This window comes from Netta rufina (genome assembly GCF_964035555.1).
Source record: "Netta rufina genome assembly, chromosome: 1".
NCBI classification, from domain to species: Eukaryota; Metazoa; Chordata; class Aves; order Anseriformes; family Anatidae; genus Netta; species Netta rufina.
The window spans coordinates 145,954,718-146,026,806 of record NC_140123.1 but is presented as its reverse complement, the minus strand read 5'-3'; the positions used below and the strand labels follow the sequence as shown (position 1 = coordinate 146,026,806).

Here is a 72,089-nt window from a genome sequence, read left to right as displayed (position 1 = left end):
TGCTCTGGGGATCAGGAATTAGGCAGAAATTGCCTGGACTTTGGAACAAGTCCACTTCGTTTTAAATTAAGCTGTGGCTTGGGGAACATTCTTTTTCAATGGATGTAATGAACCCAAAAGCTGGAAAAGCCTAAATAAGAGCCTTGACACAACTCCAGCAAAGCACCACAACCAGAAGCGTTGAAACAACCCGACAAAAGTTGTCGACGGGGGGGGTGGACCGCCCTGCAAAGCCCGGCACCGGCTCAGCCGGGGGCCCCGCGCCCCTCCAGCCCCCCCGGCGGCGGGGGGCGCCCCGGGAGCCCCCCGGAGCCCCATCCTCGGGTGGAGCGGCCCCGTCCCGCCCCTGGCCCCCTCCCTCCATCCCTCCCTCCATCCCTCCCCCGGCGGCGGGGGCGAGGCTGCCCCGCGGGTGACCCTCCCGGCGGCGCCCCCGCCGCATCACACGAGGGGGCAGCGCGGCCGCTCGCTCTGCCCCGGCGCCCGCCTCGCCTCCCTCCTCTCGCCGGCTCGCCGCAGCCCGGGCTCTGTCGAGTCAAAGCGCGGAGGATCAGGTTCCCTGCCTCCGGTATAAAAATCTCGGGAAGAAATCCCCCGGCCGGAGAGAGCGGCGGGGCGTGAGGAGGAGGAGGAAGAGAAGAAGGCGAGCCCGTCCGTGGGGAAGCGAAGGGACGCGCTGCGACACCAGCAGCACCACCACCACCACCGCACCGCACCGGGGACACCCGCGGCTCGCCCCTCTCAGCTGCGGGAGAAGAGCCTCTCTCCGCCCCAAGTAAGTAAGCAGGGGCTGGGAGGCGCGACCCCCTCCCGGCTCTGGGGTCTTGCCTCCCAGCACCGCATCGGGTCCCCCCCGGTCCTCGGAGGTGCTGAGGAGAGCGGCCGGTGGTGGTGGTGCTGGTGGTGGGGAACACCTGTGGCCCCACAGGCACCTGCCCCAGGTCTGGGGCTGCCCACCAGCAGCCCCGCTCGGGGTGCGGGTGGCCCGGGGTGGCAGGGAGCGGCAAGAGCCGTGGCGGGGGGAGAAGGAGAGGGGTGCTGGTGGTGGTGCTGGTGGGGGACGTGGCACGGCGGGGAAGGGAAAGCAGAGTCTTCGGGCTGATCCGCTTTGTGAGGACGAGAGGGCAGCAGGGACCCCAGGGTGGCGAAACTCCTGCAGGTCTCAGGTGCCCTGTGCCAGGAGTGTCCCGGCTGAGACTCCTGATAAGTGAGGTTAAATTGTACCTTCAGACTGAGCACTTTAACTGATATTTACATATTATACATACATTTATATATTATATGTATATACTTTTTTCTTTTCTTTTTTTTTTTTTTTTTCCCTGGGACTTAGCTTTCTTGTCTGTACTTTGATGTTGGCGAAACAACTGACTCTAGCAAGTGCTGATTTACTTAAAACTGCTCTTGTCAGTTTATGTCTTGCATTTCCTCTGGAAGGGTGGGTTGGGAGAAAATCTGGGTTAACAATGGTGAAAATACAGTTCTCTCCTATTGAGCATACAGGTTATTCTGCAAATGTGTTGTGGTCTCCAACACTGATGCTTCTAACTCCTTGCCCTCCTTCATCCTCTCCCTTTTAAAAGTAGAGCTTTGCATAGGGAAAAGGTGAACTTTGAAAAGGGAAAAATCAGTTCTTTGGGAGCTCCTCTGCTCCTTTTACATGTTCTAGCTGGCCGTCATACATCTCTCTTCCACACGGCAAGCGATCCGCTTTGGTAGTGAATGTCTGCTGTGCATTAGCTTAGTGAAACTCTGAAGCTGGATTATAAGATGTCAGTCCTAGACTAGCTGGTTCTTAGAAGCATTGTGGAAATGTTTGCAACGTGTTAAGTCCTTCTCTGTGAGATAACCCTGCTGCTATGGATAGCAGTGGGTGCTTTAATTAAATCCTACTTGCTCTAAACGGCTTGTAGTACAGTGGAAGAACTCTTTACCTGTGGCTCATCGACTCTTGAACTCTCTTCTTTCTTTGGTCCCCCTTTGGCCATGATTGTTCTATCCTTCTAGCAAAGTTGAATGTTTTTGTCAAGGAAACGACTAAGTGTGTAACTGTGGTCATATTAGGGAGGTGGAGAGAAGGAACAGAGAGAGAAGGGAAGGGTATGAGAAAAGTCACTAGGAAGAAATACTTGTCCTTAACATTTTCCAGACAGTGGACTTGAGCTGACCTACAAAGCAAAGTTTTTTTTTTTTTTTTTTGTCTATGTATTTCTATCTCTTCCCGGCAAAGAAAAAAGAGCTTTTAAAAATAATGAGGTCTGAAGGGATAAAGGAACCTGCATATCTGTGACAAGAAATATTAATTTGTTATGGTAATAAAAATTCGAAAGTGAATGGATAGGGTATTTCATTGGAGAGGACAAAATGGGGTGAGGGGGGAAGAGAAAAAAAAAAAATAGAACAGGAAAAAAAAAAGCAAACAAACCCTGCTGTGCAATTTAGTAACTTTCTCTAAAGAGAAAGGAAATGGCAAGGTTTAATATACCAGTGTCTCCAGTCTAAGCTAAACACTTTGATGACTTATTATTTACAAGCCTTTGGATGAAATTGAAGGACAGAAACTTACTGACTTTAGCATGCTGCAAAGCAAGCTCTTAGATGGGGAAAAAAAAAAAAAAAGAAGCCAGCAACAAATCTTTCTTTTACAAATGGGTAAGTCTTTGTTTATAGCATAGAAGTTGCATACCAAAAGCAGACTTTTACAATTATCCAGATGTCTATCACCATTATTTGAGATACAGTCTGTAGCTGATACATCCTTGCCAGCAGAAGGTTGGTTTTACTAAAGTAATACAAACCATGACCATGGTGTGATCCCACTGCCATATTCCTGTATACCCATACTGGCACTAAGGAGGATCCTGTACTGATGGATGTTTTGTGTAGATTCATCCTTCTCTTGCTGGTGTGAACGTTGTTCCGTAGCTGCCTTTCAGCGGTCATGGCTCCAGCAAGGTACCTCCCCATCATGTCCTCTGTTTCTTCTTTCTCATACTAGGAACAGATAGTCCTGAATCCTGAGAAAATAATTAAAAATAGGTGTTTTTTTTTTCTTTTATTTTTTTTTTTCCTTTTTTCCCAGGAGTTCTGAAAATGCACTCTTTCAACACATACTCTATTGCATTTTGCAGCAGGGAAGATAGGATTATCAAGTGTACCAGTGGGGCACTGAGGCATTAGGGTTGTAATGGGTGTTGCTCATGAAACTTAGCGCTCTGTTCAGACCTCCTCATAACCTATACTCCAACAGCGCTGTTTTCTGTGGGAACTGGTCTTTAACAATGTAAGCTTTGCTTTGATATTTACAACCTCTTGCTGATCAGTGTATCAAAAGCATTTTCATTTAGAGGATTCATTTCAGGACTTTAATTGAGGAAGTCTCTTTGTTTCGAGCTTCTTTATAATAAACTATTTAAAATGCTGTCTTTGAATGAACTAGGTCACTGTAACACACACACACAGTGATTCTTGTCTGCTTAGGGTAGCCTGCATTTGGTCGACCCATATCCCTGGTGAGCTTGTCCCTGATTTATCCTTCTTGGACTGGTTTGTTCACAGGGAGCTTATGCTGAAAATTCACTGCTGGAGGTCATTCTCCATTCTTGGCATCTCTGGCAGCCTTAAGCTTAAATTGCAGCCTCATTTTCTGTCCAATCAATACCACTCTTATGTCACCAAGTTTCCATGGTGCCCCCAATCTTCTGTCTACATATTGATGTCTGACAGCAGGAATAGCATTCTGTGTCGCTATATATACTTAGTAAACCTGTCAAAACTATTTAGGGTCTGTCTCACTAATTTATATCCATATCCTGATATTATTTGTATCTGTTGAGCTTTGACTGATGGAACTCGCTGCACTAAGGAATCAGCCCCAACAATGCACTCCAGGGATGGCTCAAGGGATGGATGTTTTGAGAAAGGCAAAAAAAGACTTCTTCTAGAGTAGCTGGGGTAGTCTAGAATCCTTTGTGCACAATAGATGCATTTTGAAAACATCCAAGTCTCAATGGCTCCAAGTTAATGCTTTGGAAATCATTATCCATTGTGCTGCTCTGAATGCATAGAGGGTTCTCTCTGATGGAGCCGTGTGGAGGAAAATAGAGAAGTGGGCATTGTCAAATATTCAATGTGCATTTGAGGAGATTTGAGGGAAATCTGAGTCTGTCGTTTCACATCAGCTTTCTTCATCAGAAGCACTGTGGAAAAATGAAATTAAAGGAGTGATCAATGACTTCTGTAATGTGGAAGTTTGCATTTTACTACAAAAACCCACAGAGCATTATAATTGTGTAAGGAATGTGTCTGTGGATTGATACAGCAGCAACCAAGCAAGTTGAGAAAAGGTGTATCTTCCACATGTCATTAACTTCCCAGGGATGGACACCTCAGATAATGTTATTTGTGCTAGCAGTATTACACACTAAATGGAGACAAATAGGGTGATAGGGTGTTGTTTTTTTTAAGTATACTTTGCAAACCTTTGATCTTGTATCAAACCGAGATGGTCATGAGCTGGAGAAACTCTTTAATCCCAATGTCTTTAACATGAACTTGATCCAGCCCATGAAATAAGAGTTGGCAGCTAGAATGGAGTTTGCTGCTTAAAATTTCATTTGCTCCAAGAGCTGAATCTGTGATTGCAAGTTCATTAATACTTTTCAGACTGTCTTCAGGCTCCAACAGCCTTTTCACTAGTAAAAGAGTACGGACCTCCAAGGCATGAAATGCCCTGTTGAAGGTGATATTTGACATAGTAGTATAAAAGTAATTCACTTTAAGTTCTCAGCAGTGGCCTAGTTTATCAAGGTATAAGGGATTTGTAGGATTTTATCAAACTAGATCAGTATGTCTCACCTTATGTTATTACAAAGAATGGAATCACTGAACTATTTAACATATTTGGCACTACCTCCTGTGGCAGCACCATGATGACTGCTGTTTAGAACTGAATATGAACAGTTGAATGTTGGGAGGGAAGGGGGCATTTTTCTAAGACACTTTTCTAATTTCCTTTCTTGCTTACATGTGTGGGAGTGACTTCTTAAAAAGTGTAGTCCTCTTGCAGTCTGGTTTTTAATGTCTTTCAGACCGCAGGTTGAGAGAACACAGCTGTAGGCAGTTTCATGGGAGATGAGAAGAGGGAATGTGAAAAAAGAGCTATATGTATTACTGATGCAATCAGGTGATTCTACCCTTCCACCCCCTCCTCTTCCCAGAAAGTGTCTTGCTTTCCCTGAATAGCACATTCTGGTTTCAGTGTGTATAACCTTATGCTAAGGTTTCCTTATGTTAAGAAAAAAATTATTAAAATGTTAATTTGGTCCCAAGGAGCACCGTGCTTGGTGAGTGCTATTCAATGGCAGGTGCAAGAGAGGGGCACAGGCAGAGCAGAAGAACATTACAGGAGCTGGGAATTTTCTGATAAAAATAGCTTCTGAAAATAAATAGTACTTGAGGCTCCAGTTCATGACTGTTTAGTAAACTCAAGTTCAATTTTAAACTGGTCCTTGCTCCTGTGAGGCCTGCCAGTGCTATTTCAGAGCTCACTGAATATTTCACAGGAGTGGTATAAAAATTGCCCTTCCTCATTTAGTTTCTGTTGAGCTCCCATGTAGCTTGGATCTTGTAGAGCATCCCTTGTTTAGTTGCAGATGATACCATCATTAGATGTCTATGGGGAGGGAAGAGAAAGAAGAGAAATCTCTAATACCACAGTCCAAATTCCTGTTTTGGCACTGGTCTGTAGCTAGCTAATGTTGCACATGAAACTGAATTTTTGTTGTCTCCAAATATTTTTGGAGCAGCTCACTATCTGAACAAGTTCTCCTCCAAGCAGCAGGAGTAAAAACAGATGGAACAACTGTAAGGGAAAAGAGGCTGTGTGTGCTCTTCTTTCCTTCAGCAAGTCTCCCACTACATGCTTGGGATGATGCTCTCAGGTACTGGTGGAGCCAGTCCAGCTGGTGACGGACACAGGTACAGCACAGGCATGCAGGCTATAAGGTTAAGGAAGCATATTTCTCAGGTTTGAGAGCAAACTAAGCCTACGTTTTTCCAAGCCCATTAAGAAAGATAGACCCCTTTACTGTTGTCTTTACCATCTGACTTGCTACCTGCATTAGACTGTTGCCTTAGGTTTTCCCTTGGAATTATAAAGTAATTATAAAGTAAAAAACAGATAATTGTTCTCAGTGGGTATGTTCTAAGATGTGAGGAAATCCCTGTGTGTTGACACAAGCATTTAGGGATATCTGTGGAACTCAGAATGCTCCTGCCTGGTTGCAAACAATGGCCATGAATGAACTGGCTTCTCAAATTCAGTTCCATGGAATATCATGGAACATGCTTTGTTCTTGGGTTTTGTTTCTCAGAATCCTGGGAACAATGGGATGAGTTTCATGGCCAACTAAAGATGTTCAAACTATTACATTTAAGGATCCTTGTTTCAGCTGGATCACTAGTGAAACAGATTTATTAATTTCTTATTTATTTTTATTTTTTTAAACATTTTAATTTATTTATCTATACCTTTCACACATCATGTATCTCAAAGTGCTAGAGAGCCCTAATAGTGTAATGAAAATATACATGCCCTTCTGTAGTCAGCAGCAGAAGGCCCACAGTCTGGAGCATCTTTGCCTCCATGACAGAATTATCTGAAATATGCTTGACACAGCATGTCAGTAGTTCCATATCAAAATCTGTTTTAATTAAAAAAAAAAAAAAAAAAGTAGGATTTTACTTTTTTTTTTTTTTTTTCTTTCTTGCTTGCATCCTGCAAACAACAATGGGAAGAGTACTACTTGCTCAAAATACCTAAACTAATATACTAATATATTACTAATACTAATATAGTAATATAATAATTACTAATATATTATACTAATATAATATATACTAATATACTATGATACTCTTGTACTACACTTCATTAGATAGTAAAGGAAAGGTAGCATTGTCTATTGACTTTGAAAATGATACAGGAAGGAGCTTAGATGTAGCATGCGAGAAAGATGGCAACTCTAATACAGTGCTGTCCCTGCAGTGCTATGGCACTACACCTCATAGTCTTCTTTGGGACAACTGAACTTCATCTGCTTCCATACTGAGATGTTTTCCAGCTCACTAAATCATGTTCTTCCTGCTAAATGGAGATGAATACTAATATGGGGACACATTCTCCAGCCATTATTCAGGGAAAGTTGATGCTTCAGCAAGAGCTTTGTCAGAAGATGGATTATAGAATTCAGCCTAAGATTTAGAAAGAGTGGCCATCCCTTTGTTTGGGTAATAAAATCTTAAAAATAAGACCCAAATGCATTATAATGCTGGCAAATGGTTGTGACTGTTCTCACATTCCTTGTGGCAGAATCTTATTGCTTTCATTGAGAGTGTCTTTGGAGTGGTGTATGTATTAGTAAATTAAAGACCAATAAAGTGATTTTTCTGATACTTTATCTTAATTCTGGTAGGACAGTACTTTGTTTCTGTAGTTTGAAAAATAAAAATTACTTGAAAGTAGCCTTTTCTGTATTCCAGGGGTGATTTGCCCTTAGTTTTCTAAAACCCAGTCCTCTATTGTGGAGGCTTGTCTTTCCTTCTGGTGCTGATGAAAGGCCCCTGAGATGCTCTGATTGCTTCCCAGTAGCTCCTGCCACCTGACTGACTGCCTGGTTGGTTGTTTGGATTGCTGCATTCCCTGAGGTCACGAAGATGTTTTTATCTGCATGAGAGTCACTTTCTTTTATTAGAAGCCTGCCTAGGTGCAACTGATATGCAGTAGGGACCAAGTGGTGAAAAGAAACCAATATACTAGCTCTCTCTCAAAGGCCAACAGATTGGATTTTCAGAAATCTTCCAAACACCCTGTGAGTTTTGACTCAGGAACTTCATCACATTTCACTTATTAAATCCTCACTTTTGCTAAGATGTCCCTTCAGCCCATGTTTCTTGCCTGATTTGCATGTTGTCAGATGCTGTTGCTAATCTCTGTAGTTGATGTTTGCTTAAGTGATTATTTGGCAGAAGTGTGTGAGCAGGCGTGTGTGTTTGATTGCCGTTGGCATGGCAGTTAGTTTGATATGGCATTAGCATACTTGCTGCAGGCTGCCTCCTCTTCTAGGCTTTCTCAAGCAACAGAAGATTAGGGGGTGGGGAATGAAACCAAACAACCCCAACCCGCCCTAAGAGATCCAGTTATGGTATGGGCAGTTTGACTAAAGACCTGCAGAACTCACAGGAGCCTAAAGGTTGTTTCCACTTTTCCTGTGGTTAATAATCATCACATGTCCTCCACCAGCAGAGGATTTATAAAGAGCTGCAGGGATTATGGACTGCATAAATAGGAGTAGCTATTTTGAATCTGGTGTTTTAGGAATTGCCCTGCCCTGGCAAAATAGTGTAGGAACTGAGTTTATGGGGTGATAAAGAAGGCAAACTCAAAAGCCCTTTGTGGCTTCTAGCTTTAAATAGGATGCTGAGGTCAGTTTGTGTTTCAGACTCATTGTTTGTCTGCTTGGATTATAGAGGTATGTTTGTCTTTTAAAACCAGTCATCCCAGTCACTTGTAATTTAACTATAATCTTTGTAAATCTTATGCATTAGAACAGCTTTATGTGCCATGAGTTATTTCACTGGGAATAGTGGGATTACTTAGACAATGGAAAAAAAGCATATGAAACCTTTGCTGGATCAATGCCTTAATATAGAAGATTAACACAGCTGAAGTGAGTGTTTTATGATACTGTATGTGTTCAGGCTCATACCTTTTATGTGTAGGTGGGGATGACATCTCTTGTGATAAGTTTCAGAGCAATGTGTTTACTGTGGTGTCTTTGGTATCCTCTCTTTAACTGTGAGCTCCTCAAGTATTTTATATTGAAAGTCAAACTATTGGAGAGCTGATGTGAACTTCTGTCCATCAATATTAATAACTGTACTTTTCCAAGGCTTTCTGATGTAAGCTTCTGTCCATCAACATGAATAACAGTATTTTTTGAAGGCACAGTGTCTGCCAGGCATAACCCATTGCCCAAACCTTTTATCTTACAACCTTCTAGCACTGAAAAGTTTGGACATCATCCTGAGGGCAGGTGGATGCTTCTGTCTGTCCACTAAGAGCAGCCTCTGTTTTCACCTGTGAAAGGAGAAAACTTTTGGACATAACATTTGAGATGGCTTTGTAAAGCTGTCAGAAATCAGTAATGTGGCAAAGTGGGGACCATTTTTCTACCTGTCCCCAGCAATCTGCAGAATTGGTAATGTTTTTGTGATGAAAGAATCCCAACTTTAAAAAGGATAGGAATGAGAGCAAGGAGTTTCACCTTCTTTTCCTCCTACTCATGAGTCTGACCTAGGAAATTATTTTCAGGCTACTTTCAAAAATGGATCCTTATAATCTTCTGCAACTGAGATAATATTTACAAACACATCTTTTTGTGTAGTAGCATAACATGAAAAGTGGTCCTGGCTTTCCTTTGGTTGCTTCTCTGAGCCCAAATGCAGCAAATCTGTGCTGGCTTTCACAAAGGGTGTGTGCTCTTGTGAATGGCTGGAATTTGAATACAGCTATACGAGGAAAAGACTGAAAACCAAGTGTACCATATTACAGCAAGCACTTTGTTCATTTAATTGCTATGTGCTATAGTTTGAATTATTTATGACTATACCTACAAGGAAGTATATAACTGAGAACCTCTTTCTTGTGCTAATCACAGCAGTAGGTTGAGTGGATATGTAGACTGAACACTTTTATACAAGAAAAAAATAATTAGATGTGTAGATGCTTTGCCCCACATCAGAAGTGCCTCTCTGTTTGGAGAAACTTTCCAAACTGTAGGGATGCATCTTTAAAATGTGTTATTTAACTTTAGACTTTCCAATTGCACAATACATACTATAAATGACAAGTTCACTTCTTTCGGTATTGACACTTTCAGCATGTGCAATAAGGCTCTACTTCAAGATGGGACTTTGCCAACTGAGATTTCTCAAGTAGGTGGGAATTTCTCATCTTATTTAAATAGGGAATTCTGAAACAAACAAACAAACAAAAAAACAGAGCAGGAGAAGTTTGTGAAGTGTAAATTACATGTCTAAGTCAAGAAAAGTTGAAGCTTAAATATTTCACATCAGGACTATCAAAATAGGAATTCTTGATTACTGAATTCAGTAACTGTTCCAAGTCAGTGAAAATATAGTTCATATATGAACATTTGCAGTATTTAATGGGTATCGAGGGAATGAAAACCAGAAATCAAAGCATATATGGGACAGATATGCTATCTACAGCAAGCTTTTCATGATGCCCCATGATGTGCAGCTGATGCTGTTCATTTTGGCATTTTCATGATCACGATTTTTAACAAAAAGAATAGTATAATGTACATCGATAGGCAATGAACTAAAAGCTGAGCATTTTCTGAAACTTATCCTTTCCTAATCAGCTTAAATTTCTTTCAAAGTAGATATTTTAAAATTAGAATATAACTTACATGTAATTTTTAATAGTTTGTAATTATGATTTATAGTTATTTTCATTATAATTACACAATTTAATACAAATGAAATTTTGATTCACTTTTTCCCCAAAGACTTGCACATTTTCTTTTTCAATTGCTCCACAAGACAAAGTGTTTTGGGATTTCTGTGTTTTTTTTTTTGTTTTTTTTTTCTTCCCATACGATCATAGTTTCTTTTGCAAAACGCATTTTAGCTTTGGTTCAATGTTAGGTTGAAACCCTTAGTGTAGAATATGTATAGTTTTCACTTCCTGATGGTTGTGTGTGATTTTTCTGAAATGAAGGATACTTGTGCTTTTCCTGTTTTGTTTGTTTTCCTTTAAATCTAATTTATATGTCTTCTACTCAGATCTTCTTGCAGTAGCAGAAGTTCCAAGCTTCAGCAGCTGATCCCAGGTAAGCTGCCTGCATTGCAGAGCCCCATCTACTTCTCTAGTTTCCATACTCTGGTTCCCATCCAATCCCAGTTTGCTGTTTTCTTTCTGTTGCAGCAATAAAAACTGTGGAATAGATCTGGATTTTTTTCCTAAGGCATGGGTTATGTCCTGTGAGGAGTAGTAGGCCAATTGCACAAGATATGAAAATGGATGTAAGAGTGTGGGTCACATTGTAGAAAGGGCTTATGTGGACTGTTTAAAACTATTTGCAAGTAGTTTTCATCTTCCATAACTTTAAATGAGCATAGACTTGAAATCTTTCCCCCTAACATAAACCATCCCCATGGACAAAAAACAACTGTTTTGGTTTTGAAGATGTATTTCCATAACTCTCAGTAGCTAAGGTTTTCTTAATCTTAATTACGATTTCCTATGTATCTGGTATCCTTACTTCCATAACACCATCTATGATTTGCTTTAACCTCTCTTCTACTTGAACTGTCTAGTAGGTCATTTTTCATAAATGTTACACATTCTCCTATGTTTCTCATTTTCAGTGGCCTTTTATGGCCCCGTGTTAAGTTATAAATCAGTAGACTACTTGATTGTTTATTTCTAAGAGTGCTCATAATTCATATCCTTATCTAGTGGGCACATGTATCTGAAATGTATCCTGACATTCCAGAACTGCATTATAATTGCTGTAGTCAAACTCTTTTCCATATTACAGCTTAAAAATTTAAAAGCTCTTATAAATATTTGTCTACTCTGAAATAATTCTTGAGCTAAGCACAGGGGTATGTCATCTTTTGTCTCAGGGACTTTTTTGATGTTTATAATGTAAGTTAATTCAGCAATCATTGGTATATAGTGGCATGTAAATGTGTATGTATATATATATATTTTTTTTCTTTTCTTTCCACTTAGTTTTGATGCCCATGGTGATTTTTTTTTTAATTTTATTTTTCTGGTATTTGTTCAGTTGCATGGGTTTTTGAGAGGACAAAGGCTTCCATACTATAGACTAATCATTGTTTTCTATGAGTAGTGCAACTTGTTACCTTGGTTTGCATTCCTTCTATCAGATGCTTCAGAAATGCACTTAACAACACTGATTCTAGGCTGATCTTTTGGTCACTACCAGCCAGCCCCCTTCTGTATGAAGAAGTTATTGTTCTTAATATGGGATTCTCAGTTGCTTGACTAATATTTCAAGAGTAACAGGACCTTATCTCTTATCCCATGATTACAAAGGTATCGTAATAGTTTTTTCTTTGAAAATCTGAACAATTTATATCTAATAAAGAATCCTCTAAGAATCCTGACTATACTTCCAGGTTAGAGATGGATGATTTATCCTTGTGAAAAATAGTTTGTAGGGTTTTTATTTCAGGCTAGCAGGTGTACATCTGCCTTTAACGGATTTTTCACAGCTCTAGCTCCTAGTGCTGGAATGCAGTTTAGCACAAGCAAATTTCTCTAGGAGTTTGTTTTATTTTATTTCCCCTAACTCTGTCTGGCAAGTTCTTTGCTTGTATAACCTTAGGTCTTGCATCTCTCTTCCCTGCTTTCAATTGAAATTTGAAGCAGAGGAACCATTTAAATTCTCTGCAATCTCATTTTCTGCCCCCATTGACTTTTTTGCATCTCAGCAGTCTGCAGGACCCACCAGCTCTTCCAGAGTTCTGCTTTCCCATGTGCTTAAAGAATGCCTTATTACTTGTCACTATGTATTTGCTTCCTTGTTCCTCAACCTTGCTCTTGGACCTCTTACTCTCCATTTTACATCTCACCTGTCAAAGTTGTTCTATTAGTTTCCCTTGTGTTGGATTTCCATTTTCTTTCTCTTAAGGATATTTGAGTGAATAAATTCATTCAAAAAGTGCTCCCCTCCTCCCTCTGAGTGACCAGGAGTATCATCAGTGACTGCACTTTGGCATCTTTTCAGAATATCTGTGCTCAGTCCTTGCATACTTTATTAGAGGAAGGCTTGCAGGGAACAGAAGGAAGTGACTCTCAAATGCTGTGCTTGAAGTCTGGTTCTCTTAGGACTGGCAACAACCTCCCAAGCATAATATCCACCATAATAATGTGCTAAGTTAAGATTTCAAAGAATTGTGAGAGGATCCTATATTTGCATACCATGGAAATGTATTGTAACTGTGGCTATTCTCTCTTCCTTTGGAAATCAGTGTGAAAATGTAGCCCAGTTCCTGAGTCAATTATTTTCCATTTTTTGTGACTAACTTTTCTTCTGTAAGCTTCAAGTGAGCTGCCACCATAAGAATTGGTTATACTGACAAGAAATCGTTTATTGAAATCATCTTGTTTTCACATTCCCATAAAATGATAATGTCATCGTCATTAGATCACTGTGTATTTTACATCGATTATCTCTGGTCTGAGTTGGAGGCTTGTATTCTACCATGGTAGATCAGAACATGGTAGTTGGAAACACTCTCCTAATGTACCTCCCAGCAACAAAATGCTCATTGTAGAGAGCGTGAGAAGGTAGGTTTATACTTCTGACTCAGACAGTCTTTTTGTTATGTGCTGGGGAGGTGTGTAGAGTGTATAGCTCAAGACTGCACATTTTTTTTTTTTTTTTTTTTTTACTTTTAGAATGACCCTCCCTTAAGCATTTCAGCTAAAGGCTTGATCTAAAGTCTATCAAAGTAACTGTATTAAATATATAGTTACTATATGCATATTTATTTATTTGTAATGTTATATATCAAATAGGCTTATTGTGATTTAGATTGGCTGTATAGCTTGTCATTAATACTTTTTGTTACTGCCTTTTTTGATTAACACTAAAGCAAACTGTGCTCCAGGAAGCTGTGATACCAGAAATGCAAGCTGATTGTGCTCATGTATATCTAATTTTATGCCCTGATGCTTTCCAGCTGTGGTAAATGGACAACTATTTGAAAACAAGTATGTTGTCAGAGGGGGAATATCCTGTGAAAACCACCCATTTTCCCTGAAGTCTGGCTGTGTTCAATTAATCTGATGCTGACTTAGTCTCCCTGCATCTCCTGGAGAATGCTTTAAATTAAATTCTGTTAGTAACACTCATACTTCTTAAATGTCTTTCATTTAATTCCTAGAATTATCCGTATTCTGGGAAAAATTGATGTATCCACCCTCCTAACCCCTTATTTCTATTATGAAAAAATTGAGGTTTTAAGGTTACAGGTACTTTAAGTATATTACCCTTTCAATAATGAATCCCAAAGCAAATCTTTGGCTTTCAAAATGGCAGGCATCTTTAGTTGTATCCTTCATATTGGAGCTACCCCATATGCTCTGTGGTTGTGGTGGTGGGGGCAGAGTTTAGGCACCTCCTGAAGTGCCTTAGAAGACTGTCAGGACAAGCCTCTTCCCCAGCTTGCATCTCTGTCCACAGATGGATTCAGCAATAGTATGTTATCACCAACTAATGTCACAACAAGCAATCTCAGAGCCTCAGTGCATCTTCTTTCTAATTTGGTGCACGCTGGCATCTCTAGCAGAAGTCAATCAACTTACACAAGTACATGCCAAGAGCAGGAAGGGAAGGCTAACTGATTAGGATGGCAGAAATGTGCTGCTGTATTTATCAGGAGTTTTTGGTTTTGCTGCTGCTGGAAGAAGACTTAAAGTAATGATTGTTAATCTCAAAGGTCATTTGGGCTTTTTCTTAAATTTGTGTCTTTAGAGAAAAGGATCTCAGAAGGAGATATATAGAGAGAAAAGGGTTATGAACTGGAATGTATGCTGGATGGTGCATACCTACTGTCTTTCTTAATTTTCAGTAAAGCAGTGTGTGCAAGTTAGGTGCATTGCCACTTGTAAGCCCTGTCTCTCAGCATTTCCATATAAGCCTGTTAACTGGATTGGGCTGGGCTTAAGAAAGAGCTCGTTCTTATTCTTGATGAGCTCAAGTGGCTTTTATGCAGGATGCTACGAACGGACACAAGGGCTTAGTGCTGCTTGTCACCATGTGACTCTAAATGCATTACCGCTTTTGCTGGGGCGCACAAAGTATCAGCAGGAGCAGAAGCTAAGTGAGGTTAGAGTTAACCTGCTGCTTCTCCTGATGATGCTTTTAAATCATTTGCCTGTGCTGCTGCTGAACATGGCAAATGAAAAAGCCCACAAGGTGACGACAAGTAGCTTCTGTTTTAAAGTAAATTGTTGTTTAGGTTGAATGAGGAGGAAAACGAGTCTACATTTAATGGTACTCCACTGTGCATAGGCTTTGGGAGTTAAATAACTTGACCTTTCTTAATAGCACACCTGTGTTTGACATTCTGCTGCTGTTGCTGCCGGACCAGGCTGCACAATTAGGGGATTTAGTGGGGGAGGGAAGAGAATAATTTAGTGTCCTGGCCAGAGCTCGGTGGAAACACTTTTGACAGAAAAAACAAAAGACTGCTGGCCTGGTGCAGGAGTGAGCCTTAAGCTTTGTACAGTGTGTCCATGGGACCTGACGACTCTGTTAGCATGGCGGTGTCATATCAGCACACTGGTAATGCTCGTGTACCCTGCTGGCCCAGCGCTACCCCTGGCTCGAGGAGAATTCATTACTCTGTCTTAAGGGCTGCTTTTCAATACGTGTGTTTTACAGGCAGTGTGCAGCTCCGTGAGGTCCCAGAATAGTGGCCATTGATCTAATTCTCCTTTTTCCCTGTTTGCCTGAGGGAACAGAAGGTACACTTGTAGAACTTGCAAATCACAGCAACAGAGGTCACAAGCGCAGTAAAAGTCAAAATGATCTTGACAAATTGGACAGATCCACTGAAATTGAAAGAGTTCTTCTCAGAGAAATGAAACATGCCATCCTTTGGGGTAAATAAAATGCACTCGTATAAAATTTGGAAACAAAGTTGTTGCATAGCAGGAGAAGGTCTGACAGCAGTTACTGCAGGCTGTAGAGGATGCTGAGCATTCACCACTAACCCATTTATCCCTGGAAAGCTGAGCTCTGGTACTGGTTTTTATTGGTCCCTGATAACTTTGTTGCACATGGACTAACTTAGCAACTGGGTGCTTTCAGACATGACAAGTTTTGGCCTGAAAACTTGCATCTTCAAGTGAGAATTAAGTCTGTAGTGGCTGGAATGTGTGTGACGTTTGGTACTACATCAGCATCTGTCCCTTTTGAAGTTTTTTTTTTTTTTTTTTTTTTTTTAAAAAAAAAACCAGAGATATCTCCTAGTATTTGGGTTTGGCATTTGTGATTCCTGTGACATCTACCCTAACTATCACAACAGATGGTACCAAAGAAAGGACTGTGCAAGCAGAGAGATAAAAGGCACTCTAAGCTCGAGGACAGAAAACTTCCACGATGTGCCCTGACAAAACCAAGGCAGGACATCCTGAGGAGCTCCCCAGCCTAATGTTCATTGTAAAACCACTGGACAACTGTGCTTGGGCTGGGATGGAGGGCTCTTGCACTGCAGGGGCAGAGGATGCTGCAGGAAGCCATTAAGAAATCTTGGTCATGCATTGGTAGGGAGTACAGCTGTGACATAGATAACTGGGGTGGCAATGCATCGTTTCTTCTCTTCCTTTTTTTCCTCCATGCAGCTAGGACAGGACTGTGAATGCAGAGGTGCTGTAGGGTAAGACACACAGTTTTGTGGAAGTCCAGAGCAAGACAAGTGAGATGGTGCAGATATAATGTGATATGAGTTTATGGGGTTGTGTGTGGGAAGGCTACATTTCACTTATCTGCATGCATCTTGATGTAACTAATAGCATTTAATACTTTTTTGTTTGTTTCATTTTTCTTCTTTTATATACGTGTATATTTTATATACATATACATTTCTTCTTTCCCATTTTTAAGGGAAAAGAAATCATACTCATATGTGAAGAGTCTTACTGGGAACCAGGAATAGCACAGGGCAGTTTGCATTGTCATAAACAGTTTATTTCTGACTGAATAATCTGTTGCTGAGATAGAGTGGGCCTGTTTGTAAGCAGGTGTGTGTGATCAGGGTTCCATGGAAATCTATCTTTGTGTCATACTATCCATTTCAGAGATTTCAGGAGCTTTTTAAAAGCTTCATGTGATCTGGGCTGATAACAAATAGGGCTAAAAAGGCAAGAAGTGGAAATATATCTTATGCTCCCTGGAATGTAAGGACAAGTGGGTGCTGGAGTATCAGACAGCAAGGGAAATCAGAAGCAGAGCTCCTTCAGTAATGATGCTCCAGAAAGATGGGGAGCTGGCAGGTCTGATGGCAGATGGTTTGCAGACTATTTGAGAAGGCTGATATTATGGTGCTCCTCAGAAGTCTGGGTGTTAAATAGCATCTCTTTCCAATTTTCCCAGTCACACAACTACATAAGATAAAAGCTTCATCGAGCTGCTAGGCCTTGGACTGTTTTTGCAGGATCCAGCCAAGCCGTTGTGAGAGGGGTTAATTCACACCATCAGCGCAGAAGACAAAATGGATCTTTGAAACAAATGTGTTGGGGGGGGTGGTGGGGGTAAACCCATCAGTCATGTGAATACTGCTTTACAGTAATTCACAACTGCAGCTTTTTTTTCTTAAGCAAAGGGCTGGCCGAGTCTGATCAATCCCCTGGCTCTCAAATGGTTCTCAGCAGGCAGTAGCTCACTCCTTGTGGGTTTGTATGTACATGAAAGCCCACTTTATATTAACTCTGTGGAATAGTATTTTTTTTTCTTCTCTAAACCCCTTAGCGCTAATTCAGAGTAATTATACTCATTGAATACAGTACTGACAGCCCCACTCCTCCCCCTTTCCTGTCAGGATATTGGCCTAAAAATCACTAGATGAAGAAAATCCAAAACAATGATGGGATCCTTTGTTCTGGTCTTCTACATAGGTTTTTATTATTTAAATGCAACCCGTTGGTCACACTTCCAAGTATTTTTCTTTAAAAATGAAGACTGAAATAAAAATATTATTTTATTCTTTTAAACATTAATGAAGAATTAGACTTTATGCTGTAAGGAAAATGCTAAATGTTGCAAAACTCATTACTAACTGAGCACTGGCATTGTTATTAACAGCCTGAGGCTGCTGAAGTCCTCAATCTACCTTTTTGGAAATGGGGAGAGTTGCCAGGGAAGGGCAGGGAGCCTTTTTCCACCTGTTCCTTCCCATGCCTATGTCTGTGTCTCAGGGATAGGTGACATTTTCCCTGTTGTGTTTTCAGGGCTGAAAATAAAGATGCAGGTGTCCTAGCCCTGTGTGATCTGGTCCTTTCTAGGTCTGAATGAATGAATGAAAGTCACATAGTGGAAAATGTCTGGAAAGCAGTGACTAAAAATGATTTCTAGGGGTCATAGGAGGTAGGCATGGCCATGTGAGTTCTGAATGTAGTGCTCTGGAGAAATGTCTAAAAATGATTCTTAGGCATATACATGAGATGGCCAGAGTAAGGAGACATTGCTGTTGAAAGACACCAGAATAATGCATTTTGAAGAGCTTAATCCATCTGACGGACTCGAGAAGGACAGATAACCACATTATAAATATGTTTTAAGGAAGAAAAATAACAAGTTATAAGGCCTCTAACTTACAGGAGAAAGCCATGATAGGAAAAATTAAATTAAAAACTAATTTTCAGTTTTACAGGGTAGATGATGGGGATGCAGGATAATAATTTCACGAAAGCTTTCATGGAAGGCGGTGGATCCCTCATTTTATGAAAAGTAGGCAGCAAATGCGGGTCATGGATTCCAGAAGATTGGCATAAGGAACTAATTTGGGGCTTTTGCCCAAGAATACCTATTTTGACTTGACAGGAGAGTTTTTCTGCATGTGCTCAGAGATGAGATGTGGGAAGGTCAACAGAACAGAAGTCTGTTTTAAAAGATGGCAAATGTGACACGCTTCATCAAATAATGGAGTTTTAATTTTAACTGTAATACATGAATATTGCAATTTAGGTGCCAATTTACTTCATATACAGGCTGTAACATGTTTTAAGTAACAACTAATGTGTTGCCTTTTATCATATCAAATTGTAACTCAATTGCTGTAGATGTAGAATACAGTCAAACATAATGTCAAAACCAAAGCGAATGGGGAAACGTACATTTTAAAACCAGAAGGGCCATGATTAGAGGGCATTTACCATCAAAAGATGGAGTTGTGTTCTCCTTTTATTTTTATTATTATTTCTTTTTATCCCCTTTCTTACCCTGCCTTATTTATAGCCCTTATTTCTGAAGGTTTGGTCCTTCAGCACAAATGTTTTTTATCCAAGCATTGTCTTGCTATTCTTTGGACTTTCTGTAAATTAAGCCTGTTCTGTAAATAAAGCAATGAAGGCATGCATCTAAGGTGAAATAGATCTGTCTACATAAAGGTCTACCTCTTTAGAATGAAACAAACAAAATCAAATGAATTCAGAGAAGAGTATCTTTGCCAGTGGCTGTGCTATTAGTTACCTACTCTTTACTTGGGGAATGAGCAAGGTGTGCAGGGGTAAATAGATCCTCTGGGCTTTGCAAGACTCAGGAAAGCGAGAAGGAAGGTTTCAGCTTTATTGGCTTCCTTTGCTGATGGGAGTGTGGAACTTTTATTTATATAATTGTACTCATGTGGATAAGCAAGTTTTGTTTCCAGAGTTGGAAGAAATGGTGGCTTTCCTCTCACTGAGAAGAATAAAAGAGTTTAGTAGCTTTGAAGTCTAGTTCAATTCAAAAACCAACGACAGTTATAATAAATTGTTGGCTTTATTTAGGAAGCTTTTGAAAGATCAAATCCCAAAAAAGGTTTTCCCAAATGGGGAAAAACCTGCTCATTTCTTTCCCATAGAATACTGCATTGTTCTACAAAGTACACTTCTTTGAATTGGATTTTCATGTGTAATACAACTTGGGTGGGGAGGACACATGGCAAAAAGCAGGTAAACCTGTGATGTGGAGAGCGGTTATAGCTTGCATCAGTTCCCCAATCTCTGAGCAGCCTCTGTTCTCATTTCTTCTACTTTGCTTTGTGTACAGGTCATGCTTCCCCAGTAACCACTAGGACCCCATTACCTTTTCTTTTTTTCTATGTGATTAACATTTCCTAATTTAACAATGGTATCTATGTGGTGTAACCATCTGGAGATACTCAATCTGAAAAGGGCTGAAACTCAAGGCTGAAAACTTCGGCAAAGTGCAGGCACATCTATCCCATGTTGCTCCTGTGGAGCAGAGGGAGAATCATTCTGGATTTCCATTGCAGTTTAGATATTTATTCTCTGGCTTTGTGCAGGTAGCTCTCTGCTACAGTCTTTTCAACAACTTCCATAGGTTAGGCAAGAACGTTGATTTTGAACTTTCTTTTGTATATAGTTGCCTTGATAGCAAACCTCCAAGCACAAGCGAGAACTTTGATTAAATGACACAGACGATAAGTATTACCAGAGCCAGATAATTTCAGGTAGGCAGACATCTTGATGAGATTAGAATGGCAGCAGTAGATACAACAAACAGAGGCATATACCTTATGAGCTATCCTGATTAGCTCCTAATCCTTAAACAGACTTGATTGAACTCTAGCTGGCTGAATTGTTCTCTCTTGGGACACTGTTTCTGAATTTGTATAGCTGACACAGAAGATTCATCTGTACTACCTTTTGGGTAATTGTAAGCTGCCAAGGCTGACAGTTCAAACCCTAGAGCAGGCAAAACTGGGAACAGCAGCCAGAGCCGGTGCTCCCACGGAACAGATGGTGACCCAGAAAGCTGTATGCTCAGCATTAAGTACTTAATGACATGCAGGTGTCCTTCATGGTTTGGAGCACTGAAGTTTTTAAATTTACTGTAGGAAGTTGGTTACTTTGAAGACCAAATGAGGCTTCCCACCTCTGTGGAGCCATTTGTGGTGCAATTTACTGCTGCCAAAATCTGTCTGTTTAACAAACAGATGTGCGGCACAGAACTGACCTGAACTTCCCTACAGTGGGATTTAAGGATGGATCAGAGATATTTTCACTGAAGACAATTCAAAGCCTTAGCCTGAGGCCACCAGAATGAAGAATCATTTAGGCAGTAATTTAACACTAAGATGTTACTGTTATCTGTTCTTATGCTAAAACACGTTATTTTAGACCAGAACCTAGTGGTTGCTCTGCATTCATGAAATGGCATTATCCTACTAACTTTTGCTATGCCTTGAATGAGTAGTAATTTAGGAAGACTAGAAACACCTTTGCATAGAGACCTTTCTTGCTGCTTGTCTCTTCAGAAAATTGGTTTTCAAAGAGACAGGTCCATGGCATTGGGGAGAGAAGAATAGGTAATGCTTCAGGCCAGAGGAGTGGGGAGAAGAGGCAAAAAAGTCAGGACATCTATATATTTCCTTATTTCTAAAGAGACTAGGAGTATACTGAGTTGTTGTTTCTATTTCTTTAGTAGTGGTGATTTTTACATTGAGCCAAGTGGCTCCAGCAGATTTTGTCTGTGCTGTCAGTGGAGGCACAGCTAAAGTGAGCTTTTCTCCTTATGTGCTTGAACTACCTTGCCTGGTGGCTCTAGCTACAGCTAGGGTATGAGCCACCATAGAGAGTAATACTGATTATCAAGAAGCTGAAGCTTAAATATTAACTCTATGTCTGAGCTCACTGGTCAGTAAAGGTGCTAATGCCACTTCAAGGAAGCTTGGAATCTTGTTCGCTGGATTAACAGTGAATAAAGTTTAGTGATCCCCATCTCTTGGGAGATACCTTTTTATTTTAATAGTGTCTTTTTTTTTTTTTTTTTCTCTTTAAAGGAGTTGAGGGAATGAAAGGAATCATGCCCGACTAGCTTTAGGAAGGAGGAAAAAGATCTCATGGTTCAGAATGGTAATCGCTCTGCAAGGGGCAACTATTTCCAGGAGTTATTTCTTAATCTCCAGGTAGACTCTCTTCTGAGTAGGACTTAACTGGTTAACTGGTGATCTTTGGGCTGGCAGAACTACACTATCATTTCTCTATCAGGAAGACATTCTTAGGTAATAATTTGCATCTTACTGAGGGCTGCCTGTTATAGCTTTTCTTCCCATAAGCATCCTGAATTGTCCTGTTGGCTTCTACACAATTTTTGGTATGCTTGAGATGAATTTTGACAGGTTATTCTGGGAAGTCATTAATGGTATGAAGATCCCAGTATAATCTAGGATTCTCTTATCTAATACCTCTTGTAAAAGATTCTAGTTTTAGAGAATTGTTTGCTGCTGCTTCTTGCCTTTCTTCTGTTATGCTTCTCCCCCACCTGCCAGGATGGTGCAGATAAATAGGCTTTTTGGAGCTGTTACATCTCAGGCTTTCCTTTCTCTCCCTTTTCCTTTCTTTCTGTTGCTGGCATCAACAAGCTCCCTCCTTGACCTCTGTAGGCCAGCATTCAGTAGGACATCTTTCCTTTGTCTGATGTTGGGATACATGGTGTTATTAAACTTTTTTTTTTTTTTTTTAATATGCATCTGTTCAAGACCCCTGAAAGAAGGAGCTATTCGCCAATGTTGTTGTAGTGAGGATGTGAAAAATGTAGAAGCTAGAGGAATATGCCAGAAAATCTCTGCTATATCTAAGTGAATAAGCTATTGCATCTTATGTACATCTGATCTCTAGTGCTAAAAATTGCCTTGATATTTGCATAGGGGGTAAAATACATACAACATAGGAGATGTAATTAAGGAAACTTCGACACTACAAACACAGCTTTGTAATTTCATTTTTATTTTTTCCTTTAAATGAGCTACCTATCCAACAGGCATCCACTGAAATTTCTTTTCAGGCACTTCTCTCTTCTCCCTTTGAAATTCCATCCTTTCCTGGTAAACTGTTGAGAAATTCTTTTTGGGAAGAGGCTGAGGAAATAAACCCCCATCCCCAAATAACAACATCTTTCTTTGTGGAATCTGCAGTTTTTGAAAATGGACTATGTTCCCTCACACCTCCTGTGCTTTTCTTTTTCAAATCACATAACTTCCTGCATGAGGTAACCTTTTCTATCTCTGTCCGCCTCTCTCTCTTGCCTGCTCTCCCTCTGGCTCGCTTTTCAGCCAGCGTTGCTCTCTGGGTCTCTTGCTCGCTGATGAATGAGTTTCATTCATCTTTCTTTTGGGGGCTCTGTGAAAAGCTTTAGACTTTGCCTGCTCCCATTTTTTCGCTCCACTATTCATTTCCATGGCGATGGAGAAAGAAGGGGGGTGGCAGAGTGGGTGGTAGTGGGGTCAGAGGTCAAGAGTGGCCACTTTCTGAATTAAAGCTTTGAATCCCATTAAAAGTGACACGTAACCTGGAGTAACTCTCCAAGAACTTGGCTGTCAAAGTCATCAAAGCAAAGGGAGGGGGAGGCAGGAGAAAGAGAGAGAGAGAGATCAGAGGAGGAAGGACCCAAGAGCTTGGAGTTTCTGTCAGGATTACATCTGGTGACTTAATATAGGGGTAGTTCATTTGTGTTACCATACACTGCTGCTTCAGTGAGGCTGGGCTCTGAAATCTGCATGCTGATGGGGTGCGTGAGGTAGAGAGGATTCCCCTCTGCCTTTGATCAACAAATGTAATCTTCTGGTTAAGTAAACAGCCCTTCCCCTCCAAGAAATGGGAGGAGGGAATTGAATATAGATAAATGTCCTGGGCACTTTAGATTTCATTAGGATACTTGCTTTCATTTCTTTCACAGAGGTGCCAGGAGGACTAAACCAACCAAGATGAGGGACGTTTTCTTGGCATTGTACAAATAGTCACTGAGAGAAAGTCTGTCCCAGAAGACAGTATGTAAAGTAGAGGAAAGTGTATCAAGCTGTTTCCAAACATTCAAAATTTAGGTCTTTTTAAACCATTACATTTTGAAACTTGCCAATACCTATACTTAAAAAACAAAACCAACCGCATACACACACACAAAACAAAACAAAAACACAAAACTTGCTGGATTTTCTTTTTCACCGAATGTTGATAACAGAGAGGAGGAAATTAAAGCAAGTAACAGGACCTCCTTCCCTGGGTGCATGATGTATTCTGAATTTCCATCCACTCTTTGAATGGTGTCCTCATGGTTGTAATCAGGATCCTGTATGAAAATTCCCCTTTCTCACTAGTAATGCCTGATGAGCCAGCAGTTCAAAGTGGAATTTGCTGTTAGCTCCTGAGTGCAGGATATTGCTCTTGGCACTGCTGAGATTCAGATTTTTTTTTTTACTCCTCCACCCTCAAGATTATCTAGTTCTACTTTTATGAAGGTCTAATCTTAATATGCACTATCAGAAAAGTCTACTAATTTTCTACTATATAAAGCTTTTATCCTTGCTCTCCTGTGTTTTCTGTATTAAATGAAAATGTGAAAAATTGGGTGCTACACTCTTGATTTCTTTCAAACCTCCCTCACTATATTTCTCAGCTTGTGAAAAATCTGTCTAGATCCCAAACTGGGCAATACTGTCCCTGCCAGTCCTGAGTATGCATTCAGCAACTGAGACTTGTTAAAATCTGTTTGTATTCTGAATTGTATTTGATGTGAAGCCTTCAGCATCCAGGTCAAGTTGGGATGTTTGGAAAGACTTGGTTACCCCTCTCTCAGGATACAGTAGCTAGGTCTGTAGCATCATAATGGTTCTTCTGCATATCCTATTGTTCACTAGCATCCCTGAGCTTCCTTCTGGCACTGTAAGAAATGGCTCAACGCATTTGAGGATCCTGTGTTTTCTGTGTTTGTTGTTTATTATTATTATTATTTTGTTATATTTTATTATTATTTTATTTTATTTTTTAGAAAATTGCTGTTCTTGCTGCCGTAGGCTAGTAGAGTTCTTTGTCTACAGTGCTTTTTTTTTTTTTTAAAAAAAAAAGAAAAACAAACTTATAATTTATTCCTTTGTATCACAAATAATTTGCAGTATCTTTTAAAATAAATGGTTCTATTTTTTTTTTTCTTTTTAAATTTCAAGTCCATATTTTTACATCCTTTTCCCCCTGCCAAAGGACTTTTTTAAAAATTATTATTATTATTATTATTATTATTATTATTATTATTATTATTATTATTATTATTATTATTATTATTATTTTCTCTTCGGCATTTCTTCACTTTTTTTTTAACTAGCATAAAGTGAAAAGAAATACTGGACTTTCAGATGAAATTGCAGAACTCTTACATCTTTGTGATGCAGTAAAAATAAGAACCAAAACTCTATATAGTTACCACAGGAGATAGAAATGGGGAATTAGGAAGGTTATTACAGAAGTTTGATATTCATGTGTGGCTTTTATTTATTTATTTTTGTTAGAGATAGTGAAGGCATAACTTGAGATGCCAGAAATATCCTAAACTGAGAAGCAAAGGAGGAATAAATGCTTATGCTACTAAATGAGATGAGAACTCTGTCAGTCATATGTAACTCTACTCTAGAGATGTTAAAAGTCCCCTAATTAGGGAGACAATCAATTGTAATATGTACTTCATGCAAAATGAGACTGCTGAGAGAAACAGATCTAACTTTGGAGACATGCTGCAGCTAATAAAGGAACTAAACCAGCCAGGGAAAGCATCAAAACAACAGCAGCAGCCACTGGTTCAGAGGTATGCAAACTTGGGCCAAGGGGACCTCAGAAATAGGGCAGAGATGAAGTGAGTGGAGAATAAAAGCATTGTAGCTCTCTTTACATGAGAGGTAGAATGAAGCAGTGCAGGGACTGAGGGGGGAGAGTTTTTGTTAATAAGGAAGATATTGGCCTACTTTGGTAGATTTGCACCCAGTCTACAGGCACCAGAGCAGAAAGGCTGTCCTTTCAGCCATCAGATTTGTAACTATGGCATTTGATCAGTGATATCTGTGCTGGATAGTATTGCTCAATTGCTTAATGCAAAAGAGCTAAAAATCTGTCCCAATAGCAGCTTGTGTAACAAGAACACTGACAAGTGAGGCCCATTCTCCCCCAACCACCCTGTAAGACTTTTTTTTTCTTCCTTTGTTCTTGCTGGTGAGATGTTTGTTTGATATAGACCTGCTCCAGCAGGACTTTCAGGTCTGTTAGTCTTTCCTCTATTCCTTTCACTTAAAACAGAATGCACACGAAATGCAGACAATGGAGAGGAAACAGATTTAAGGTGGAGATTTGATTTACCTGCTCTGCTGTGCTTGATATAACTTCTCCACAGAGCGTCTTGTACTTTCACCCTCAGAGGTGTTTTCTTCCTCATTCCTCTCCATTTCTTTGTATTTTCAGACCCGCTTGTAATATATTCTTACCCTCTCTGTAGCAAACCCACCTGTTAATGTTGATTCTCCTGTACCAACAGCAATCACAGAGCTAACCTTGTTAATCTGTGTGTTATCTGAGACGTGGGAGTACACTGCCTTGCAGAGGCTGTAATAGGATTGGCTGGGTATAGCACAAGCAGTTTCCCTTCTTCTGTCAAGCCATTTTGCAAGAGTTAAAATGCAGCATACAGAACTGCACAAGCTAGCTATATTTTCCACTTGAACGTGTATCTTGCTGACATGATAAGACCTGGGCTGAAGAAGAATTTAGAAAATCTGGGGAGGGATTTGCTGCCAGTGAATTAGGGGTGAATTGGTTTTATGTCCTATTTAACTTGTACCATGTCTGGTAGGTGATTGTTCAGAATCTATAGCTGTGGCTCTCACTTGGCTCTAGGGTTATGCATGAACCTTAAAGAAAAAAAGTAAAAAAGTTTAACAGTCTGTGAGCTCATCAGGCCTTCCAGAGAGATCGACTTTGTTTCCTTGAATAGGTAGGGATTTGGGAGAGCTACTTTCTGTATATTAGGTATTAGTATCTCTCTTCCCTCTTTCCCCACACTCACAAGTACTGTTATTTCTGTTTCCAGTTAAGGAGAGCAGATGGTAGCACTTCTGATCTGGCCTGCAATATCATTCTTAGGGCAATGCATGTTTTTTTCCCTTGATACCCACGATTAGGAGCTCTTTAATTCACAAGACTTTTGCTTCTCTGTCTTGGCTGTAAAACTTGCACACATTATTATGGATGCCACATAGGGATTTGGATGCTTCAGGGCTGGGAGATGCAAATCTCCATATAATGCTAAGTGCTTTTGATCAGGGCTTTGCTAGAGTGTCCAGTTTCGTATAAAACCAGGCCTGCTTGTGGAATTGAGTATAAGTGAGACTGTGGGTCTCTTCCTGACTGAGCACTGACAGAGGCTGCCCAGAAAGGTTGTGGAGTCTCCATCCTTGGAGATAATGAAAAACCATCTGGACGTAGTCCTGGGCAACTGGCCCTTGGTCTCCCTGCTTGAGCAGGGGTTGGACCCGGTGACCTCTAGAGGTCCCTTCCAGCCTCAGCAGTGCTGTGATTCCTATATGTGTCAGTTCTGTGACTCAAAAGTGATTGTCTTGTTCAGGCTTTTACCCCATCTCTGCCCTTCAGTTGGTCAATATGTATGCTACAGGTAAGTATACAGATTGGCAGTGTGTGCTAGTAGAGGTGAAGAGAAGGGCATGAACTGTGTTGCATTTAAAGAAGGGGAGAAATGATGCTGAACTGGCTTTTTACTTGAAAAAAATAGTGATAGAAATACTGCCATTTCAACTGCTGTTCCAGAAATGTGCACCAACTAACATCCTGATGAAGAAATGTGGCTGCAGGGACAATGTTCTTGTTCCTTCATAGAAACCTTATTGTGGTATAAGACATGCTCGAGCTGCAGGAAAATGAGTCCTAGGCATCCTGTCTGGCTCCCTTTGCTGTGGAGGGGGGAAGAAAAAGTTGCCAAGGGTTAGTTTTGGTGGGAAGCTAGCTAAATCAGAAACGTGCTTGATTTGGAGAAAGTGCCAAATCTCCAGTATATGTAGAGGAACACTTGGATGTTTTGTAAGGTCTGTGTGGTGTCCAGATGACCTGAGTACATGAAGAGTTCAAACATGTCTTTTCTGAAACCCATGAGTATGACTTGCTGCTAGTAAAACTGGTAGGAGTGTTCCAGGAACAAGCTGGTATCATCTTGGTACTGGAATAGCCTGAACTCTTCAGATGCATTCACTTCTTCCTGCCTCCGGTGTCCAGCCTTTGCCACCACGAGGTCTGCTCTTTCTTTCTAAGGTTATTTCTGGGTCAGTAAAGAGGGAGATATAATCCTTGAGCCTTGTGAGGTAGTTAGCTTAATCATCTGAGCTTGTTCTGGCAGAAAGCTGCTTACAGCAAGCCTGTCTTGTGACAGGGAGAGAAAGGGGGCAGAAAATGGGGTAGGAGAGCCTGAATCACAAATCTGGAAATAGGTGCTGGAAATCCCACTCTTCTGACGCAGAACTTCCATTGTTAAATCCCTTAGCAGCCTCTGATTTATGTAAATGTTTATATGAGGTAGACTCACATTACTCTGATCTTCCAGTGGTTTGGAATCTGACATCTACCTGTGACTGTTTTCAATTAAATTCTGTAGGACTTAGTAGTAATATCCATTAAATTCTATGTTTCCATCCTTTGAAATCTCACAGGCTGCTTTTCTTTAAGGCTTAGCCTTTAATAAGTTCCAGTGTAATTAAGCTACCATCATCTTGGATTGAGAAGAGAATCTTCAGAAGGATTTATTTTTCTCCATTTCCTTAGGCTGAGTTTCTTAAAATGTCAGACCACAGAAAGTAGTTGCCTGCTCTCGGAGTTTTTTGAGCAACTGCCTCAGCCCTCATGGCTTCAGCACAGTTGGCTGGGCTGAACTGAGCTTCATATTGAGATACTTGTGTATCAGCCTTCATCCTGCAGGGACCCTCCTCAGCGCACAGCCTGCTTATTGCTGTCTGGCCTGTTCCATTCCTGATCATCATCATCTTCCAAGTCCTTTCTCATCCCATCTGTTTTAGGCTTTTACCATCTGTGACACAGTCCTAGAGTCTGAAAGGTTTCAGAGTCTGTTTCTTGGGTGACAGAGCTGGGACTGATTCTTTCTCTGTTTAGTGTATCTAACATAAAGACAGCGCTTGTCCCATCCCTGTCAGCTTCTGGAGACTATTTCCCATAACACGTCTGTGTGTATATGCAACACTTGCAAAAGCAAGCCCTTGCCCCTTTGGGAACTTCTTAGTTGTAGTGGAGAGCCACAGTTGTGTGTTCTGTGCACAGACTAGGCAAGCTCACTCTTTTGGGGTGGCTGTAGCATAGACCATGGATGTCTCTGAAGCAAGGGCCCTGCTTCTCTTCCTCTGCGGCAGATGTAAGCAATAATGCAAATATCAAGCATGGGATGAAGAAAGAGACATGGCACTATGCTGCATATTGGAGCTGAACCCAATGAGAGATGGATTGGTGTGATGCCCAGCTGCAAAGCAGAAGTGAGACATCCCTTTCCTGTGCCCCTTTTCTGTTGGCAAGGCAGCATTCACTGGGAAGAGGGGCCAGGTCTGGGGGCTCGAGACAAAGGAGGAAAGGTGCAAGTGCCACAGCCCACCTGTGTGAGATCTAGCCCTGGTTCCAAGTGGACTTTTGGAGGGAATCTGCTCTTGAGTCTCATGCTTCAAGTATGACACTGGGCAGAGATCTGTAAAACTGGGTGCTGGGACTGCTTGTGTGCTCACTTCCCTCAGGACCCAGATATGGATGGTGTAGCTGCAAACTGTGCCATGCTTGCTTGTTTCCTATCTATAACTTTTGAATTGAAGTGCCTTTATTGTAGGTGGGTATGTGGGTATGTATGCTGAGGCTTTACCTATTATTTTCAGAAATGAATATCTCAGATGACAGGTTCTGTAGAAGCACCGTGCTATGGTGTTTTTGTCCTCCTTTTCCATCCCTTTTTAATTAAAAACAAACAAACAAACAAACAAACAAACAAAAACAGAAAAAAAAAGAAAAAAAAGAAAAAAACAGAAAAAACAGTCTAAAAGAGTTAGTAGTCAAGGGATACAGACAAATTTGAATGTAAGTCCCTGTCAAACTCTACTGCATTCACAGTATGAGTGGAATGTGGTTCTTTTTCTGAGAAACTGCAAAACAAGCAAATGTTGACTGAGAAAATCAAGCAAATATTCTGCTCTTTGGTTTGTACTGTAGCAGCGTGAAGGCAAATCTGTGGAATGAATCAAGCTGAGTATCTGCCCTGACCTATAATGAAACATGGTCCTTGGGGTGGAGTGAGAAGCTGATGGATGACACGCTGTCTTTAATTCCATAGGAAGGGTGGGTTGTGAAGGCGAGCCCTGGTCTACTAGTGAGGATGTATTGCTGATTTCTGTGCATCAGAGCATTGTAACCATCAATGCTGCTCTGGGGATCTAGGAAGAGCATCAGACTAACTACTCTACCGAAGCTCTAATTTGCTCATCACTTTTGGCTGATGTGATTAGCAGTCAAGGCTAATTACCTGCAGGAATGCTCCCTCTTGCCTCCCTGAATCCACACATGAGGAAGCTGGTGTTATGATCCTTAGCAATATAAGCTGTTCTTTCTTCCTTCCATCATAGAAGAAGATGTGAGTACTAATGAAATGAAGATAGGGGAACACTTTGGGATCAAGTATCCTCTTTCCTCAACTCTTCTCTGTGTGTACTGCTTTGTGTGGTTTTGTTCCTTCTATTATAAAGAATGGGAGAATTATCCTGAGAAGCAATCTCATGCACTTACAAACATTGTGCGAACCAGGATAAGTGTGCCCTGTGACAGCACTTTTTTGCTTGCTTCCTCTAACAAAGAGATGAGTGAAAGTAACTGGCAAACAGATATGCAGAAGGTTTATTTCTTTGTAAATGTGATACAGTGACCTAAAGAGGGGGTGGTGAAGAAGGGAGTTAATTGAAATGGTATGGAACTCCATGCAAGTCTGAATTTAATCCTGCCTTCCTGTGTGCATGCCTGCCAGCCATTCTCTATTGAAGAGGGAGGTAATCTTACTCAAAAGCTGAACTGCGCCTTTCTTGGCAAAAAGTAAAAATAGAAAAGAGCCAACAGGTTTCAGTATACCAAACGTATTGCAAACTATCCAGAAGGGAAAAAGCAAAATGCTAGACTGGACTTGGGGTTTGTTCCCTTGTCTCCTGTGCTGGCATACACCATAGAAGGTGAATTCAGCTTTGTTGAGCTAATTCTTTAGGAGCAGAATCAAGAATTAAGGATGATGTACCGGGAAAACTACGAGCACATACCTGAAATCAAGAAAAGCCTGCTGACTGAGTGGTAGCTTGGATGCTGAAGATTGCGTGGCTACAGTAATACAAAAAGGTAATGAGGTAAATTAGCTTATAATGAACCCTATGCCAGTTGATGCCAGCTATTTCCAATATTCTAGCTATCCAGGATAAAGCTGAACTACATTTATATTTAGCTATATTTAAATTGCACTGCAATCTGAGACTTTATGAGCACTAGCTGGGCACTGAGGTAAAAAAGATCCACATACTATGAATGTAGGCATCTCATATACCAATCAAGTCTTTAAGTCCATTGGGACTTTGTATCCAAGCAGATACTTGGTTAACACTCTCAGTATGGCAGGTTACCAGAAAAAAATCATGGAGTTTGTGGGATCTCCATTCTCATTCATTAAAGGCAACAAGTTCACTTAATATAGGGTTTATATTAAAGCATGCAACCTTACAGAAATGAACACATACACCTGTACTTGTATATGGGAGAAGAGACCTGAATCCAGATCCATTGAGTGTTTGTTTTACTTTATGACGTGCAGAAGTTGAGGTAGGAAAGATGTGTGTTCATGAAAATGTCCAGTATTTCAGGCTTTGTAAACAAAGCATTTTTCAGCTTGTTTTTAGTGGTTTAAAATGGAGAATAACAAACAGCATCATTTTCATAAAGTTTGAATAACAACAAGTAATTCGTTACGCTTTTATCAGCATTGCCCCACCATTTGCACTGTTTTGCAAATTTTTTTAAGTGTCATAATGCCAAGAGGCCTGAGTGAATACAAATAAGAAAAAAATCTGTTAGAGCTTAGACTGTGCTACTTTGCTCACACTTTATTGCAGTTTAAACTGGAACTCAATCTCCATAGGTATTTTCCCTGATAGGCTTTCTTGAGATTTTTTTCTTAGTCCATACTCCAGACATGTATCCTTTGAAATCCATGTTAGACACTTTCTACCTTCTTATTGGCAGTAATTTCCAAATAATATAACTATAAAGAGAACCCTCCTTCTCTTCCCCTACCCCCCCCCCCCCCTTTTTTTTTTTTCTTTTCCCCCTTCCCTATTGGCAGAATTTAACTTGAAAGGAGGAGGCTGAATATTGCCAGAATCCTCCCACTCCTGTACTGGCCTCCAGGCTCTCATTGCAAACCGCTTTGGAATGTGCCAGGACCTTTGGGACACCCACACCCTGGGAAAGAAAAGAGGAATCATCAGTTCGGTAGCTGTCTTGCATTGGCTTTCTGGCATTGCTATTAAGAATTATCAGGGATATATTGTCACTGTTTTATTTGTGGCCATTTATAGTCTTGCAAAGTCATCTTTCCTTTTTTTTTTTTTTTTTTTTTTTTCTATTCCAATGTGTATTTTTGCAAGTAGATAGACTTAAGTCAGGACAGTAGTCACAAGGAGATTTTTTACAGTTCAAATTTAATTTTGATACTGTCGTGGTTTAACCCGGCTGGCAGCTAAACACCACGCAGCCGTTCGCTCACCCTCCCCCCTCCCTCTCTGGGACGGGGGAGAGAAATGGAAAGTGAAGCCCGTGAGTTGAGATAAAGACAGTTTAATAAGACAGGAAAATAATAATAATAATAATAATAATAATAATAATAATAATACAATGATGATAATAGTACTACTAATAATAATATGTACAAACAAGTGATGCACAATGCAATTGCTCACCACCCGCTGACCGATGCCCAGCTTAACCCCGAGCAGTCCGGCCCCCTCCCCCCGGCTAGCCATCCCTATATATTGTTTAGCATGACGTCAGATGATATGGAATACCCCTTTGGCTAGTTCGGGTCACCTGTCCTGGGTCTGTCCCCTCCCAGCTCTTACTGCACCCCCAGCCTGCCTGTTGGCAGGACAGAGCAAAAGTCTGAGGTGTCCTTGGCTTGGTATAAGCACTGCTCTGCAACAATTAAAACATCAGGGTGTTATCAACACTCTTCTCATCCTAAGCCAAAACACAGCATTCCACCAGCTACTAGGAAGAAAATTAATTCTGTTCTAACTGAAACCAGGACAGATACATTGTCATCACAAAGCATTTTCCAGTTTAAAACCAACCAACCAACTAAAAAAAAAAAAAACAAAAAACAACAGCTAATGTTGTAGAAAATGTGCTACTCTATTCATTGTGTACAGTGTCTGATATGCAAAAGTAATAATAAATAAAAATATTTCAAACAGGAATGCATTTTTTCCCCTCATATTTTCCTTTTAATGGTTGGGCTTTAAGACCTAATGCAGGAAATGCACCTGTGTGTTACTTCTGGAGACTTTTACGTATTCCCTGGCAACAGTGACTACTCTGCTGAACTATTTGCATCATGACCTATTCCCTTGGTGGTAAGCTTCAGGGATCATCTGCATCACTGGCCTTAGTGACTCCTAATAACACCAACTATTGATTGTTTTGGAATTATTTTGGAGTTACTGCATGACTAGTTTTCTGCCATGATTATAAGATCCATTTTGTGGCTTTGTGTGTGGTTCAGTCACTTATTTAAGGTAAGTGGAAAATATTAATAGTTCATTTTGCTCTTTTGTTTACACAAATATGCAAATTAAGGCACAAGTGTGAAAAAAAATGGAGTGATGGTATAAATTGTTTTCTTTAATGTCTGGTTCACAAAACTTTGGAATTTAGATCTTTATATGTAAGATTTGGCTTCTGGATTATGTGAATGCTTTCACTACTTTTTTTTTTTTTTTTTTTTTACTAGATATGATTCTTATCTTGTGTCTGTCAGCCTTTTATCTCTACACTATTCCTGACATTTTCGCATCTAAGTGCTTTCATATGTAGTGACACAGACCTTTTATTACATTTCAGTATCCCGATTTCTACAGTTTGCCAGCTAAACTTAGATTATCTAATCTTCTTGACTATTGGTGCTAAGTTCCTCTAAGAGATCAGGCAATGTAGGTGTTTTTTATTGTTTTTATTTTTTTCAAGAAAAAGAAGCAAGAAAAGGACCAAGTGTTTTTTGATACTTTGGAAATAAAACATATTGCAATAGTGAAATGTTATGGTGGCAAAATTTAATTAGCTGTAACATGAGAGAAATCAAATCATAACATTTATTTTTAGGAAGATGCCGCCCACAGTGAACTGCAGAGTACCTTGCAGAGAGAGGCGGACAAGAGGCTTTTCAGAGTATGGAGATTCTCATCGAGTGACAAAGCAAGAAAGTATCTCTAAATTTAGTTGTCTGTTATTTTTATTGCTATTGTTATTTATTATTGCTATTATTGTTGTGTATTATTATCATTAAGAATGCCACTAACAGAGGAGAGTGGGTGCTCCTGCAGCAACAAGTGTGGAAGAGATACAAGATAGATTTGGAATCATAAGAAAACTAGGGATATAAGCAGCTGTTTTTGCAGGCTGCTTGTTAAAAAGAGCAAATAAAGCATGCATTTTTGGTGGAAGACTAAAAATGAAAGAACTGTTAAAATGAGACAAAGCAGGGAATGTGGCAGCAGCAACTGAAAGAAAGAATGGTGGGAAAAGCTAAAATGAAAAGAATTCAATAAAGGGCCATCTAAGGAGAGCAAGAGTGTAGAAGTAGTATAAATGGAAAACAGCTTTCTTTTTGCCTTTTTTTTTTTTTTTTTTTTTCCTCCCTGAAATAGTATTTTGCTAGCTCTGTTTCCCATATATTAGTCTGAATTAGCAGACGTCCTGATTCTCTGGATGTGGTCCCATTTTGCACAGCATCAAGCTATAGGATGCAAAATGCCCTGCTGTGTCTTTTATATGATCAGCAGGAAGAATAGCTGAAGGAGTACAGAATGGGATTTGTTGTCTTTATCTAGATAGGATGGGTTACAATTAACCCATTGCAGACAGCTGTGTTTAAATGCGTGTACACCTGTAGGTATACCTGTGTATATGTGTGCACTTGAGTAGCTATACCAAATGTCAATAAGCCATGAAGGAGTCGGTACATGATGGACACTGAACAGCAAGAACAGCCAAAAAGCTTTGCCTTACGTTATAGTGCTGTGTCCAGTTTGCCTTTCCTCATTCTTGTCAGACTCCTCATACATCAGTCCACACTGAGGTAGCATCTGTATGAAGAGATTGGAAATAGCACTTGACTTCTCATAAGGAGATATCAAAAATGGAGTTTACTGTCAGTGGCAGCAGACTTTTGTCTAGCAGAAATGCCATGTGGTTGAGAGTGCCCAATTGGATGTGGAAAGAGACAGAATGTGGACCAGTCTTGTAAGTACCAGAATGGTGCCATGGCTTTAGCCAGAGTTCACTTTAGATTTAGCCTCTGCCCATTCAGATGCTGTGGGTCTGAATGTCCAAGGCTCCTGATCAGAGTTTGGTCTCTGTGGAATGCATAACTGTCTGACTGTTGCTGGACCAGGTAAGGACTAAGTGAGTCAACACTACTCCTATCTGAAGACATGCTGAGGAAAGAAAACCTTAGGAATAAGTGTTAATCCACTACTACTCTCCTTGCTCCATGGTGAGGTGTTGCCCCTGTGATGATTACAGTGCTTGTTTAGAAATCATCCTTTAAAGCTCAGCCAGAGGCAACTTTAGCACAAGTAGGCAGCTTAAAATCCAGCAGAGGGCAATGCTGTATTGCACCTATACAGATATTGCAAATGAGTCTACCTCGAGGACCTTTGAATTATCTTCTCTAATGAGAGATCATGCATTTAATTCAAGATAGATTATACTAACCTTGTGGTTGGGGTTTTTTAATAAATTTCTGTAGTATGGCTGGGGAAATCTCTCCCATTGGTTGTTGCCAATACAAGGATGGATAGATTGCATTATATTTCTGAGCTGCAGAGAAATAAAATGATGACTCATCATAGCTCTTGATAACTTTGGTGTAAAGTTAATGTCCTCCACTTTTTTTTTTTTTTTTTATTAACCCCTGTATGCCTCCTCCCCCACCCCATTCATGCCTATTAACTTCTTTGGCTACTGCAGTTTTATTAGGGCCTTTTTATTTCCCCATCATTATTCTTAGCATATTCACAAAGAAGAGGAGAAATAACATAGCTCAGTAGTTAAGTAGGACCATATTCTTGGGAGAGTCATCGAAACAATTCCCATTTTACTGAAATTGTAAAGGCCATGCATACCACGACACTTTTCTGTCTATTAAACATCAGTGAAGAAATTTGAAACAAAGTGCCAGTGGGAAGGGCCATTTAGAGTTGCAGATGTATGCAGCTCTCTACTGCCTCATGAAACACGTCAAACTCAGTAGAGATCTTACAAGGTCTGCTGCTCCAGTTTTAATTTTAGACAGCTGCAATCTCAGAGTTTTGTGTGACTCTGATCCTGCTTGAAGCAACTGCACTTCTGGTGTCTCCAGTCTGATCTCTGTGTAGTTCTGGTGCACGGGATGAACCCAGAGCCCGTCTTCAGGAGCTCCTTGTTCTGATGAGTGCCCCAGGGCCCAGACAGGAGCTCTTGAAACTGGCTTTGCAGCTGCACACAAACTCCCCTTCGTTACTACTGCAGCAGTGAATGGTCTTGATGCAGTCCCTGGACTGCAGCTTTTACCAGGCTGTTCTCCAAATTCCTGAATGAGCAATAGGAGCAAAGGGTTTCAGATGGATTTATAGGAACAAAGATAAAAAGCCTTCCTAAAGGGACTCTGGAGTAAAGCACCTTTCTTGAGGAAAACTTGTGTACTTTCCTTCTCCTCCTATATTAGACTACACTCTGCTGCAACCTGCAGAGTGACTAGCAATAGCAAATGGAGTAGGGTTTCACCTGAGAAGTCTGATACACATACATGTTTTTATCATACTTTTCTGGTTTTCTCCTGTTCTTACTTCTGAAACAAGCCAGCAGTGTCTTCCATACTGCAAGTCAGTTTGCAGTAGCGGATCAGCCACGCTAATTAGGATGCAGGGCAGATGCTGCGTTTTCCGAGGTTTGCATTTCTGGTTATAATTACAGAGAGCAAAGGAGAGGAAGGAGGTGGCTTTTTCAGTGGCAAAGACAACAGTCTGGGATTTAGAACTAATCTCTGGGCAAACTGTTTTTCCTAATTGATGTGTGCAGCAACGCAGCTGACGTTGCTTGCTTGAAATGCAGAGCCTGGAGCCGGTCACCTTGCTAGCTTAGTGTGTGTGAGGTGTTCCTAAAGCCACAGACTCTTCTCAGGAGGAGAAGCCAGGGGGAATGCAGAGCCGGAGCTGTGTAGAGGGGCTTTGGGGCTGCCCCACACTGGCTGGGAGCTGTCTCAGGTGCTGTCCCTGGGTGCTGGCTCAGGCTTTTCATTTTTCCCCCAAAAAATCGAGGTGACTAAAACAGTTTCATTTCCTCCTCTATCTTTGTGGTAAACAACAGGCACATACATGCAGAGAAGCATAAAGGAAAAAGACTGCTGTCGCATTTCTCTTCTAGCCAGAACCAAAGCCTCCAAGTGTTTATAAAACAAGTCTCAAAATACAGCTTTTCTTAAGTCTTCAAGAGTGCAAATATAACTTGCAGCCAACGAAATACCATTGTCTCTGCTCTGTGACAAAGTAAGTGTTTAAATTTTTTTTTAAGGACATTCGGACTGGGCCCCTGAATACCAAGTCCCAGCTGAGCATGAATTCAAATGACTGAGGCCTAAGCCCCTGATAATGGGGTTTATTAAGGAAGCACTAACAGAGGAGAACTGGAGTGGACTGAATGGCCAAATGAAATAATGGAATGCTTGTGGCAACCAGAAAATGATTGCTTATTGGCATAATTCCAGGATAAACTTCTGCCAAGAGTACACAGTCTTTCCTTGCCAATTTCTTCATATGGGGAAGTACAGTACTGAATTTCTGCACGTAATAGCAGTGCAAAAGAATAGGAGGAGGAGAAATGGCAGTCTACATGAGGAAGAGAAAAAATGTACATCCAAAATGATGTAAACAGCGTGATCCCTTGAGCTTCACTGATCAGCAGCCTCTAAAGAGACCACCTGGGCTTCAGATTTAGGAATATAGTCTGAAATGCAGGTTTTAGCCTGCAGAGTCCTCTCACTTGAATCTCTAATTAACACTGAGTGCAGCATTCAGGGAACAGAAAAATTTGAAACTTTGTTCTAAAACTCCTCCCTTCATGAGCATGAGCAATTTGTTTCATACATGAAAAAAAAAACGGACTGTCTTGCAACTCTGATGTGAGACACATTCTCAAGAAAAATCTCTTGAATCACTCAATTATTTTATTCACCAAGAAATGCAACTATGAGATGCAGCTGCATATAACTGCAGGTTAAGTTTAAAAAAAAAAAAAAAAAAGACTAACTGCTGCTCAGACAAGGGAAGAAAGAGTAGTGAAGTTACTCTATATTGTACTGCCTTGCCCTTATATACAGGTCTTTTGCATAGAACATTTAGTGAAAGAGCCCTGATTTGTATCCCCCCTCTGCTGGATTTGAAACATTTTTTATTTTTATTTTTTTCCTCCCAGACAAAGTCTTGCATATCTGAATGCTGCACATACTATCCTACAAGGCATTTTATAGCAGCGGCCTCTCCAAATCTCATGTGAAAGCTAATCGTGTAGTATAAAATACTTAAATAGCTACTAGGGCACAACAATCTTTTCTTCCAGGAAAATGCCTTTGAGGCCATTAGAAATATCTGTACATGAGTTACAGCCTCTGCATGGGAGATTGAGGTGCTCACCTGAAAAATCTTTGAGCTGCAGCTAGGACTCTCTTGAGAAGTAAGAAATTAATCAAAACCTCTTCTATCAATCACAAAGTATCTGAAGACAGATCTTCCAAGCTTCACATTTTTATTTTGAAATCATTATAAAATTCAATAAAAAGCATAACCTTAAATGATTTTTACTTTTTTTTTCTTTTAATTTCTACCACCGAATTAGCGCTCAGTTTGTGTAACTAACTCATTTTTCAAAGTCCCAGAGGGGTGCTTCTCAAATAGCTTTTGGCTGGATGCTATTATATAAAGTCTAAAGCTGAATACAGCCTAGTTTGGAGGGAAGTGAGAAAGGATACTTTCTGGAAACAACCAACCAGTAGATCAACAGCAAATCTGAGCTGTTCTCAGCCTGATTTTTTTTTTTTTCCCAGTTATTATTATGTTTTGGTGTATAGCTTTTAAAAAATTGCCGTATTTATATGATAATAAGAACTCCATTCAAATCAAAGCTGCCTTCCAGCAGTAGTACAACCTCCTCCAGGGCTGTAACCTCCGTTCAGAGGTGAAAAATGCCAACTGTTTTCTTCCTAAACTCAGTCTTGTAATTCTGGCGTTCACTGTGCTTATTCTGTGATACTGTGATGATACAGTTTGTTACAATTCTTGCCACGTCTGCATAGAATCTGGACTTTATTTTAAAAAAAATAATAAAAATATCTCTATGCATCGTGGTTCGGAAAAACAACTTTGGGGAAAGCTTTTCAAGTCTGACCTGTTGCATTTTTATCAATCTGAATCTTGAATAAAATGAAAAAAATAGGCTTTGTATCATTTTTCTTCTCGGCTGGCTATTAACTCTGTACACTGCAGATGATCATCTTCAATTCCATTTTGTTTATTATTATTATTAATTTTTTTGGCTATCCTGTTCTCCTGTTTGGACTTCCAGGATAATGGTGGGTTCAGTTCTCTCTGTCAGCTGTCAAAATCTCCAGTTGTCTTGCCGAGATTTTCTATCTCTTGCTTGGACAGTGAATACGGAGAAATACAAATTTGCCTGCCCACATCTTAAGAAGATTTTCAGTTTTGTCTTGCACGCTTTACATTAGTTAATAATTTTTTAGTTCTCTGATTATTGGTGTGTATGGTTTTCCTACCTAATTATTCTGTTAAATATTTAATAGTATAAATAACCCCCACCATTTTTTCCTTTGTGCTCCTGCCTAGTTTTCCTCCAATGTTAGATATAAGTCTTTGTTTTCTAAACATGGATGGAATTAGATATGTCTGGCTTTAAAATGACATGACTTCTCTTAGGAACTTAGGAACATTAAACTTTAAATGGTTTGATGAACACTGTCTTCCAGTTTGGAGAGGCAACCTGTTTTTGTTTAAAAAGAATTGTTTTAGTGGTCCTAAGAGAGTATTCTGTGACCTGAAGCAGCTGTAAGATGTAGAGTGACTCATGAATTGATTCTCTGAAAAAATGTGTTTACAAGGATCAAGGAGTGAAGGTAAAAGGAGAGATCATCTGGGATTGAGAAGATGAGATTTGGAAGGATAATTAAAAGAACAGAGCTACATGGTGGACATCAAACTAAAGAAGGGATGTCAGATAAAGAGAATTTTTAGTCAAAAGGGGTTTCCTCATTTTTTCCCCCAGGTGCATTCCAAGAGATGAGGAAAGCTAATCAGTCATGAAAACAATTTCCCCTCATCTCCCCCTCTCTCCCACCAGCTAGATGGAAACAGACATAGAAAAGATCACAAGTATTTTGACCTGTTGTGTAGCTGGAAGACAGCTGACAGGCACAGCGGCCTCTAAACTGTACTCCTACAACAGCAAGCAGATTTATTGTTCAGCTAACAGCATTTTGGTGGGAGTATGCAGCTCTGTATTTACTTCCAATTTTTTTTTTTTTTTTTAATGGAGTATACAAAAGAGCCCAATGTGGCTAAAACACAATGTGGCTACTCTGAAGTCTCATCCCTATATATCACATACTCTATAAGTTCATCTTCTGCTGTCTGCATCTAATGGTATAGCCACAATAATAATATATTTTTTTTCCTGCCTTGGATAGAAATATGAAGCTTAATGCAGGTAAAGTAAGTAACAGGAGTAGAAATGGCAACTCTTCCTAGAGTCCTGCAGTGGTTGTGGACATTGGCCAGGCTCCCATACTTGAAAAGGGAGTTGCTCTCAATCCCAACTCATTTCTTGCTGCTATAAAATGCCATGGTCCATGTCCCTTTATGAATTCAAGGTAGGCTCCTTTCTGGGTGGTTGTTAAATTGCACTGGAATAAGAAAGGCTGTTCTTAAAGCCCTAACTAAGTAGGAAAGGCTCAGAGTCTGGGGAATACCAGTTGAAGAAGCTGAGGCCTGGGGTTTTCTCTTTCTTTTCTGACTGATACTATGGTAGGAGAGTGTATGTGCCTTGGAGATGCTGTTTCCTTTCTGACCGGCAGAGGAGCAAACCTGCTTTTGGAGAAATTTGACTGAAAAACACATTGTAGCCCTATGCTACAATGTGGCTAAAAAAATATTCATTTGCATGTCATGTATATATTTTTTTCCTCATTCGTTTTTGCATAGTTGTCCCTTATACCGTGAGATTTTTGTCATTTGAAGCAATAGTTCGTCTGGCGTAAAAAAAATGTGCAGTACCTCAAAATGTGCAGTACCTCAAAAAGATTAATAGAGGGCATAGGTGAGAGGCTTGAGGCATGTGCTTTCAGCTTAAATAGGGTTCTGATTGTATTGCATATTCTGGAATGGCATTTGAATAGTCAGACAGTGAAGGAGACTGGGAGCCATAATAAGTAGAGGAAATAACGAAATGGGCTATCTTATTTTGGGTGTATAGAATATACACCTTTTTCATTATGGGTGCCACGGTGTTTTTCGAAGGAGTCAAGTGGTATTATTCCTGTTTCATAGATGGAGAAGTGAGGACAGTGACAAATGCTGTGATTTGCCTATATTGCTATTGAGCTGAAAACATCCTCACTGGGGCAGAAAGAGAAAAAGAAAATGATAATACAGTGGAGGTAGCTGCCTGGCCTGTATGGTGCAGCTGTTTGTAAGGAAAATCATATCACAGTTTAAACAGCTCTCTAATTGTGATGCATTCTCCATAACAGTATGTGACTACTGACTAGGACTGTGGTGATATCAGGTTATATCTGCACACAGTTTTTTTCCTCATGGTAGAAGTAATAGCCCTTGGCTGTGGTCCTAATTACAAAAATAGTTGTATGCATTGATTGCTTCTGTTCCTTTTTTTTTTTTTTTTTTTTTTTTTTTTTTTTTTAATCTGTTATCCATAGGCATTGTTACAAATACTGCAGTAAAGAAAATGAGGCCTCTCAAGCTTATTCATTTTCAATAGATTTAGAATAGTGAAGAACACTTGCTCTTGGCCTGACAGAGACAATGAGAAATTCTTTTCTGTGTTTACCAACTGGATGGAATATGCCACCCCTTTCTCATACATTTTCAGTAGGTACCCAAATTCATCTCAGGTAGATGAAAACACATTAGCTGTCCAAGTAGATGTCAGCTGTGCTCCTTATAACAAAAGATTCTGTATTATGATGTTTATTTGCCCTTTTCTGGTCCTGTAGTTTCTTGGTAGACAAGTAGTAGCAAAACTCCTTCTGTCAGAGGAGTTGCAAAACCATGAAAAAATACCTTGTATGTCTTAACATTTCAGTCAACAAGAAGACTGTTAGCTAAAGCAAAGACAGTAGCTGGAGGGGTGGGAAGGGAGGCAGAAAGAATAAGAGCATGTTCTTCCCCAAATAGGCATGCTTGGACCTTCTGCTATTATCAAGCAGTTTTATTTTCTGTACGTTGGAGAAGCTGTAAAGGTGTTGAAGGAGATTAGATGATTTATTGATGGTTGTGGAAACATGACTACAACATACAGATTCTCCAGAAGAGACATATGGATGCAGATGATGCACAGGAGAGTTGAGTCAGGAGCTTGGCTTTCCTATAAATGAGACAAAAAAATGTTGGAGAGAACAGATGTGGGTCTCCTGTTGTCTGCCTAGGTGTTTGCTGATCAAATCCAGGATTGTTTAATCTCATCTCTAGTCTTGGAAAAATGAAAATGTAAAGAAATTTTGTGTGACTTCATAGATAGTGACACAGCAGGTGTGATTGTTATGGAAAGAGCAGAGCAGAAAGAAAAAAAAAATCACAGAGAAGTGGCTTAAAAGAGGCCCTCCTGATAGGATCTAGGAATACAGCTGTATGAACTGAAATTTTTCTTTTTCTTTTTTTTTTTTTTTTTTTTAATATATATATATATATATATATATATTTAAGTCTTTCAACTAGTGCTGTGGGAGAGGAAGGTCAATACATGAGGCAGTTGCAGAAGTCAGTGTTTGTTCCCACTGACTCACTCAGACCCACCATGAGGATACCAGAGGAAGTAAATGTGTGCATTGTGGATGAGAGTGAAATAAGTAGGACACCTCGTAAAGCCAGTATGTATATATATATATATATATATTTATTGTAGGGAATATAGTTTAATACTAATAAGCTAATAAGAACAAAAATAATTTTATTTTAATTTACAAAAACACTTTCATAAACTTGCTGTCTTTTCTTGTTAAAATTGTTCTACGTGAAACATTTCAATTCTGACAAAACATTTTCAGTGGAAAAAAGTGTTTTTTTTTTTGTTTTGTTTTGTTTTGTTTTTTTTTTTTTTTTTTTTTTTACTTTTTCCTTGAATCTTGAGTCATTCTGAGTTTATGGTGGTCTGCACTAAAAGGTAGAATTCCCAGGGGTATCTGTTATCAGCTTGAACTATTAATTTATGTCTGGAGAACCAGAAGTATAAAATATCCACAGCATGTGTTTGCCCTAGCCTGATGCAAGAGACAAGCATGCAATTGATTATGTAAATATCAAAGGCTAGGGGAACTGTTATCCACAAGTTAACTAATTACTTTAGCTTATTTACTTGAACAAAGCTAGATGAGGCATGTTAATTGATCATTGTTTTCAACTTTTTCTTTGTTTACATTTAAATCATTTTCTTCAGTTGTGCCTCTCTTAGTTCCCTGCTCATTTGTATAGCGTTGGCATAACCTGCTGGCCTCAGTGCTTGTTTTTTCTGGCCCTTAATGATGCCTATGTTGGAAAGAGAATGTGAAGTTGATTACATATTGGAAAATGTAGTCCCCAAGCTGCACACTGCAATTTTTGAAGTGAAGTGTTTGACTTGGGCTTATCAGCAGGGTCATGCTGTGATTTTATTTTTACTTTTAAGCTAACTGTTTGATTGTGGCTTGCTATTATGGGTGCCCTGTGCTGTAGCTGAGGGTAAATGCTGGTTAAAAAAAGAAAAAGAAAGTTGACCAAATAAAATTTCAGCTTTCTAAAGTTTTCCTACTTCTCCCTGGCTGATCTGTAGCAAAAAACAGATCGTTATACTTTATTATTATTATTTACTACTACACCACCGAATACATTTCAGCTCCTTCCAGTACTGGTTCTCATTTGAGGCAATTGCCTCCTCCCTACTAGCTACCATTTAGCAGCTTCCCTGATTCTACAAAAAGGGGAGAGCATTGCTGGAACTGCCTCCATGTGGGGTGGCCCTTCTTTTCCCCCACACAGGGAAGTGAAGTGGAAGATGGAAAAATGGAAAGAAAAAAAAAAAAAAAAAAAAGAGAAAAAAGAAAAGCTGAGATATTTCTGTTAGCTTAAATTCTGTATTGCTTTGCCAAACAGAGCAACCTGCTGGCTGCAGTGTTTCATGTGTGTTGGAACGGTGACCTGGAGGCTGGAGTTGAGATGTGAACCCTGCAAGCAGCCGTTCTCCTGCAGCTGAAATGCAAGGACCTTTTCTCCATTAGGGTTTGGAATTTCCAACACCACTTTCAACTAACTTGTTAGCACGCAGACCAAGACAAGTAGCTATTGCTATTTGGTGTTGCTGGTGCAGGTCCCAAAATGTCATGTCATGTCATAGAACTGTAATGATCCCTCAGAGGAAAGTAAAAGGTGCAAGAGAATTGAGGACAAAGATTATGCTTTGTAGAGGATTGCAGGACTCTGAACAAATGCTTTTTTTTTTTTTTTCCTTTTTTTTTTCCCCAACTCTTCCTAGATGAAGGTAAAATATCATTTCATTATTTAATTTGATATATGGAAACTCAGTGTTTCATAATTGTTCTAATAGGTTTTTCTTTAATAAAATGATTCTGAAACATAATCATGGTGAGAAATGAGAAGGCTTTTTTTTTTTTTTTTTTTTTTTTCAAGACAGATAGCAACTGATTTGTCTACCAGACGATACTATAATTAAAGGTACTTTCCTCAGAAAACTTAGCTTGTGTATAGGCTTAGTGGTTTAAACAGAAAGTTATATTTCTGTTTGAAAGGAGCACAGCATTTCTTGACCTGTGGAAGTGCAACTAAATGATGGAGATAAGCAAGCTGGCTCAAGGCTTTGTGCCATGAGGAGGGCTTGGGGAACTTTACCCATAAGGAAGCATACAGAGAAACGTGTGTCATTTCCATGTCTACTTACAGTACCCAGAAAGGAAAAATAAAGTTAATAAACATGTAGCATTAGATAAAGAAACAGTATTATAGTGGAGGGACAGCTATAACAAAGAAATATGTTACGTATTGATAACTGAAGTGGTTAGGGTGGAAGACACGTAAGGAAAAGCTGGTACCTGAAAGACATTTGTGCGAGATCAGACAGAAATATCAGATGGAAGTGGTCTGTGCAATGAATTGAAGAAAATGGAAAAATGTGGAGTACATGCAAATATCATTGGGTTAGCCCAGGTACATGTTGAAACTGTAAACATGGCCAGAAGCCAGGGCTTGAAAAGTATGTCCCAGTAGAAATCAGAGTAAAAATGATGTAGCTATAATCAAAATTAATGATAGTCAGTAATCAAATAAATACTACTGGTATACAGAGGATAGAACTCATGATTCAGAATTAATTTGGAGGAGTACAGTGAAATGTCTGTGTTTTTAATGTCAACCCAAAGGTGGATGTAGATTTAGTTAGAAGTCCTGGTAGAGTTATGCATGAGGAAAATATAATATTCTTGTTATAGAAGAGAACTGTAATTCCCATTATAGAAGGGTTTATCTTTCTACATTTAGATTGGATGGCAAAAAGCCCTAGTAGTAATAGGGGCTAGGTATCTGTGGATAGGATTTCTTTACTACCTACCACAGGACTTTTAAATGTTGATGCTATTTTAGAGTTTATTTCAGTATAACCACAAAACTCATCCTTAAAAATAACCATTAGTATGAAATGTTAATAAGCTGATTCAGGTTATATTACATTGGATCATAAACTAAAAAAGTCTAAGCTTTTCAGTTTTAAAATAAAGTTTCAGTTTTAAAATAAATTTTTAAAGAAATTAGTTGAACTGGTAAAATGTGTTGGCCCAAAGCAAGACTTTTAATAAAGGACCTTTTCAGATCTTGGTATCAAATTAAAAATAATCTGTTTCCTCAAGAAAGAGAAGGAAAAGAAAGCCCCTAGAGTAATTCCAAGCGTAACTGGGAATCAATCCATTAAAGGGCTATCAGGAGCCTGAACGAATTGTGGAAAACATACTGATCACCCAGGAAGGCAGTGTCTTTAAAGTCCAGAAGTGGCCTGCTGCTGAGAATCAACAAAAATCAAGCTGACTTAAGTCTTTCAAGGGAAATTTCAAGGCAAACACAGTGTTGTTTTTTTTTTTTTTTTTTAAATATTATTATTATTTATTTATTTTTCTTCCTGTTACTAACAAATGCAATAGAGGAAATGTGTGTGGGGTGGAGGGTGAACACTTTACAGTGGGGTGATTACAGTTCACAAAGGTCTAGCTCTGAAAGTGAGTAAGCATTTGTCTCAGTTTTCAATACGGGAGATCACGTAGGATATAGAGGCACGTGTCACATTGTGAATGAGAGCGTACTGGGGAAGCAGAAGTTTCTGCAACTGTTGCAGAAGTCAAACTCCGAAGAAATTCATTTCAGCCTCTCAACTTCTTCTTTACAGAGAAAACTACTTCCATCTTAGAGAACTGCAAAAGTGGCAGTTGACATTTTGGGTTTGTTAGAAATGATTGTTAAAACATGCATCAAATGCTTCCAGCTTTTGTATAACTGAAGTATAACAAATACAATATTTATATTTTAGAAAGAAGAAATAAGTGGATTCAGGTAACTGCTGACCTGTTAATCTGCCTCAATAGACTGCAAAATAAATAGTGTTTTGAATAAGTAAATATTTAAGAAATAGATGTAAATGTTCATTAAACATGGCATGTGCTTACTGAAAGGAGATTGATCTCCCAAACTACCTCACTTAAAAACTGATTTTTCTAGCTGTGACTAATCTGCGACTAATCAAACCATAACTTATTAAAGTATTTGTTTCAGAACTCGATGATAAATTAATTCAATCGAGAAAAAATATAAGGGGGGTGGGTGGGTGGGTGTCAACGCAAAAGGTTGTCCTAACATTCGTAAGGAGTTTATAGAGGAATCAAAATGAACAGTGATGTGAAGAGAAATACTGGGCTGTAGGAATTACTTAAGTATGCTTTAGGGATGCATTTTATTTATTCATGATCATGGGATGAAAATGATATTGTAATAAACTGGGAATCATAGGATGCTCAAAATATTGCTTGTGGCCAAGGAGTAATATTTTTTGTGTCCTTTTATACATATTTGCATCGAGAATTTTGTTCATATGATTGAAACCTTAGCAGTCTGATGCAAGAATTATTATTAGTCTAAATGTAATTACTACAGAAGGAGAAAGAATATGTCTATCAAATATAATAATAGCAGTTAAAATAGTTACACATACATACATACACTATGATTCAATTGCTTTTCCTGATATTATCCTAACCCTTCCCCAGCTTCTTTGAGCCCTGAGGTCAGTGTTTTCATTATAGTGTTGGTGATGCTATGGTGACCTTTCAGCATCTAGAGTCCTTTCCCAGGAGGAATGTGATGTCCATGTTGATGGTTCCTTTCTCCTTACTTTGGGATCATCTTAGGGTTGGTTTTAAATGTTTGATGACCTGCTTTTGTACCTTTCTGTTTCTCCATTGGTCTGTGGCTCCGTGTTATAGCCAAGCTTACTATATATGTGTTGTCTTTTGCGTATATTAGAAACTATTTCTTTGTTCTCTTTCTTACTCCTATTTCTCTTCAGCTACAGGTCTTCATTTCTTTATCTGACCATTGGTGAGATTTCTTTTATAGCTTTGAGGTCTGCATTGTCAAGTCCATGCCTGTTCTTGTACCTATATTTCTTTACAGCCTATATTTCTTTACAGTACATTATTGTAATAGAGTCATAAAACCTGAGCAGCTCCACGCAAAGATAAACAAAAGTAAATCAAATTAGCCATAGCCAGTTGGTCAATTAGAAAAATTGCTGCTGCAGCTAAACCAAATGTGACAAAGCTATGGATAGATTAAAGAAAGCTTGGACAGAGCAAACCATGACAAGCCTCAGTCTCAAGGCCTTGCAAACTCATTACAAAGCCTCTGGCCTGTATTAAGGAACAGCAATACATATAGCATTACAATACTTGCAGGGTAACAGCATTGTCAGCACAGATGGTGTTTGGTATATTTTATTGGAAGGAACTGGAGGATATGGATGGGTTAAATCACGTGACAAGACTTGGAGTGGGAGATTACACTCATATGGACTAATAATAAGACACTTGTTTCTATAAGCTGGGGCCTTGCCAGTTGCTCTGGGAAGAACAGACGAAGGGAAGAGATTTTGAGTAATAGATATTAACAGGAAAAAAGCCACCTGCAAAAGGCATATGTGATCCTAGGATATGCTGCATATGCTAACTTCAGTAGGGATAGGAAAAATAAAGGCTGCTGCTCACCAATGGATCCTCATCCAAAATTGTCTATTTTGTTCTGGATGCTAGTGTTCAGGAAAAGACTTATTCTGATTGGAGCAGGTGAGAAATGGAGAAACCGTGTGTGAGTTTGCTCCAGAGACTACAACTTGCATTAACTGAAGTCCAAAGGTCTACGGAATGCAGTGTGAAAACATCAGGGACATCAGGGTTGCCTTGGGCTGCTAACTTAGGTATGGAGAACACAAGCTGCATTTGCAGGGTTCTGTGCTGGAGAGAGTAATTTTTATTTTTTTTCTTGGGTTGTTGGTGACTGCATGAAAGTGTCTGTAGTGTTTCTACAAGTGAATGTGTCTGCCTGCCACTGTGCTACCCTATGTGGATACCAATTTGGATCTCCGTTAGAGTTGGGGATGTGTGTCCATGGGATAGATATTTCTTAGAAGAGTTGGTGCACCTAGTCATGTGAACTATAGTTATCACAGGAAACGAATGATTTAATGAATCAGGTTCACGAAAGATGTGTGTAATTGTAAAATCAGGTCAGGAGGCCATGAGGGGTTTGTAGTGGAGGCTCAAGCTCTTTAAACTCTACCCGTAGTGTGACTTCTGCCTGACTCTCTCAGGTTCTCAGTGTAGATGGATGGTGGATGAACTCATCCACCTCTTCTCTCCCTGCACCCCCCCTCCCCCCCCCCCCCCCCCCCCCCCATTTATTTTTTGGTCTCCCAAGCAGAGATTGATTGGGAAATCAGCTGTAAGATTGAAGTAATTCCTATGCCTCAGAGTTGTTTGAAGAAGCTATTTGCTACAGTGCATCTCAGCTGGGCTTCAGTTCTCACCTCGTTACACACTTCATTCTTTCCTAATGCTTTCTGTTTCAGTGTTTAACTCTCATTAACCATTTCTGTCTTCTGTAGTTCTGTTTTGGTGCTCCTTTCATGGTTTTAGCACTGTCTTTTCTTATTAAATCTCTCTCTCTCTCTCTCTCTCTCTGATCTTGGTCTAACTCATCATTTAAACTGTTCTAAGCTTTTTGTTCTCTACCTTTTCTCTTTGCTGTTTCTTGCAGTTCATCCCACCACAAAATTCTTCTTTCTTTCTTTTTTTTTTCTCTCTTCCTGTTGGTTGTAAATATCACCTGATCTTGTTACCATTGGCGTAGATGAAAGTCTCATTACAAAAATCAAAATGTCAAAGAGTCCATTTGCTACTAATATCTTTGACAGTTCTTTAAATCAAAGGTTGAACTAGAAATGTTATCCATATTTGTAATTTCATGGGAGCACCTGCCCTTGCTGTTCTATTATGTACAAAACAATGATGTAAATTTCTGTTGTCTCACCTGTTTTGTTGGATTTGATGTGTTTGTGTGGTGTAAGATGAGGCTTCATTCTGTGCAATATGGTTTTCCTCTTGCTTATAATTAATAGCAAAGGCAGTTAAGAAGCAGCCTGGCTCCCTCTGCCAGAGAGATACACATGTCTGCAGGTCTAGTGTTTCCTTAGACAACTTGGCAAGGATTTTGGCTGCAGGGAGTCTTTGGCAAATATGCTACATCAGGGCTCCATGAGGTTTTGTTTATAGGGCTTCTGGAGCATTTCAGACTCTACAACCCAGGTATTTTTCCTGGCAATTTTGTGGAAAATAATATCAATGAGATTTGAATTTGAGTCTCTTTCAACTCAATGTAAGTCAGCTTCCCTAGAGATAGATATTCACAGCTCCCAGTGACTCTGGCAGCCTGTGGGGTTGTGCATTACTGCATCCCAGGTCCTCGGGGTGAGCAGCAATGATGCAGAAAGAAACTCTCAGCACAGTTCATGTATTTCTTTGCATTTGGTGGCACCCTGAGCTGCAAAGCCCCTAGTGCTGCCTTGCTTCATCATGTGACAGTGCCTTGAGATTACAGAACTATTTGTCTCTTTTTCCCTTTTTGTTTTCACACAAGCTGTTAATATTTCTTTAATTAAGGAGTTAGTTGTTTGGAAGAGAGGAAGTGAGAAGTTAAATTGTAGTGAAAATGGGATGTGAGGTGAGGTGCAGTGCTACTGGTGGTGACGTTTCTCCAAGGAATAGGGGCTAAAGGGGGAAAGGTCAAGCCTTAACTGTATTGTAACTATGTTTAATTATGGAGATCCAGTTTGTGTAATGAGTTGAATAAAAAGGCAGATTTGTTATTTTCTTATTTATTGCATATTGTATTTGTGTATTTATTTATTAATTTCATTTTATTTAAAACAGAAGAGGCTCTAGTTGGAAGCATACAGTGAAAGAAAACAAAGCAAACAAACAAACCTTACAAAGGATTCATGTGTGCCTCAGCTTCAGGCTCTGTTTGAGATCTCTGGGAACACTGTTTGTCCTTTTTTCGGTAAACCAAACTGGGGTTAATGACAGCTGCTTTAGGCACTTGAATGCCAGGTATCTTGTAGCTTGCACATGAACTATACTGAAACAAAACTATTAAATTTTGTCATCTGGCTTCTAACATCTCTCTATCAATCTAAAGATAGATACTTAAAAGTCCCTGTGTTGCAGATTCCTCTCCTGTTTTCCATGTCAATTACAATTATGTTGCTTTTGAACAAGATGGTTGCCAGCAGGGAATAGTGAGAAGTGCCAAATTAAATTTCAGATACATTTTGCTCTTTGTTTGTGGTGAGAATTATTTCTCTCCTCTCAGTGAAATGATCTCAGATATCCTCTAAACTCTGTGGTATCAGTTTAGTGGAGTGTTCAAGGCTATCTTAGTGGCTAGCACTGGTGATGCCTCCTTCTAGGTCCTGGCATAGATCTGTTTTGGAAAAAAATAAAATAAAATAAAAAATAAAAAGGTTGGGGAGACCTTTCATCCAAGCAACCATTAGACCACTGTCTTGGTACCCTGCTACCTACTAGAGAGACACTTCTGGGAAATGGGGGAGGATTCTCAGTTTTCACATAAGTACTTGTTATAGCCCTACTTTCAGGTGAATGATGCCACAATGTGACAATGCAAACTACAGCCAAGTGAGAAAGGAATGTGTGTAAACCATTTCACAGAGTGGTTGAGGTTGGAAAGTATCTCTAGAGATTATCTTGTCTAAACCCTTGTTCAAACAGTTATCTAGAGCATGTTACACAGGATCACATCCAGGCAGGTTTTGAATATCTCCAAAGAAGGAGATTCCATAACCTCTCTGGGCAGCCTGTTCCACTGATCTGTCACCCAAATCATAAAGTTCTTCCTCATATGGTGATGAAACCTTGTGTGATTCAATTTATACCTATTACTCCTTGTCCTACCAGTGGCCACCACTGAGAAATGTTTCGCCCCATCCTCTTTACATTGTCCTCTCAGGTATTTGTAGAGTTTGATAAGATCCCCCTCTCAATCTCCTCCTCTCTAGGCTAAACAGGCCCAAGTTGTTTAGTCTTTCCTTGTAACACAGATGCTCCAGTCTTATAATCATCTTTGTGGCTCTACACTGAACCCTCTCTGGAAATTCTATATCCCTCTTGTACTGGGGAGCCCAGAACTGGACACAGTATTTCAGGTGTGACCTCACCAGAGTTGAATAGAGGGGAAGGATCCCCTCTCAAACTGCTGTCCACACTCCTGATACAGGCTAAAATCCAGATCTGACACATTTAAGTCAGACAGCTTTGAGTAACTTTTGGTGATTGGCTAATAACTGATCCTTCACCTCCAAGCAAAGGATTTTAAATCTTTTTTTTGTTTCTTTTTTTTTTTTTTCCCCCTGTATTTAAATATTTGTTTCCCAAATACAGTTTTGGGGTTCATTAGAATGCTGTGGATAGCCTCTGTGTGCACAAGTCCTATCTCTGTGCCCATTTTGCATTTTAGTCAATTAGCTTAACTGCTATTAAGAAGAGACACTAATTGGTGGGGGAGGAGAAGACAGATAGCAACATGCCAATAACAATTAAGGTAATGCATCACATATAACCTATGCAAGTCTTTTTCTTAAAAAAAAAAATTCTTTTCAGATGTTGAGTAAGCCTAATAAGAACCTTGCAAAGTAAACTTGTAACGTAGACTATGTAACATTCCCTACTTTGTATGAATGGATAAAGTAGAGCACAAACTATATGCTGTGTGTAGTTTTACACAATAAATCACAGCCAGAGATCAGGAAAGATGAGAGAAGTTCCAGGCCCATCAAGAGACTGTGATGCTTTCTAGCAGAGAACAATAATTATTGACTTTTCTGGGCAAAACTCATCCACAGTGCTGTAGATCAGGGATTTGGTACAAGGGATGGAAAATAAATGTTAAGAATCTTTGTATTCTCTTTGAAAGGAAAGTAATTGTTAATTTTGTCAATGGCTAATTGTGTTTGACTTGCTTGTGTCTTCAGGCCCTGAAGCAGAGCTTCCACCAAGAGCTTCCCCCAGTTTAGATGGGGTCCCACTTTTTGCAATCTAACCAAACCTCTTTTTACTCTGTCTTCTTGTTCCCCAGAATGCCACAGCAACAACAGCAACGTCGGCTGTTCACAGCTGCCCTCCTGGCACTTGTTTTCATTCTGGCAGCAGTGAGTACCACTGAGGCTGGCAAGAAAGAGAAGCCAGGTAAGGTCCAGTTAACTCAGGGTTAATCCCTGAGCTACACTGGATGTGTGGAAGAACGTCATATGTTTTTTGTTTTGTTGTGAAATTCAAAGCATTCATTAACCTTTTAATATGCAGGATAGGGATTTGTAGCTTTGACATGTTATTCTATATTAAATAGGAAAACTGAAATTAATTTCCTTGAAAGCTAGCAGCTTGAGAGCCCCAGTGACAGGAGTCCTCAGTTCATCAGAGACTGGGTATTGCAAAGCAGCTTTCCTTAAAATTTGCTCTGGGAATGGGTTCCTGCTTGACTTAAGGAGAGCCACATGTGTGATGAAAGAGCAGTTATCATGTTACTTGTTCAGTGTGGTATAAGTAAATACTACACCAATGCTGCATGATATGGAAATCTTTCAGCAAAGGTTTGAACTAACTCAGTGCTGCAGATAGACAGCCAGATATCCAGCAGTAAGTGCTCTCTGTTAGTGATGAACTCAGACCTCGTCGCAAGAGACAGGCCTAGAGTGGAAAACTCACATCCGTCAAACCCAGTTTTGATGGTTTTTAAGGATCACATCTTAATGGCATTTTTCTTGAGGTCTTATTATTTACAGGCTGCTAACATACTGGTTAATAATGATTTGTGAGCATTCCCATTAAAAATGAGTGTTTCTAACCACTGTGGCTGTAAGGAAGCATGAAAAAATATGCGATAACTAAAAGGCAAATCCACTCCATATAAAGTTATCTACAATTACTTGTGTTATTTGGGGGACTAATTTATTATTTTTGTGAACATTTCAATTTCATAACATTGCTGCCTTTTCTCATCAGAGTTGAGTGTAAGGATTTAAATGAAATCTTGCTTCTTACTTTTGTCCCTGAGTAACAAAACCACTATAGGTTATCAGCGTTTCAAGCTGTACTGATAAGATTCTGACCATTTACATGCAGGAAGATCAATAACCATAAGTAACTTGCATTAACGTGCCATGAACCCTGTGCCCTTCTCCATGTAGTTTGTTCTTTGCCATTAGAGACATATTGTAACATGGTGTTCACCAAGTGAAAAGCCTGTAACCCACTGCTATTCCCTAGAGGTGCTCAAATCCCAATACACATAAATTCCTTATCTGTGCAGTGTGGAGTGCTTCAGATGAAACTGAAAATATTGACATCAGTTATGGGAAACAGAGAGTCCCTTTCTGAGTGCTCTCTCCTTGTTTTGGTCAGTGGTCCCTGAGGGGGGGTCTAGATGACTCCCCATTCTGAAGGTGAGAATCTTCTCTGACTGTTAGATGTAGTAGTGGGACTGAATTTGAACAATTCACCTTGCTTTGGAATCCAAGCCTAAGAGGCTGACCTGGCTCTGCACAACTGTGAAAAGGATGGCAGATCTTTTGCTGGTGAAGCAGTTTTACAAACCATTTCCTTAGTCACCCTTTCAGGTGCTGTGACTGTTTAACATGTTTAGTAAAGGGAAGCTGCTCTGTCAGCTGTGGGTTATGACCACTTCTCTTGATTGGGTTTGCTTCCTTGTCTTTGTTCAGAGAAAAAGGCGAAGAAGTCTGACTGTGGGGAATGGCAGTGGAGTGTCTGTGTGCCCACCAATGGGGACTGTGGCCTGGGAACACGCGAGGGCACCCGCACTGGGGCAGAGTGCAAGCAAACCACCAAGACTCAGAAGTGTAAAATTCCCTGCAACTGGAAGAAGCAATTTGGAGGTAAGCATTGCAGTCTCAAGAGGCTGGATTTTTATTTTTATTTTTATTTTTTTTCTTAAATGTCTTGAAGGAAGCCTGTATTTTCTGCTTAGCACTGTAAATGTCTGTGAAGGTGGTACCTCCACATTTCAAGTCCATTGCAACTAGAGCAGTTAAAGCATCAGAAGGCATCTTCCCCAGAGCAAAGCAGCTCCTCCAGCAGAGTCCATATAATCTACTTATTTTAAAATCAGTATTCCAGCAGCATGCTTAAATCTATTTTTCTGTTGTGTACAACCCTATTTAAGGCAGCAATGTAAGCATCATCTGTTCTCTCACAGCTGTGAATCTCTGCTGTGGTTACCACAGACTTTACGTGACCTTGTGATATGTGATTTGCAGCATGGAGCATGGGTGGCTATCACTGTGTGTGTGCATTGAGAGTAGTGAATGGAGACCAGGGTATTTCAACCATATTATTCAGTTCATAAGGTTCCTTTATAACAGTTCAGAAATATGTGTTAGACAAGATGTCTGTCCAGGACTTCGATTACTCTTGCAAATTTGACTTTTTTTTTTTTTTCTTCCAGTAAACAGCTTGTATGACTTTGACATCAGTGTGACCTTACCAAAGCAATCAGTGCAGCAGTTTCAGACTTGACAAGTTCATAGTTACACATACATTCTTGAAACTGTTCACGCTTTGTCTGCTAACCTTTGGCATTGTAGAAATGGAGGAACAATCATATAGAATGCGAACAATATTTCCCGTTGTTGTTTTTTTTTTTCCTTTTTTTTTTCTTTCCTTTATTGTGTATCTCCCTATTTGATTGCATTTTCTTTTTATCTATATTATGAACTGACAATAATGCAGTATCCATGCAAAAGCAAGATTCCATCCTAAAGCATTTCTGTGCCAGGGGAGACAGCAATTGTTACTGCAAATCATCTTTAGTTTTTTTTCTGGGATTCCTTTCACCAGTTGCATGATCATTTTTTCTACAAGCACTGTCTGTTTGTGATTTACTATTGGATTCTTAACATTTTTACTTTCATCCTGTCATTCTGTTTTAAAAATTGCCATTTACTTACTCATTGCAGCGGAGTGTAAATACCAGTTCCAGGCCTGGGGAGAATGTGACTTGAATACTGCCCTGAAGACTCGAACTGGAAACCTAAAGAGAGCTCTTCATAATGCTGATTGCCAGAAGACTGTTACAATCTCAAAGCCCTGTGGGAAGCTTACCAAACCGAAACCTCAAGGTAAATTCCATTTACAGAAAGTTGTACACTAGTTCACTCAGATCAATGATGTCCCACATGCTTCAGCAGGAACTCAGTGCTATAAGAGATTGTACTGTAATGACCTTTCCTCATTCTGCATTGCTCCTGTCTGCCAGCTATCGGGTAGGCAATATTACTGGGTTGTATAGTCAAGGCAGACTAACAGATGAGGTGAGATGAAGATTAGGGTCCCAGTTTCAACCTTACACTATATATGTTGCCATTAGTTTGCTGATGCAGGCCTTCAGAGTTCAGACACTTTTCATAACTTGCACGTTGACGGGAACACCACAGTAATAGCATGCAAAAACATCTCTTGGTGAGATAAACACACCTTTCATATTGGCATTTGGTATTGAGTAATTGAGAAAAGGGACTGTTTTCCTTCTGAACACATAGTGTTGAAGGGATGGTTTGCTCACTGCATGCTGAGGAGAGGGTATGCAGAAATCCTGCACATTGTGGGTAGTATATTCTTTATTAAAAGACAGCAGGGAGGAGAGTATGGAATGTAAATGTCTTTTATAATTGGAAGTGACAGTGTAATTCCAGGTATACAGAAAGGCATTTGCCCTGCATTTTGATTCCTGGTGTCCTAAATTAGACAAACTTGTGGTTTAGTTATTTATTTTTCTTTCTAAGCATTGAGGCCTTTTAATATACTCTTTTGTTGGAATAATTGTTGTTATTTATGTAGGATGACTTATAGTGGGAGCTAAAGCTGTGAGATCTTGTTTGAGCTACCAAAGTAATGTGTTTTTAAGTGGATGATGCAAGCTATGCTACCCTGGCATTTATTATGCTGAAAATCAGCTAGGTTAAACATAGACTTTGGGTATTTGGATAATAATATATTTATAAAAATAAATGTGATTAGGAGTGACAGGTAGAACTTGGATAAGCAGTTTTCAAACTGTGGATGGCAGTGCACTAATGATCTGTAGGGTACCTGCAAGTGACCTGTTCTTCTTGTGCAACCCAAGAGGTGTCTGATTAGGTGACAGATGCTTTCTGTATGTGTGCGTGAATCCATGTACTTTGCAGTCAGTGCATCTGTAACTGGCCTTCCTTGCACACTTTCCATTGAGTTATCAGGTAAGTGCTGAGTCTAGAACCTGTGCAGATAATACAGACTGTGAAGCAGAAATTATACAACTACATTTTCAGAGACCAGCTGACTTGGTTGAGTTGACAGCAATAAACATCTTCCTTTGGGGACAGAAGTGACTGAGTGGGAATAAAAGCAGCAAGGGGGCTTTGAGCTGTGTGATTTTATTGTTCATTAGTTTGGAAGGAAAGACATTTTTTTTAAAGCAAGTTTTCATGCTTAAGTGGCACTTGGAATTTTATTGAATGAAGCTTCCTGTTGAGCTGCCAGAGGAGCTCAACCACTAGAGCCACTTGAAGCCTTCTGCCTTGTCCTACCCCTGTGGAGTCAGTGGGCTCTATCGATGGCTGTTGGAAGAAAAGGGAGACAAAGCAGAGCTTTGGTGCTGCATTCTTTTGTGAGAATGGTGCTGTTGGGTGGTACAGGGTCATTTCAAGTTACGGTTTTAAATGCATGTCCTAGCAGAGCTTGTGTAATTTCTGGACTGGGATTCCTTTTAACTTATTCCAGATTTTAGTGAGTTTGTACTGATCCTGAAAGTTGGATCGTGACTGGCTGCAGCAAGATAATTATGTGGTGCAAGTTAATTAACAAACCTGAATTCATTTGATTTGAAGGATTGCAAATAGAGAAATAAGTACAAATGTAGGTTTGCAGTCATAATAAACATGGGCAGAAATTCTGCTCTTCTGTTTTGTCCTGGAAATCTTACAGCATCTTCCTGTGTGCCACCTGCTTATTCATCTGCTGTTCACATCAGTAGGAGCACCAAGCATGGAAGTCAACACTTGCAGTTTGCCTGGGCCTTGAGCTAAAGATAAGAAATCACTATTGCAGATATGTGAATAACTGCATAGGAACTATGCTGGAAAGTGTGTTGACTGCAGTAGGAGGAACTAGAATAAGAAGTTAGGTCAAACAGAAGAATACTGCGTGAAATGTTGTGCCCTACTGAACTTTATTTTTGAGTTAAAAATTGGAGTGCTGACATGTAGAGTATGTCAGTTTTCTTCCCGAGGAGAAGGAAATTACAGACTGGACATAAGTCCCTACCCACATCTAGGTAAAGGAAAATTCAATCTATAGTTAGAATAGACCATATTTAATTCTTTGGAACCAAGAAGTAAGATCTAGATTATTGTTTGAGCACTTGAAATGAACTACAGATACATATTAGGCTCCTTTTTCTCCCATAGCTTCACATCAGTGGCTCGAGAAAAAGAGAAAAAACAAAAAACAAACATATAATACATTATTTGGAAGCAACAGTCTGTTTCCTGAGATGTAATGTTGTGTAAGGTCTGTATATATATGCAGCTAGATCTGTAAAGGCTGCTCAACCGCTGTCAGTTCCCACTGTGATTGCCTGGAGTAGAAAGGCAGTGGCTCTCTAGCATTGGTGAGTGCTGGCAGCAGAATAGTAAGTGAGGGTCCTATTGATTAAAGGAATCTGTTCTACTGCTAAACTGTTACATTTCAGACTGGTGTAAGCTTCAAGAACTGCATCACTGAGTACATCTCTGACAGCAGTAGCTTGGAAGTGTGAAAACTGGATGTGAACCAACTAAGAATATTTCACAGAAAAGTAGCACTATATTCAGAAAAAGGGTTTTAATAATTTTACTGATTAGCCCTCTTTCCCATGCCCTGATTTTTTCCTTTTATTAGATCATTTTTGTAGCCTCTTCATTGCATCACTTTTCATTTTAATTTGTTAATATAAATAGGGTCAGTAAAAGTCCCCATTTAGCTTCTCCAATCAATTGTGGCTCTTGTTACTTTCTGTCACTTGCCTGTTTTTAAAGGCAGCGCCTCCGACTTAAGTATTTTATTGTAGAACAATTTGCCCGTGCTAAGAATATTTTCTACTGGACTTGCCCAAATTCCTTTTATTATTACTAAATTATATTTGAGATTAAATGGCTGGACTGTACAAAGTGTTCCAAGCATGTTCTCTACAGATTTGTATTGAAAAGGAAAACACCATTGTAATACTCCTTTTTGTTGTTCATCATTGTGCTCAGTAAGTAAATTAATGTTTTCCTTCTGATCACAGCTTGCATGTGGAGCAGCTATCTTTATCTGAGACCTCACAATTTTCCCCAAATCTTATTTAAAAGAAATAAAATAAAAATACGATTAGTTAATAACTCAATGAATCTAAGTGGGTAAGTCAGATTTTTTTCGTCTAGACTTGCCCAATGCAGTATTGTGCCTCAGATTTCACCAGGCACATTTCCTTAGTTTGGTTGAAGTTCTTCCTTACCTTCGCTGCTCTTTGAGAATAATACGAATGATTTGATGTCACCTGTAACTGTTCTCCTGTTGCTTAACCACCTTCCAACCTCATGAACCTAGGAAACCTATGAATGAATCCCGTATCTCCTTCATCTCACTCAATTTGGAATATGAGTGCTGTTTCGTGGGCATTTGACCTGTGCTTAAGAGAAAGGAAAATTGCATCTACAGAAAAATCCTAAGGATTAGCATTTTGAAGATTTATTGATTTAAGTTTTTTTATTTGTTTTTTTTTTTTTTTTTTTTGAGGAACTTTGTTCTGCAGCAAAACTTCTGATAAACTAAGCCAGGAGATCATCATTAACCTTAGGAATTAATGACTGCCTGATAAACTGGTGATCTAAGAGTTTTTATGGATTTGTTTTATCATTAGTCATCATTCATGGAAAGGACTTAAAATCTTTACGAAGTACTCTCATTAGTTTGGAAACTAATGTTACTTCCTGGATAATTTTTCTTTAAACATTTGTATTTTTTCCTTATTAGTAGTTGCTCTGTATTGGTGTTTTCCTTCTGAACAGCTGACATTCTAAGTATGGATTGGTTAGTCTTGGAGCTTAGAGGTTGGAATAGGAGAATTATTTGAGAACCTTTGCTGTATGTAGGACTTAAGGGAGAAAGCAGACGATGAATCAGGACTCTGAATTTTATTTGTATTTTTGTTGAGCTCTTTTCTCCTTAGTTTTGCTGAAGTGTTCTCAGATTGGATGACAGTGGCTTGGTCTTGGGCTGCTGTGCTGAAATACAGTTATCACAGGATAAAAATTGGTGAATGTTCTTGAATGCTGTTTTTGACAGAGAGATTGCCAGTGATGTGACAGCAGTATCCCAGACACTAGGGTTTGTGTATTTAGTGCATAAATGAGGTCATGAGAAAATCCATCACAAAGGCTGGAAAAGATCAAAGGATAATTTTTATCACAGGATCCTCTTGGAGGCAGCCACCTCTCCTTTAGTACACACAATTGCATATTCTAATCACTGTCTGAAGTGCCGGGGATGTTCAAGGTCTCCCTAACCCATCTTGACAGATGTGAAAGAATCAGGCACTTCTGTTGAGCAGCTGCTCTTATGGCCAACTTCCACTGAAGAGCAGAAAATGCTTCCGACAAACTCCATCTGGCCTACTTCACAGCCACCCAAATGTGATTGATGATTGTTTGGGTTCCAGCCAGCCAGAAAGTAAAAGAATGGGGTATTGTCAGGATTCAGGAAACATTTTGCTTTTACTGCTGAGAGAGGAGAAATTTATTTTTATTGAGCTAGGTAGCCTGATAGGCTTTATTTCTTTTTTCACTATGTCTTTCTGTCACTCTCATTCTTCCTGTCTCTCTCTATAATTCTTGTACTTTTAGCTACTTACTCTTCTGATAAAGATGAAACTAAATAGGATAAGCAGTCTACCTGCTCTTTCAGCTGTGTACCCTTCATTTTTTTCCTTCAGCTACTTTTTTCTCTGATAACTTTCTCACTCAGATGTATTTAGTTCTCAGTATATCTCCCTTCACAACTCTTTATCAATTTACAGTGTATCTGATTTATGAGTTTCTTAATTCTGGCTCAGATCAGCCTTTGACACTTAGGAAAATAATTCCAACTACAGCTGACAAATATTAACACTACTTATGCCACAGTCTTTAATAATTGGGGTTGCACCCAAAGGTCACATTCTCCAGCACACTGTTTTTGAAAGGTTGCTCATGGGAAGGCAAGAGCTGCTGTGGATAGTATTGACTGTAATCTCTTTCCTGTAATGCAGATCAGGTGTGGCATCTGAGAGTCCAGCAAGGTGTCAGTGCAGTTTCCTGTCTTTGGCACAATGTGCATGTTCCTACATTAGGGGAAAGACAATGCACTTTGTGATTTTACTGATTTTCCATTGTTTGATGAGCTTTATTTAAGAGTTAATGCAATATAAATAATCTGTACTACATTGCTTCTTCTATCAAAGAAACTTTACAGACAGCAACTATGTTATCCTCCTATCACTCCCTGGAGCTGAGGAAGTGTTTCAAGAAAAGTAATAACTGAAAGTCAGAAAGACTAAATGATTTTCCAGGGTAGTACAGTATCACTGGCAGGTCCAGCTGCTCAGCTAGGAGCTGTTGACCCTTTGCTCCCTGCTCTCACTATTAGCTCTCACTGCTGTTCCCTTTGTCCCAGTCTGCAATTATCAGAATGTGACAATTCACTTCAAGGTGTCTGAACTATGGTCTTCAGCTAGGGTCTTTGATGTTGATGTTATAATCTCAGAGGGTTTATGACAGTGTTTGACATTACCTTGCCATGTGTCTTCTTAAGGGAGCTTGCTGTCAAAGTGTGGAGCTGGGCTTTTGTTAGTGAGTGGTTTTATCCCTGTCCCTACTTTGGTGCCAGAAGCAGAATGCAACATGTGGTTTCTGAGCACTGCAGGCGTGATTCCTACCTGCAGAAAGGACATCTTAATAACAGTGCTTTGCTGGGACAGACTGTCTGCACTTTGGCAGAATGACTTGGCTGCTGATGTGTTGCAAGGAGCTGACAATAACGTCTGAATTGATTGCTCACCTGATATGCAGATATTTGTTACTCAGACAAACTGAGTGCTGCTCTGACAAAAAGGAAGCACTCATGGCCTACCCCATTTTGCAAGGTGGATGGTTGGGCTGCTTCTTCTGTGTTGCCCTCCCTCAAACTTCCTCCCTGCAGCAATGAGATGCTTGCTTCTGAAGGGTAGCTGGAGGAGATGTGGGGGAGAAGAAATGACCTGTTAGGACTGTGACTTTGTTTTGTTTGAAAGATGCTTGTGTCTCCTGTTTTGGCATCCCTCTCTTCCTGTACCTCCTTCTGTAGGTTGCAGAACTCCCCATCTTTAATGTAACTCATTAGTCATGCAGGCACACAGCTAGCGTAATAATTAGTATTACAGGAGGCAGAACAATAGGCTGTGCTCAAACTAATTAGATATAAAAATGAGGGATTTTCTCGTATTAGGAAACAGCTGTTATAGTTAAACAAAACCCTGAAAGGCAAAAAGGGGAGTTTTTTTCTCTTTCCCTGAAGGATGAGGGATGCTTATTCAAGAATGGTCCCTGACACTGACCAGGAGCCTGCAGTGAAATACAGTGATCTGAGCTCTGCGGGGCAGACACTGGCAGTGGATGCCCAGTGGGAACAACATGGTTGGCTGTTATTATTGTTGCTATCATCAAGATTATTTGTATTGCATGAGTGCCCAGAGGCCCCAGTTGAAAAAGGGTGCCATTGTACTGAGCACTGCATAAATATTGTGAGTGGCAGTTTTGACATGAATAATTTATACCTTATGGAGCTGAGAAATGTGAAAACCAAGAGGAGAAACAGTGGTCCAGAGGGGTGAGACCGGGTACTAAATGCTTGGTTGTGTTTCCCACTGCTCCTTCATAGTCTTGAGGACATAGCTAGTTATTTCAAGATGAAGTAAAACTCAGTGGGAACTTTAATGTCTGAAACGTGTCTCTGAGACTTGGCTCCCTGCTGCAGTATTATCAGGAAATATGATTTTTCTCATTAATTTAAGTGAGAACAAGAATAAGCCATATATGAAAAATAAAACACAATGTTGGCTAGAGTGTGGACTGGCCTCAAGCTGCTAGTAAGCTGCCAGTACAACTCTAACCTAATAAAGTTTAGATGTCATTTAATGGAGTTTTTTCTGCTTCCATTTTCTTATGTTTCTTGGCGTCTTTCCACTGTAGTTTCCCTTGAGACTGCTTTTGTACCCTTGAAAAATTAGACTTTTTGGACAAACAATTTGAATTCTTCATCAGATGCACCATCAATCTGATTCACACAGCCCTGATTCCAGGAAGCAAGAAATGCTTGTAGGAGAGGGAGAAAGAGAAATATTTTTAAGTTCTTTTTTTTCAGTTTCTAGTTGTTCTGCAGCTTTAACAGGTGAGTTTGAAAAGAAAAAAGCTGGGAAACTTCATGGGAAAACTAGACCTCCATATTTTCTCACCCCCTAGTTTGTATTTCAAATGCTTTTTAATGTGCTGCTCCAGAAGATGGAAAAACTAGATGTGACAAATGTTCTTGTTTAACCCTTTTGTGCCTGCTGGAGTTTCTTTTAGTTCTTAATGCAGACCGTTTGGGGTGAAAGTTTAAACAGCCCACTATGTGCCAATTCTCTTACATGCTCATTGTCTCACTTTCCTGGCTTGCAACAGCATCCAGCCTCCTTGGCAGTGGTTGCTGCCCCTCAGCCGTGAAAATGCCTGAAGCTGTGGGACTTACTGTGATAAAAGATATGCCATCAGCAAATGTTTACACTCATTACTGTTCCCAGCAGTGAAACAGAGAGAAAGCTCTGTTCCTTCCTTTCTGTCCTTTCCTTTTCTACTTCTTCACTTCCTTTCCTTTCAAGCTTTATTTTTTTCCTTCTTTCTTTCTTTCTCCCTCCATCTCGTTTTCCACATCACCTTCTCTGTAACTGTTCTTCTATCTGTACTTAGTGCAAAAGTTTTGCAGGCAGCTCTTCATTGTGGAGCACTGACCAAAGCAAAGTCTGTGTCCCATGCCCTGAGGGAAGATGGAGAAGATGCCCAGGCTGGGAAGATCCAGAAAGCACAACTAAGAAATGTACACATCTGGTTTTCAATAAAGAGCTAAATAAAATTAGGTTTCTATTCACAGTTAACCACAAATAATTGTCTGCTAAACAACTATTTAGTGATCTATGTTTGACATAGAAACTGCCTCAATGTAGCATTTTGCTTCTCTGTGGATGTAGGTAAATGCCAAACTTTAAAGGGATTATTATTACTTTGTTTTAAGCAGTATCCTGTAGACAAGTGAATGTAGACAGTAAGCTCTGAATGTGTCAGTCTACTCCTGCACCTGCCTTACTGGCATTAAGATGGATCTTGTGTACAGCGGGGACAGATAGCTGAAGAGCCAGCTGAGATGGAGTCCTTCTTGTGCTGAGCGCAGCACATGACAAAGAGCAGTAAGAATGTCCATTCCTTGAAGAATAATCAGTGCAAACATGCCAGATACAGATGAAAAGAAGAAGAAAACAGAAGAGCAAAGTTAGCTTCTTCTGGAAAACACTTTCCAGTTAACCAGACCGTTTCAGCAGTTTCCAAGTGCAAAACAGACATTGTGTGAAAGGTTTAACTTACTTACTCTTAAGGTTCTAATATCTTCAACAAATATAAACCACGATAAAATAAAATGAGAAGAACTTTCCTAATTCTTGTCACTGGACAAATAGGACATCTAGCAAAAACAGAAGGTGCATAAATCTCTGTTGTCTTTTGTGTGTCTGTGTGTAGGCAGTGTTGATTTTTTTTTTTTCCACAAATTTCAACAAATTACATCTTTAGAAAAAAAATATCCTGTAATACCTGACTAGTTTGAAGTTAGAATTCTAAACCTAACGACGTTTAAGTCTTACCTTCAGATGACAGGTTCAAATGATGGCTTCTGCCTCAGAGAATTTTAGAGCTTCACGGACGGTTTTAGAATAAATTGGATTAATTTTTCCCTGCATTTATTTCTTCCTGCCATACCAATAAGAAAGAAATTAGAGAACCTTTTCCACAAGTGGCTCCTTTGTCCATTTATTTGTCAGATACATTAGGGTTTGTTACAGGCATAAATCTAGCTGTTTCCCCATTGATAACATACACAGCAGAACACTTCCCTAGCATATGTTCATCCTTTAGGTTGAATTGGGTGAATGCAGTGTTCAGCTGGGAACAAATTCAAGGCTATCCCAAACAGAAGTTTAGCAAAGTGAGACACAGAACAAAACCTGCTTGGATAAGAGTGACTGAAGGAGTAGAGAAATCGAGAAACACTTATGGACAACAAGAGACAGTGATTAAACACAGAGCTTACTTGTGGGGGATATAATCAATTCTAATACATTAATGAAGTAAAAACACATCAAGGTCATTGATTCATTGGAGAGTTCCCTTCTATGGCTTTGTAGCTAGTGGAATATTACTTTTGTTACCATCCAGTACAACTGGGTGTTGTTCAAAGAGCTTTTTAATAATTCATTTTGGAACAAAATTGCTATTGCTATATTTTTTTACTTCTTAAACTGATTTGGAATAAATAAATTATTTGTATAACTACAAGAAACTGGATGACCATGAAAGGCTGTCTTCATCTAGAAATAGAAGAAATAACATATTTAAAGGGTATTTCAGAATCAATAGATTTGCTCCACAATCATGGAAATCACAAGATAGTACTGTTCTTGTTCTTAGAGAGCAGAGTACAGCCTTTTAGGGTGAATATTTTTCACCAAGGAATAAAATCTTTTGCTTTGTCAAAATCAAGTCCTCTTTCTTCTATGGAGGCTGGCATTTTACCCATAAAATTCAGAAGTGTCCTGTATCCATTAACTACCACCATAGTAACTAGGTGCTTCAGGAAACTTGCCGCAGTAAGAAGCAGAGAGCTCTTTAGGAAACCTACCTTCCTCTGTACTGAGTGGAACTGAGCACTGCTTCCTGACAAAACTGTCTTGAACACCTGGTGTTGAAATGCATAGCTCTAACCCTCTGTCAGCACAGCTTTTGCTATTCTGAATGCTTTATTTTTTTATAGCTTTTGGGGACACTGCTTGACTTTTGTGTATACGAGTTCAGCAATGCCATGAGTGAATTGTTACCTTCTCCTAAACAAATGAAAATAAATACCTGCAAGTCTTGGCTTTCAAATCTTGTAGTCCATTAAAATGCAGTTACTTCACCTTTGTGCCTTATGCATTAAGAGGGGCTTCAAATCTTACGTGGCTTCTGTTCGATGTAATTACTTTCCTTTATTGCTTGCATAGTAAGAATAAGGCTCCAGAATAAAGATGCCTATTTAAGGAGAACTGCTGCCATTATAAATTGCATATGAAAAGCGGGGCATATTAAATTAATTTATTTACTTGGTAGGGTCCTCAACTTAAATTCACTGGATTTTTGTTATTGGTAGACAGTATAAGCAGACAGAAGTGGCCCAGTGCTAATCCACAACTGTGCAGTTTTTAATCCTGTGAATAGTTCTTAGGTTATTCATAGGGTTATTCAGGTTGTTGAATGATTAGAAAATCAAGTGTGTGTACATCAACACAGTTTGTTCTTGCAGGGCTATTTGTACAACGCCACATGGGTGTTTTTATCTCACTGGAAGTGCTCTGGGCTCCGGGGGCGGGGAGCAAGATGTCTGTGCACTGCTTGGATGCTGCTCTCTGCAGGAACGGCAAGGTGTTCTGAGTTAGCTCTTTGCATGTGCCCTGATCCAGGATTCTGGCTTCCTGCTGTGCAAGAGCTGTCACACTGCAGGCTAAGAGGGAAGGGGGAGGGACAGCAGAAAGCATATACTGTAAAACGGGCACAAAAACTGAGGACTGTTTTGCCATCCTCATTAATATTCTGGACCATTCATAGCTCACTCTCCTCATCTTTTGTTTTGCTGCAAGGATGTACAGGGATGGTAAAGCTAAGTATTTCCCTGATGTGAAGCAAGCTTGGTGCAGAGTGGAGAAGACATATCCAACTCCTGCTGCTGCTTTCCTCAATGTGGCTGTGTGCTGAGGTGGAAGGACAGTTTGGCTGGAGCACTAATGCCTGGTGCGCTCAGAGAAGTAGGCAAAGAGCTACCCGTGCCCTTTCCCTCCACTGCACAGCCTGCTTACCTCGTGTCGAGAGACAGGGAGAGAAAACACCCACTCCCAGCTCAGTGCTGACCCTGGTATCGGTGTCCATGGGATAACTAGCTTTGATAAGGCCTTTAATGGATTTGAGTGTAAATATCAAAGTTATTCACTCAACTTTGATAAGGTTCTATATCAAGATGTTCCAGTTTGTGACCTGTGAACCAGATGTGGCCTCCAGGATAATTCTGTCACAGTTAGGCACCTAGTCCTGTTGAGCAGGTAGGGAAGCGATCCTGCTTTCTGCCTTGTTCCCTCCTTTCTGGGTCCTTAACTCCACTGTGTATATACCTTCCATCAATGTCTGGCTCAGTATTGAAAGTATGTTGCCACCTAGTTTTAAAGCAGCTAGTGCAATGAGAACTCAGATCAGAATTCAGATTTAAAATTTTGCATGTTCTGGATTTTATCTATTTGGATCATCTCACCATGGTGACTAGATATTCTTGGTAGCACCTGTCTGGGCAAATACATTCCCTGTAGCCAACACACAGCTGATGCACAGCTCTGTCTTTGCAAACATTGCATTAATCAGCTAGGTGGGGTGCAGGAGGCTGCTGTTGACGCAGGGTGCTTGCTCATGGCAGCATTCTGCTCAAGGTAGCTGCCACTCACCATGTTGCTTCCTTCTGCCTCAAAACTGAGCATCAGTGTGATCAAGCTGCTTTGCTGTGCCAGTGAGATGCGGAAAGCAGCACAGAGGGTTCCCCATCATAAAAGCTATTTCCAGTGGGCACAGCTTCATGGGTTACTGCAGACTCTGATGGCAGGCTGGGTTCATATTAAGAGAAAATGGCTGAGCTGAAAGACTTACATCCAATCTGTGCTAAGGTGGATTTAATGCAGGTAAACTTAACTGGTAGGGTTATGGGGCTGCTGAGTTTTCAGGTAACTGGCGCTGTACTCTGAATTGGTCAGGGCTTTTGAGGAGGGTATCAGGACCCTTTCAGTCAAGGCTGACTGCCTTGGAAAGAGAAACATTGTCAGACTGAGTGAGTAGGATGATGTGGATCCCAGCATGGCTGTGTGAGCTGACTTGATAGGATGTGATAAAAGTTGAGATAGTAGTCCGGGGTGAACAGCAATGAGGACAATGAAAGCCTGAATGACACACATGCATAGTGTAGGTCTAAGTAGTGAGAAAACATGAATAAAGTACATCTTAAAGCAAAAGTCTACTTCTACATACCGTAGTCTGTAGTCTGACTTCAGGAAAAATGGGTGAAGGGTCCCTGTGAACAGACTTGTGCAAGACAGTATGACCAGCAACATTTTCGTGGGTTAGTACCTGGGTGTTGGTGTCTGGGGTAGGGTTTTTAAAAGAGCCTAAAGAGAATGGGAAACTTTTCAGCTAATATATATATATAAAAGCTCAAAAGTTTGTATACATATATATATATATATATAAAAGTTCAAAAGTTTGTGTGTGTATATATATATATATATATATAAAAGCTCAACAATTTGTGTGTGTGTATATATATATATATATATATATATATATATATATATTTGCCACAGCTCTGAGGGTGCATGTGGTTTCATGGAGTAAATGTGCTTTTCATCAATACAGCATACCCATCCAAAAGATTAAGCTCTGGTGGTGTGAGAGGAATTAAATCCCAGGCAGGAGCCTTTTGTTCTCCTGAGGCATGAAGCAGAATCCCTTGTCTGTGTAAGCAGACAGATTTGGAGGTTTGGATGACATGCAGGTTACCACAAGGTGGCCAATGGGGAGGATTTAGCTTTTTCCCTTTTACTGAGAGGCGAATAGAGGCAAATACAGACACAAGGGGCTCAAGTGCAAATGAATAAATAGTAGGTTGTCTGGTAACTCAAGCCAAGTGCAAGGCAGGTAGTCTTTGATGATGGGGATCTGATGTGGTCACACAATGATTCCTGAAAAAAAAACTTCTCCTGATAATAAGTGACTTCACCCCAAACACAAACTGCACATACTCTTTGGTAGAGTGGTCAGCCCACAGTTACACGTCTGCTTTGCTTTTAGTAAATATAGTTGAAGTCTGCAGAGTGACTTTTTGTTTGTGGTGAGATTGAATAGATATTACAAATTACAGACCAGCAAATTCCATTGCTGGTCTGATTGATAAAATCTTGCTATTTCTGAGTCAAGAAAGGGAGAGAGACCAATAAATACAGAGTTCAGGAGGGTCAGTGATACAGTGGAAAAATGAGAGGAAGAGAAAGACATGAGTAAAAGAGGATAAGAGAGAAGACAGAGAAATAGTGTGTGTGTGGGAAGCTTTAGCTGAAAGCAAATTCTATATTAAATTAATGAAAAATAACATTTTGGAATGACAGTTTGGAAAATAGTTCCAGATACTGTGAATGTCTCTAGGCCACAGGCATACACATACACACACACTGACACATATAAAAAGACAGAGGAAAAATAGTAGTAATTTAAAAAAAAAAAAAAGTTTTCACATTTTCAAACTGAAAACAATTGCTTATTGTTTTAAATCATTACCTCTTTCAATGTTTTTTTAAAAGAAGTTTTTAAGGGAATGAGACTTTAGAACTGATTATGTGGCTAGAAAAATGAAACCAGTATTTTATTTCACATTGATGAAAAGATTATTCAAAATTTTTGTCCTGTTGAAAAAGCTGAAGAAAAAATGTTGCTTTGAAAAATTAATGGATAGGAAAAGCAACAGTCAAAGTAATCAGAGGTCCTAAGTCTACTTTCTCCTGAAAGTACTGTGGCCCTATGCATAGCTGAAGGATGTCAACAAAGCCCCTCTGGCTTTAATCCAAGTAAGCTGGTTTTGCCATAGGTGATGGTTTTTTAACTATATTACCTGAACTGGCCAAAGAAAAAATAATATTTTTGAAGAAAAAGACCACCTTAAGGCCCAAGTGCTCATCTTTTACATTCTCTGTGATATTCATTGTTTAACTTGAGATCCAGAGATTTTTTTTTTTTTTAATTTTTATTTATTTATTTATTTTTTGTACTTTCTGACAAGGAAGAAATAGAGGCAGTATTCAAAGGAAGGAAGTGCATATCTGTGAAATCTAGGTTAAGGCAAACATGAGTCTACTTCTTACTGTTTTATTTCCAGGCAAGATACTTCACAAAACCTGTTTCTGTCTCTTTTCAGCAACTTTTTTGCTGTATTTCACAGTGGTATCTGTGAGGATTTATTCGTGCTCCCAGTGAGAGTTATTTCCCCCATTACAAGGTTATATGTGATAAGAATATCTCATCCCCTTAATTCCATATTTAGTTTTTAGGCCCCTCTGTCAGTTTCCTCTTCCTATAGAACACACGCTACCTGACACCATGGTGGAATTTACTGCAGACAGTGGTATAATACATATGCTTTCACTTGTAGCTTCACATTGTTCCCTTACTGACCCCAAATTAGTCAGAGCAACACATTCTCCCTCTTCCCATCCCTATCCTATCAGTAATAACTGGCTGGACAGACCGTGCTTGAATGACTCCAGGCCAAACCTCAGCTGCCTCTCGAGTGTATGTAGGTGTTTGTCCCAGACAAAAACGGAACTGTTGGCAATGGAGAAGCTGAAGAAACAAGTGAGCTTTCTCACCATGATCTGGAGTGCTCTCATTTTCAGGGAAAGCCAAAGACAAACAATGAAACAGAAAGGAAGTAAAGGAGGGGAATGTGTGTGGGTAGTGTGTGCAAAGCTTTCTTCCAGCTCTCTGCTGAGCCATGACCCGGTTTCTCCAGGAGCTGCCTGCTGTTTCCTTATTTTTGAAGCAAGTTCCTGAGACAATGCTTTGCATGCCAAACAGGGTCAGCTGCTCAGATAGGAAGGGATCTGAACTGGACGTGCACCCCCTTTCCATCTCTAGGTCCCTGATCGTTCCTTTTATTTTTCTTTTCCTTCTGTTTCCCCTTCCCCTATTCAGAATAAGGAAACAAAATTAGTTCTTATGTGCATAGAGAAAATAAGCGGTAATTTCAGGGGTATTGGTTGTTGATATTTTTTTGTGGTTATTGTTATCTTTACAGAATCAAAGAAGAAGAAAAAGGAAGGCAAGAAACAAGAGAAGATGCTGGATTAATGGAGCCAACTTGGGCAATGTGAGAAAGGGACATCAGCAAACACGTTCAGTTAATGGTTTCATTTATAACTAGGCATTTTATTCTAAAATTATTTATAGCTTAATGGTACAATAGAAGAAAATGAGCAAACAGAAAAAAAAAACATTTTTTTTATTACTTTAGTATTTTTAATGTATAACCCTAACAACAATTTTTAGAGGCCTGTAATAAAGGACTCCAAACTCATTTAGAAAATTGTCTATTATATATAGAACAATGTAGAGGTTTTTTAAAACATTTTTTTTCTCAAGTCTCAGTCTTGTAATTACTCCATGCAAGCAGAACCTGAACCTGTGTAGAGCCCTGCTGAAGCCAGTGGTGCCCTGTGTGGACATAGGAGTCCGTCTGGATGCAGTTTTATTTAAGATTGGGACCATGTGTCTGAAAGAAAAACAGATTTTGTTTCTTAATTCTTGTTATTTCTGGATAGCTGTGTGAAGTTATTCATTTGAGGAAATGTTAGGGGCATTTTGTTGAGTACTTGCAGGCAAAGATTTTTCTTCTATGTGTGGTGATGCTCCTTCCAAACTGTCACCATCTCTGTGTTAAAACTAGTAACACTCCTCTATCCTTGGCCTTATTTTGGTTGATGACAGTAAAAAAATCTAAAATCTTGGATTGTGGTTGGATATAACAGAGTCCTGAATTTTGTAGCAGTGATTTTTCAAATTGCAAAATACTTTTTTCTTTTTTTTTTTTTTTTTTCTTTTTTTAAACACCGTATCAACACTGGTGGATGGTAATATCCACTGTTTTACCTGCAAAAGCAGAAAAAATATTTCTTTTGTTTGTTTATTTTGTGAGAGAGGAGAATATCTTCTTCACAAAAATCTAGTTGAAATTGTTGTGATT

General features: G+C 39.6%; 1 protein-coding gene across 1 annotated transcript; it reads left to right on the top strand.

The window, feature by feature from the left end:
* Positions 1-21,718: 21,718 nt before the first annotated feature.
* On the top strand, positions 21,719-71,197 carry PTN (pleiotrophin; the record flags this gene model as incomplete). Its single annotated transcript, XM_084305844.1, has 5 exons — positions 21,719-21,759; positions 52,978-53,087; positions 54,620-54,793; positions 55,874-56,035; positions 71,145-71,197. Exons 2-5 carry the CDS (start codon positions 52,979-52,981, stop codon positions 71,195-71,197), a joined length of 498 nt encoding a protein of 165 aa, XP_084161970.1. The 5' UTR covers positions 21,719-21,759; position 52,978.
* Positions 71,198-72,089: the final 892 nt, after the last annotated feature.